Source organism: Nomascus leucogenys, chromosome 8 (genome assembly GCF_006542625.1).
Source record: "Nomascus leucogenys isolate Asia chromosome 8, Asia_NLE_v1, whole genome shotgun sequence".
NCBI classification, from domain to species: domain Eukaryota; kingdom Metazoa; phylum Chordata; class Mammalia; order Primates; family Hylobatidae; genus Nomascus; species Nomascus leucogenys.
The window spans coordinates 111,539,986-111,608,673 of record NC_044388.1 but is presented as its reverse complement, the minus strand read 5'-3'; the positions used below and the strand labels follow the sequence as shown (position 1 = coordinate 111,608,673).

Sequence of the window (68,688 nt, the reverse complement as noted above, 5' to 3'; positions counted from 1 at the left end):
AAAATAACAACACAACTCAAACTTCCCCTCCTGGCTAACATACAATAGCAGGTATCGTATTTGCTCACCTTAAACAACTAGAAATCCAGGAGATTTCGGAACCATTGCTTTCTGGATATTTGACAACAGGCAGCGAAGGATCATGATCCCCGAGAGACACAACACAAGTGCTGAGCTCTGTGACCCCAGCAAGGCCTGGCTCAGGGCAAACGAACCCAAACAGATCCCAGGGCCCCACCCCACACACACTGAGGAGAAGAGTATTAGAGTGTGGGGAGGTGGAGGTACTCGACTATGCTGGGCAAAGCTTCGGAGAGAAGAGGCTGCACGGAGTGCTCAGGAGACACACAGAGGGGCAGGGAGGAAACCTTGGAAATGGTCAACTGAGTGACCCTTAGAACTCACACAGCTGAGGAGAAAGCCTTCAGAATACACGGGGCAGCGGGCAGAATTCTCAAAAAGAGAGTGCATTGGTAGCGGGGTTAGCAAGGGCTGTTCTGAACCCATTAGAATACAATTAAAAGCAAGTATTGGGAAGATCCAACACATTAAAAACAATTTAACTGCAGCCACAGAGAGTCTATTATTATTTAATGAAAAACAAATTTGAGTGTGTTATTTCTTGCTGCATAAGAAATTATCTCCAAACACAGCAGCTTCAAACAACGATTTCTGAGGGTCAGGAGTGGGGGAGCGGCCCAGCTGGGTGGTTCTGGCTCAGGGTCTGCAATGAGGCTGTGGTCATGTTCTGGGCCAGGACTTTGGGCTCTGGAGAATGTCCTGGAACTGGTCGACCACAATGGCTGGTGGGAACTTCAGGTTCCTGCCACAGGAGCCTCTTCCTGGGGCTGCTTGTGACACGGTTCCCCACCGCAAGGGGTATGAGGACCAGTGGGGCTTGATGTCACACTCTGTGTCTGATTCATGCGCCATCCCTTCCTCCTTGTCATATCTATTAGAAGTGGGTCACGAGGTCCAGCCCACACTCCATGGAAGGCATCAAACAAGGGAAGCCATCCTGGAGGCCAGCTGCCATGTCAAGAAACCAACAATGTGAAATCCACAAAGTAAATATGACATCCAGTTAACAATTACCAGAAGCAAGAAAATATGAGACGTAACCAGGAGAAAAATCGAGTGATAGAAACAGATCCAGAAATGACAGTGATGGTGGACTTCGCAGATCAGGGTGTTAAAGACCCATTATAAATATCTCTATGTGCTCAAGAGGGTACTGGAAAGCAAGAGCCCAAGGAGAAGCAGCGTGGAAGGCACGGAAAAGACCCAGGAAGGAAAACGGTGCTTCCACTGTGGAAAACAATTGGCAGCTTCTTAGAAAGTTAAACACATCATTATCCCATGACCCAGAAACTTTGCTTGAATTGAAAACAGGAATTCAAACAAATATTTGTGTGTGTGCATATTTGTGACTGCACTGCTCAGAAGAACCAAAAGATGTAAACAGCTCAAGTGTCTATCAAACAATGAGTGGACAAAAAGCATGGGGTCGGCTGGGTGAGGTGGCTCATGCCCGCAATCCCAGCCCTTTGGGAGGCCGAGGTGGGTGGATTACGTGAGGTCAGGAGTTCGAGACCAGCCCGGCCAACATAGTGAAACCCCATCTCTACTAAAAATACAAAAATTAGCCTGGCATCATGTTGGTGTGCACCTGTAATCCCAGCTACTAGGAAGGCTGAGACAGGAGAATTGCTTGAGCCTGGGAGGTGGAGGTTGCAGTGAGCCGAGATTTTGCCACTGCACACCAGCCTGGGTGGCAGAGCAAGACTCCATCTCAAAAGAAAAAAAAAAAAGCATAGAGTCGATTCATACGGTAGAATATTATTCAGCTATAAAAAAGAACAGGGTACTGGTCCATGTTATAACACAGAAGAACCTTGAAAACATGCTAAGTGAAAGGAGCCAGTCACAAAACGTCACATGTTGTATGATTCCGTTGATAGGAAAGGTCCAGAATAGGTAAATCCTTAGAGACAGAAAGTGGGGGATGAATGCTGCTGGAGATGGAGCTTCCTTTGGGGGTGACGGGAACATTTTGGAACTAGGCAGGGGTCATGGATAGGCACCAGGCTGTGTGGACTCATTGCTACACGATTGTACACTTCAAAACGGTTATTTGACACTCTGTGAATTTCACCTCAGTGAAGTTTTAAGAAATTTAAGGGGAATAAAGAACCAGATGGAAATCCTAGAGATGGAAAGCATGGAATTTGACATGATGAGTACACCGGTGGGTTCACAGCAGGTGGACCAAGGGAAGCAGGGCGGGCTTGGGGCCCAGCAGCAGAGCTACCCACAAGGAAGCCACAGGAAAAGGGCCGAAAGGGACGGGGGTCAGGTACCCATGAGACAACCTCAAAGGGTCTGACCTACACAGAGTCCCAGCAGGGAAGACAGAAAGGGCTCTCTTTTTCTCCGATGGCCCCTCTCTCCACTCTCAGGCTGGCCTGGTGCCCTTCCTTTGCCAGATTTCCCACCCAGCTGTGAGCTTAAGCTTGAGGTCCCCTGTTCCCCCAGAGTGCCCTGGCAAGGTGGTGTCCCAGGTCTCCAAATTCTTCCACTGCTGAAGCTCCTGCTGCCTGGATCTGCCCTTGCCCCAGCCTGGTCCACTTCGTGACTGTGCAACCGTGAGCAAAATCCTTAATCCCAAGGCTCTGTTTCTGCATAGAAATGAGAAGAGTGCCCACGCCACTGGGTTCTTCCAGGAGTAAGCGACATAGGCATGAAAAGCTGGTGGCACAGTGCCCGGAGCAGAGCTCAGCCGATGGGAGCAGCTTGTACGCTTGGACTCACCTTGATATCCCTGTTGGGACCAGGACCCTTGGGAGTGAGGTTGCCTTGGAGAGGCCCGGAAGCTGCCGTGTTGCTGAAATAACATTGGAAGAGGTCATTTTCAGCACCGAGTGACTGAGGCTGACCTCAGAGACGAGATGGGAGAGAGGGTTGGGGTGGAAAAGACGCAGAGGGAGCTGGGAAGGGAGCTAGGCTGGGGGCACAAGCTGAGGAGCATCCGGAATGCCACCTTTTTGAGATGGTTTGTGACAAATGTGAATGGAGGCAATGGGCAGGTCCACGTCTCCGCAGGGATGGGCATGTTTCCTGCCCAACACTTTCTGTGCGAGTTTCCTAAAAGCTGGTGGGTGGGTGGGAACCGTCCAGGAGCAGGGCTGAGGGGCTCGGGGGTGGACCAGGAAAAGGGGTGCAGGGTCAGGAGGCTGCGTGGGAGGCAGAGGCGTGAGGGCGGGGCCAGGAGGCGGAAGCGTGGGGTGGGCGTGGTGACAGTGTCTGGTTTGGTCTCCTTAGTGTCAGCCTGAGGGGCCAGAGATGCTCCAGGGGCAGGCAGGAGAACCTGTCCCAAGATGACCCTGGGTCCATCAGCAGAAGAGGAGCCTGGCCAGGGGCCGCCGGGGGCGCCCACCCTGTGAGGCCCGAAGGGCCAGGTCAAGCCTTTATGTTGGGGGGTTGACATAGGAGGATGGCCGGGCAGGAGTGGACAGAGCTTAGGTGCTGACCGGTCAAGGGCGGGTGACATGCCCTTGCCCGAGTGCTGCCTCGTCTGATGACCTCAGTCCTGGCTGCTGGGGGGTGACCAGCCCGCAGGTGACCAGCACTGCCCCTTCCCAAGACAATCAGGAGGTCCTGAACACAAACAGCCCGGCCCCAGCCTCTGGGCCAACTCCCACCTCGTTCCTGGCTCCCCCGAGGATCCACATCACTTGACCTCATTCATCTCCTGTGTCCAGGGTGGGGGGGCCCAGGGCCTCAGGGCTGTGGGTGCCACCTGGGACTGGCGGGCCCCAGAGCCTTTGTGTGGGGGAAAGGGGAGGATGCCGACCAGGGGTTGGTGAAGAAAGGGCAGAGGGGAGCTCTGTCTTCAGGCCTAGGTGGACCAGAACGTGACCAGCCCTGACGGGGAAAGGAGGACGTGGGGTCACAGTGGGTGGGGAGGGGCAGGTGCCCTGGGGCAGGATGGAATGGCTCGGGAGCTGGACGTGTCACTACAGGGAGCCAGGGGTGCCTGGACCACCGGCCTCGACCCTGGGCACATATCTGGGGCCAGGTCATTTTCACGTCTGGGATGAGGACACAAAACTGAGGGAAGCTTCAGCCGGGCCCCTTTAACTGTCGGTGCCGGGGCCGGGGCCTGACCCTTTCCAGGGCTTTACATTTCGTCAAAAAGCAAACCATCAGTGAGCCGAGATTGCGCCACTGCACTCCAGCCTGGGCGACAGAGCGAGACAACGTCTCAAAAAAAAAAAAAAAAAAAAGCAAACCATGAGCTTTTGAAAGTCTGACATTACTGGCAAATACGTGGTTTTAATGTAGCCTTTCATTGCAAAGTGAAAAATTCCGAGTGGAATTCTATCTGACACATGGGAGAAGCTTGAAGGAGATCAGCTTCTTCAAAACCCACAGCCCGGCAGGTGAGGGAGGGAGTCTCAGGCAGTGTGGGTTGGGCAAGACCTCATCCCAGAGACACTCCATCCACCTCCCTAAGCTGCCCAGGCACCCTCCATGGGGAGTGGCACCCCCCCTCTGTCGGGCGGAAGTCAGCAAAGACACGAGAGGTGGGCTCTGGCCGAGGTCCCCCTGGGGCTCCCAACAGCACTGAGACTCTAAGCCCATCCAGGTGCCCAACCTCGGAAACGTGCGTCCCTCCCTGCACTGCCCAAGGCCCTCACCTCTTGGGGCGGTGGGAACCAGCCGGGCCTCTTGGCTCGCAGCACCAGGATCAGGCTCAGCCCCATCTCTACTAAACATACAAAATTTAGCCAGGCCTGGTGGCAGGTGCCTGTAATCCCAGCTACTCAGGAGGCTGAGGCAGGAGAATTGTTTGAACCCAGGAGGTGGAGCTTGCAGTGAGCCAAGATGGTGCCACTGCACTCCAGCTTGGGTGACAAGAGCGAAACTCTGTCTAAAAAAATAAAACCAAAAACCAAAAACAAAAACCAGCACTCTTTACAGAAACCTAACAAAACCCAGAGTTTATACATCATTCAAACTGTTCAGGATACAATCCAAAATTATTATACACATGAAGAAAGGAAAATGTGACCATTCTCAAGAGAGAGGACTGACTCTGAGCCAACGTGGAGGCAGCAGAGAAACAGCAACTGCAAACAGCAACCCAATGGATATTCTAAAACTAAAAATCACAACATATGGAATAAAAATTCACCAGATACAGTGAAGAGAAAACTTGAGACGCCTCCGTCAACAGGAAGATATATTAATAGAAATAATCCAGCCCTATGAATAAAGAGAACAAATATTGAAAACAAAAAGAGCTTGAGCCCAGGAGTTCGAGGCTGTAGTGAGCTATGATTGTGCCACTGCAGTCTGGCCTGGGCAACAGAGCAAGATCCTGTCTCTTTAAAGAGAGAGAGAGAGAGAGCCTCAGAGAGCTGAGAGACAATGTCCAAAGGCCTAACACCCATGTAATTGAGTCCCAGAAGGAGTGGAAAGCAATCATGGGCAGAAGAATCATTTGAGGAAAAAATGGATAGAAATCTACCAAGTTTTATGAAATTACAGATACAGAAAGCTTAGAAAACCCCATGCAGAATAAACAGAAAGAAAACACATTAGGTACATTAAAGTCAAAGTGCCAAAAACCAAATTTAAAGACAGAATTTTAAAGGAACCAGAGAAAAAAGACACATTATATACAGCAGAAGCCTGAGCTGACTAAGCATTGAGATCTCACCAGAAACCATGCAGGCCAGAGACAGGGAAAACACATCTCTTAAGTGCAGAAGGAAAAGAACTGCAGTCCAGAGTTCTTTTTATTTTATTTTATTTCATTTTTGAGAGACAGTCTCACTCTGCTGCCTAGACTGGAGTGCAGTGATGCGATCTTGGCTCACTGCAACCTCCACCTCCCGGGTTCAAGTGATTCTCCCGACTCAGCCTCCTACGTAGCTGGGATTACAAGCATGCGCCACCACGCCTGGCTCATTTTTGTATTTTTAGTACAGACAGGGTTTCACCATGTTGGCCAAGCTGGATTCCCGATCTCAAGTGATCTCCCACCTTGGCCTCTCAAAGTGCTAGGATTACAGGCGTGAGCCACCACGTCCAGCCGAGAATTCTGTGCCTGCTGAAAATATCCTTCAAGGGTAAAAGCAAAGTGAAACACGTGCAGATAAAAGAAAATGCAAACAATCTGTGGGCAGCAGCCAGCAGTATAAAAAATGCTATTAGGTTGTGTTGGTGCAAAAGTAATTGGGGTTTTTGTCATTACTTTTAATGGCCAAAGCTGCAATTCCTTTTGCACCTACCTAATAAAAGCCATTCTTCAGGCTGGAGGGACGTGATCAGCATGGAAACAGGATGCTCAGGATCAAAGAGCACTCAGCACGGAAGGTCTGTGGGTACAGAGAAAACACCCTGTCTGTTCCTTTATCACATGTGGGACTGCTTCAAGCAAGCTCTGTGGTGCTGCGTCACGGCACCTCCAGCATACACAGAAGTGACACGCGTCAGCAATGACATGAGGGACAGCACCTGTGCGGTCACAAGGTCTATGACATGAGGCAGAGCGGGGAGGATGCACCTGTGTGGTCACAAGGTCTAGGACATGAGGGAGAGCGGGGAGGACGTACCTGTGAGGTCACAAGGTCCATGAAATGAGGGAGAGTGGGGAGGACACATCTGTGCAGTCACAAGGTCTATGACATGAGGCATAGTGGGAAGGACGCACCTGTGCCATCACAAGGTCTGTGACATGAGGGAGAGCCTTGACCTCCTGGGCTCAAGCAATCCTCCCACCTCAGCCTCCCGAGTATCTGGGACTACAGGTATCTGCCACCAAGCCTGGCTAATTTTTTTTTTTGTAGAGATGGGGTCTCGCTATGTTGCCCAGGCTGGTCTCCAACTACTGGCTTCAAGTGATTCTCTCACCTCGGCCTCCCAAAGTGCTGGGAACATAGGCATGAGCCACCATGCCTGGCCAGAATCGAGTGCTGAGGCCTGGTTTGGGGCCGGCCTCTTCCTGAACAGCTGATTGGTCCACACAGCAGCCGGGCCCTAATCAGACAGCCCCACTTGGGGGCCACTCCCCACCAGCCCTCATTGCCCCAAGGCCAGGCACCAGACAATCAGGGACAGTTCCTATGCGCTGGAGCAGAGAAATGACTCATGTTAGCTGTCTACAGGCAGCCGGTCACCTGCTACCCTTTCCGCTCCCTCCCCTGAACTCCACAGGCTACTGTCCTGTCCCGGGCTCAAGCCACCCCGTGTGGCCCTGCCCGGCAGCCGCCCTCTCCTGCGGAGCAGCAAGTCGCTAAGAGTCTGCCTCTCCTCGCTCCCAGAGTCACTGTGCGATGTTGCGCCATCGAAAGAAACTTTAAATCCTACAAACCGCCAGGGTCAGGAAAGGCGCCTGCGCCAGGTGGGACCTCTAGTGGCTGCCCCCAATCTGGGAACTTGCTGTCCCAAACCTACCCAGGCACAGAGAGGGACAGCGTGGAGCCAGACCCTGGGGGCAGTGCTGGTGTGGTTCGCCAGAGGACAGGACTGGCTTCCCCGGTGAGCTCAAGCCCGAGCCACACCCTGCCTGGAGCTGGACGTCCCCTCCCCCCACGTCCAGCCTCACGGACTCAGTGTCAGTGCCGAGGGCCCTGGTGGCCCTGCCAATCTTTTCTGGGGTGGCAGCTGCCCTTGGTCCCAGGCCTTCCGGTCTTACTTGTGCGGGACCGAGGAGTAGAGCCCTGTCCCCTCCCCGCAACCCCTAGAGCCTGAGCTCAGTAGGCGGCTGACCTGCAGGAAGCACCCCCGGACCTTCAGGCCCAGCCTCCAGCACACATCCCCCTGCCAGGCCCCTCCCACCGTTGGCCTGTGGCACCCACCAGGGAGAACTGTGTCCAGACTGGTCCTCTGTCCTTCCTCCCGCTTCCCTCCCACTCCCTGCACCCAAAGGAGCACCCAGCCAGCTCCCCCCACCCCGAGGGACCCCACAGACAGGCGGAGTCACCGGGAACTGCTGAAGCTCTTTATGGAGAACCAGGAGAGGGGGCGCAGGGCGGGAGGAAGGCGGGGGGTGGTAGGATGGGGTGCGGCCGGCTGGGTTCTGCAGGGCTGGGGCTTTTTCCATGTGCCTGTGAATGATGGAGGTGCTGGATGGTGCCGTCCTTGGGCTGCTGAGGAGCCAAGGTGTCCCCTGCCCTGGAAAGGGGGGGAGGGCGAGTGAGGCCACGACAGCGAGGGTGGGAGGGGGATACGATGTGGCGGTGCATGTGGGCTCTTGGGTGCTGCAGTGTGGGGGCACATGTGAGCTCTCAGGGGCATGGTGTGGGGGGCACATGTGGGCACTCGGGGGTGATGGTGTGGTGGGCACATGTGGGCTCTCAGGGGGCTATGGTGTGGGGGGCACATGTGGGCACTCAGGGGCATCGTGTGGGGGCACATGTGGGCTCTTGAGGGTTATGGTGGAAGGCACATGAGGGCTTTCAGGGGCGATGGTGTGGGGGGCACATGCGGGCTTCAGGGGCGTGGTTGGGGGGCACGTGCTGGATCTCAGGGGCAATGGTGTGGGGGGCATGCACCGGGCTCTCGGGGGCTATGGTGTGGTGGGCACATGTGGGCTCTTGGGGGCCATGGTGGCGGGGGCACACACGGGCTCTTAGGGGCTGCAGGTGGGGGCTCCAGCCTCCGGATTGGAGCAGATGGAGCAGGGACCACCCCCGCAGGCTGCTGACAGAGCTCCCTGCTGAGTGAAGAGGCATCAGCGTGACTGCAGGCCAAGGGGAGGGTATGGGAAAGACAGCGATGCTGTCCAGGATTCTGGCTCTGCCCACACCTGGGCAGGTGACCTTGGGTGAGTCTCTGAACCTCTGGTCCCCTCGTGCAGCCAGCAAGGGGCCCATCTGACGCAGCGAGCACAGGCACGCCTGCCACTTTGCTGAATCTTTGAGCAACTCCTCGGGTAAGCGGAGTCACAAGGACGGCTGAGGGTGAGGGGTGCTGAGGAGGAACCTGAATCTCCCGTCTGCTCCCGCCCATGGGACTGGGGAGTAGACACCGTCTCTGCCAGCAGCCAGCAAAGGCGAGCTCAGTGCTGTGGGCGTCCCAGCTGCCCAGGAGTCACGCCCAGGGCAAGAGCGCAGGCTGGTGCCTGAGTGCGGGGAGCTGAGGAGCAGAGCTCCCACCTGCCTGGCCTACGTGGGGCATCTCCCACCCGGGTAGCAGTGCGGTGGGTGGGACAGACCCCAGGGCCTCTTGAAGCGCCACTGAGCCCCAGGGCTGGATTTTCTCAAATGTCCTCTAAAGCTGTTCACTCACCCTAGTCGCTCCCTGGAGAGCAGGTTTCTGCAGGAAAAGGAAGCACAGGCGTCAGGAGACCCCAGGAATGCAGCCAGGACAAGGGCCCCTCATCAGCCACCAACTCCACCACCCCAGGAAGGACAAAGCCAGAATTAGACACAGCACAGCTACGCGCCCGTGCAACACAGCTCTGCTGATGTCCGCACTCGGGGCCACGGGGGGCTCTGCAGGGTCATATGCCTCCTACCGCTCTGCCTGGGGATAAGGACGCTCTCCGTGCTGAGTCCGCGGGCTCCTGCGGCCTTCTCAAAGTCCTCCAAGGCTTCCAGGTTGTTGTCGGGGTCTCTGCCTGTGGGTGCCAGGACGAGATGTGGGTGGTTGAATCAGAACTGGGCAGTTGCTGGCACCCTATCCCGGCCTGGAGGCCTGAGCTGGGCTGGGGAGAGGGACCTCACCCACTGTGGGGGGACTTGAACCCAGAGGCCCTCAGGCTGGCAAAGTGGGACCAGGGTGCCGTGCACGGCTGAGAAGGCTCCAGCGGCAGCAGAACTGGGAGAACGGGAAGGGCTCTCCGTCCATCCCCAAGCATCTCCCGGAGTGAAGATGGACGGCGGGACAGGCCTGCCCTGGAGGAAGCGCCTCTCCCCTCGGGGGCACCAGGGTCCCATTCCTCTGTCATTCGCACACCCCTGGCTCCAGGGAGAACTCGGAGCCTTCACGGGCCTCATCCCCCGACCCGGATGGCACCGATGCGCCACTGTCTGTAGGAGCCACCGCGTCCGGAATTCAACCCTGGGAGCTGGAATGTTCTTTCCACGCAGACTCCTGCTCACATCCCCATTCCTCTCCCCTGCTGGACATCCCACAGGAACGCGCTCAAGGATGACGCTGCAGGGAGCTGCCCCGGAGGAGGGCCTGGCTCACTCTGGGACACGTGTGACCTTTGAACCCCTGTGCCGACAGCCGTGGCTCCTTCCTGCCTCTGCTGCAGAGACCGAGGCTGGGGCATCCCAAATCCTGAACTCCAGGGGTGGGAATTGGGGCCTTTATCAGGAAAACTCATCCTAAGAAAACTGCAGTGGGTTCCTGGGTCCCAGTGGCTTCTCCCATGGGGAAGAGGGTGCAGGAGGCCGAGGGAGGAGGGAGGGCGGGTGGAGGCATGGGTTGCAGGGTGGGGGTGCGGGACCCACCCACGAGCTTCACCCCTCGGATCGGCTTCCCGTGCAGCTCGCCCTCACAGTAAAAGATGTAGTGGTCCTTCACGTGCGACCTGATGATGTATGCCATGTGCTTGCCCCCATCTGCAGAAGGACAGCAGCACAGTCCTGAATTAGCCACCAGGGCCTTCACAGAGGATCCCGGGACAGCGTGCGTTGCCAGGCCCAGCAAACCCCGCAGCTCCTGCACCCTCCCAGCCTCCCAGAGCTCCCCGACACAGGTTCCCCAGCAGGCCTGAGCCCCAGGCCATGGGACCCCCACTTGCCAGGAACCTGATGCACCCGAGAGGCGGCCACATCCCAAACCAGTGAGTCACGGGGGGTTCCTCCGGGTGTGAGGTCTGCGGAGGTGGGAGTTGGGGTGCAGCCCCCCGCAGCCAAATACGACTCTGCTCCTGGCCCTGCCAGAGCCGCAGCCAGGGCTACAGGGCAAGCCCAGAGGGTCCATCCCGGGACAAACCTGCCACACCTGGTGTTTGGGGTCAGGTGTTCAAGTCTCTAACGCAAATTAACCAGTGGGAGAGGAGAGTGGGCTTTTAGTGGAGTCAGAAGGCAGCAAAAGGCTTCCCAGGCCAAAAGACCACCCCAAAAAGGCACTGGCTGCCCCCACACATCCAGCGTGTGTTTGAGTTCAGGCTCTGGCTCAGGCTCCGGGACTCACCGGCCGTGTATTTTCCTGGCTCGTCAGTTTTCTCCAGGACGACCTTCATCTCCTGGCACCGGCCACTTATCCTGGAAAACAGAAGCCCCCTGGCGAAGTGGCCCTGGCCTGTGCCTGCCCCAGCCCTGGAGTGACCACACTGAAATGCCCTGCAAAGGTGGCCCCAAGTCTGCCACAGGCCCATGGAGGAGGGTGCTTCTCTGCATCTCAGACCCAGGCACCAGCGGCCCCTCCAGGTCACACGTGGCAGTTCCCGGGGTCTCCCGAGGTGGCCAGGAGCTCTGCACCCTCCTCCTGGCGGCTGCCTTCCCAACCCCCCGGCCCCCAACACATTTCCTGCCAGAGGCACCGGAGCTGCCTGGTTTGCAGGCAGTGTCTGTGGTGTGGGCCTGAGCCTCATCCCGCCAGCTGCATTCTTCCTTTTAGAGACATTCAGGGACAAGCCCCATATCCATCATCAACTGGCCCAGAGAGGGAAAGGTTCAGTGAGGGGCTTTTGGGGAAAAGAAAAAAAAAATCAGGGTCATTGCCAGGGTCAGTGACTTCCTAAGGGTCAGTCCCCAGGACCAGAGCACAGGCACTGCATGCCACTCAGGAGGGAGCCATGGGGGTGAAATCACACAGGTGGGAAGTTGTGTAGGTGGGAGCCACGGGGGTGAAATCACACAGGTGGGAAGTCACAGATGTGAGCCACGCGGGTGAAACCACACAGGGGGGAAGTCACAGATGTGAGCCACGCAGGTGGAAGCAGCACAGGTGAGTGCTACACAAAGACTTCAAGGGGGTCTTCTCCACGGTGTCCTATGCCCCCTCTTGGTCATTCCGCAAGCCCCATCCCTGCACTTCTCCAAAGCAGAAATTTACTGCCAGAACTGGCTCTGACTCTGGTCGGGGGTAAACACCTTTTCCCAAAGGGGCCTGCACGTCACCAGACATTCCCTAGTCGGAGGAGGAGGTGGGCGGTACCCAGCGCTGACACTGGTGGCCCACAGGGTCTGATCCGGGGCCTCTGCGCCCTCAGGCCCCCTCCAGCCGAGGCACCTCAGTGGCACAGTTTGCCCTCAAGCATTGCAGGCAGGGCTGAGAGGGGCCTCCCAGCAGGTCTGCCCACCTCCCCAGCACCAGAGCTCTCCTGGGTGGGGAAAGGGAAGGCCCTAGACCAGGTTGCAGGTGCCCGGCGGCTGGCAGACACTCACAGCATGGTAGCCTTGGCTTCCAGGTTGCCCCCTTCCAGTGCTGTGAGGGTCATGGGTGTCACCGATTCCAGATTCATCTCAGGGAGCTCCCTGTCCACCGTCATGGCCTTCAGATACCACGTCCCTGACACCTGGAGAAAGTTCCTCTCTATCACGCTCAGGCCGACCGCTCCAGAGCCTCCCCCTTCCCTGGCCTGCAGCCCCCAGACTCTACCGACCCCAAGGGCTGGAGACGGGGAACATTCCCCAGTCTAACCCACCCAGAAAACACCCAGCACCCTCGCCAGGCCCACTTGAAGGTGGCTCCAGCCCCCGAAAGTCGGCCAGGACCACAGGAGCCCTCACCCCCAGGGGAGAAGCGAAGTCAGCCAGACCCCCACCCTCCCAGCCCTGCCCACTCTGTGCCCCTGCACCACCTACCCCGCCATCCCAGACCCCTGCTGCCCCATCTCACCGTTCCCTCGGGGCAGGACTTTAATGCCCAACCCAAAAATGAGGGTCTCCTTGGATGGGGGAGGTATGGGGGTCTACGTCCAGTCTCAAACTTGCCCCATGCCCCCTCCAGCCCACCCTTCCCATCCGGGCCTCACATCCTGAATCTCCTCGTCTGAGGCCAGGAGGTGGTGGGCCTGTAGGGCAGCAACGAGGCCGAGGCTGATGGCCAGAGCAGGGGCTTCATCTCCGGGGTCTGAGTCCACGGCTGCCTGACAGGTCGCTTGCTGGGGCTGGGAGAGGCTGTGCTACTCCTCCCACAGCTGCCCTTTATACCGTTGGGCTCAGGGTCCCCCAGGGACCTGGCACAGGTGACTGACCAATCCCTTCCTTGATGTAAACCACGGCCAGTTCTGCAACGGAGCAGAAAACGTGCCATTGTTGTTGGAGGCTGGTGAATAACAGCTTGTTAATTCCAGAGGATCACCTGGACAGGACCAGGTCCAGAGGAGCGGGTTTGCAGATTTCACCTGAAGGGAAACTGAAGGGAGTGAAGGGCGTGCAGGCCTCCTGGATACATGTGCAGCAGTAACAGATGCCCTCCAGCCATCCCACACACGCTGACGTGCACATCGCCAAGGGGGTTTGGGGTTGGAGTCCGAGGGCCGTGGGCTTGGGGCTCGGCTGAGCTTCCTGCATCTCTGGGCCGGTTACTTGGCCTCAGATTCATCATGGAAAAACAGGGATCCTCCTGTGTGAACACGGTACCATGTGCATTTAAAGAGGGTGTCCACTCTCCTGAGCAAGGTATGCAGTGAGGACCCTCTCTGCTCCACACACAGAGCAGCAATAGGCCAGACAAGACCAAGACAGGTGTGCGCATGTGTGCGTGTGTACATATACACACGCACACACACACACACACTCACTCACATAAAACCAGGAATGGAGGAGAACCACAGGCTGGTGATGGGGCAGAGCCAGGGGCCTGTCAGCTCCAAGTCCCAAGGCAGGCAGAGAGGGCCTAGGTCCAGCTCCTGGGAGTGTTGGGAGGGGCTTCCCTGACTCCAGAAAGGAAGCTGAGAAACCCTTCCTGACACATCCCAGGGCTGTAACTTCTTACAACTTAGTGGAGCACTGTGGGCATAGGAAGGCAAGAGGACATCGACACAGCCTCAAGGGCAGAAGCTGAGACAAGCCGTCCTCGGAAAGGGTGACTTTATCTGTGACATCCTCCACATCACTGCAGAGCAGAAGCCTGGGACCCGGGGCAGAGGCTATGAAACACTGCTAGACAGAGAACAGTGACAACAAGATGGCGGAGAAAGGCAGAAATGCAGAGACACAATATCCTCCCCTTGAAATGAGCAAGGCCAGGTTCCAAATTACCCAAGGAAACACACTAAGAAAGGCAGGCTAAAAACGAGCAATTGGTACAGGAACTTACACCAGCTAAGGAAAGTCTGATATACACTTTAAAACTGCAGGAGTATGATCAAGATGCCTAGCGATTTAAAAATATGCAAAGCATAAAATTAGAAATGGCTGGAATATAAGAAACAAGGAGAAACGAAATAGAAATAATTACAAATCTTGAAGATGAATAATAAAGTGAATAAAAAACTCAAGAGACAGATTAAATTCCAGACTTGACATAGTAGAAAAGAGACTTAGTGTCATGGAAGATAGTACTAACAAAATCAATGAAGACAGAAAAATTAGAAAGAGAAATTGAGGTGTTACAGATAGATTCAGTCTCCAGCCTGGAGCTAGTAATAAAATGAGTGGAGGAAACCAACCAGAGTGCAGCAGCTCTGAAAACACAACACACACACAGATATACACACACACATACACACACATGTACACACATGCACATGTGCACACATACAAATACCCATACACATGCACACATACATGCACACACACATGCAGACATACACACGTGCACACACACCATGCATACATACATACATGCACACACATGCACACATACACACATGCACACATACACACGTGCACAAAGTTAACACACATGGAGAATAGATCAGGAGGCTCCAATATAAACAGAATAGGAATTCCGAAAGAAAAACATTTTCTAAAATTGCAACAAAACAACAGAATGGCTCCGAATTCTTCAGAATTGAAAAGACATGAGATCCCAGATCTAAATCACCAAGCAATGATCAAAATTGAGAAATCCACTCCTAGAATATTACAGTGAAGTGCAGATCATCCAGGAGAGGAGAAAAAAAGTCAAAACGACCAGAAAGAAGAGCCACACTACATACCAAAAAAGCAGATGTGGGCCGATGGCAGACTTCTCAATAGCCACGCTACCTTCCGGAAGACAGTGGAGTGACGTCTTTAACAGACCCAGGGGAAATAACATTCACCTTTGAATGTTATTCTCAGCACAACTTTCTTAAAATATTGAAGGCAAAATAAGGACATCTCGGACATTAAAAAACAACTAAGGCCCAGCGTGGTGGCTCACGCCTGTAATACCAGCACTTTAGGAAGCCAAGTTGAGGTCAGGAGTCTGAGACCAGCCTGACCAACATAGTGAAACCCCATCTTGACTAAAAATACAAAAATTAGCCAGGCATGGTGGCGTGCACCTGTAATCCCAGCTACTTGGGAGGCGAAGGCAGGAGAATTGCTTGAACCTGGGAGGCAGAGGTTGCAGTGAGCTGAGATCATGCCACTGCACTCCAGCCTGGGCAACAGAGCAAGACTCCATCTCAAAAAAAAATAATAAAAATTAAACAACAACAACAACTGAGAGCGTCTACCACTCACTGGTCTCCATCAAAGGGAGTTTGAAAGGGAGAATTTTAGCAAGTCTATAGCAGACGGAGGTCGGGGGGATAAATGATGTCAGCAACGCAAACTACCTGCTGGCTGTACAAACACGAATGGTGCAGACTTTGATGGTGGGGAAAGGTTCTGTTTTACTGGATATTTAAAGAGTGCTAAATGCACACAAAACACACTTGTGCCCACATGCATGGGTTCATACGAACAAAAAGATGCACATTAAGCACAGGAGAATAGTGATGTATGGAGGGAGGGAAGTGGAAAGGGGTGGGCAGGGATAATAAATGTTCAAAATACATAAAGAAGCCTGTTAGACGCAAGCATGATTTATTTTTTCATCAGTATAGATGAAAAGGGGGCCAACATGAAAACAATTAAAAGCACAATCACAAGAAGATGAATGTTCATGAATTTGAAGGCATACTGCAGAAGAAAGGGGTCAAGTCCACAGTCGGAACAGGAGACGCCAGCACTTCTCCATTAGAAACAGAGGGCGAGGGTTTTAAAAGTTCACACCCATTTCGGAGCTTTGGAACCAACATTGTAAAGTATACAAAGACACTGCCTCAAAAGCTAAACAATTATATTGTTATAATTGTTACAATGAACAATTTTAATTGCTAATTCTTATTGAATACACGTGGAATAGTTTCAAAATAGGCCACATACCAGGCAATATGGGGAATTTCACAGAACCAACACAGCAGAGCCTGCCCTTTGTAACTACAAGGCAATAAAATAGAATAAACAATGAACAGAGTGTTACATAAAGAGAAATACGAACTTGAAGTCTGTAGCCTTAAACGCATCTATTATACAATAAAGACGTCAAAACAGAAGTCCTCTCTGTGAAAAGTTCTCGGTCATGAATATGCACGTGCCCGGCCAGCTCTGCACTCCTTGGTCAGGACAGAAGTTCCCTCTCTCTGAGAAATTCTCGGTCATGAACACGCAGGAATGCCTGGCCAGCTCTGCGCTCCTTGGTCAGGACAGAAGTCCTCTCTCTGTGTGAAAAGTTCTTGGTCATGAACACACACGAATGCTCCGGCCAGCTCTGCACTCCTTTGGTGGTCACCTCGCAAAGGAGAATTGATCAGAGCTGCTGCTTACGGGGTGACACCCGTGGCAGCATCACCACACACACATCGTGACGGCGGCCACCTGTGTCATTCAGCCCCCAACCGATGATGAGAAATGAACCTGAACCTCACGACAGAGGGAAGGCTGAGTTATCTTTCCATTCTCTTCATGAAAAATTATTTTCATAGGAAGCAATAATCAAGGGATAGCAGCCAAGAGATATAGAAAAAATAAGTTTGATAGAGGTATCCCAAGGAGTAACTAATCAAATCTTGTTTTTTTCTTCCATTTGATGATGTTTAGTGCACCTATCTGCTTTTTCATGTGTGAGCCTTGTGATTTTTTTATCACTTCAAATAAATATTTATTTTCATATCTAATTTGGGTTCATATTGCTATTATTATTTAAAGTAACCCCTAAATTTTACATATATTTTAAGCCCCACAAAATCCATCTACTCCTGGCTATATCTGTGAGTTTAATTTCCTTTTAACATAATCTGAATATATACCAATGAGATTTTCTAATGCTGAGCATGGGTGATGGGTGTTTTTATTCTCGGCTTGTTCTCTGGGCGCTGAAATAGTCAGGATTAGGACAGTGGACCATGAAGAAAGTGCCTGGATGTGCTGGTACCTGCAACTCAAGAGAAAGGGAGGCGGCGTGAATTACACATTCTTTTATTTGGGTTCTTGCTGCTCCCACGTTACTGTCACAATATTTTCCGTGGAATTGAAAAGCAAATGCCCCAAGACAAGCACAGAGGGTGCAGGGGTTGGGGTGTCTCGAGGGTGGGGCTGTGGGCAGGGCCTGGACCCCCCGCACTGCGGCTCCTCCTCTGTCCCCAGGGGTTCCATCCTCCTCGGTGGCCTGCAGGACCTCTGTCCACTGCCGGGCCACTGACTAGGCTACAGAGAGACGGTGACAGTCAGGTTTCTCGGGTCCCCCGGGCTAGAGGAACACATGAGCCTTTCAGCCACCCCGTTGACCACACATGGGACAAAGGCAGAGCGGCCCCTTGTCCCGTCTCCTGGAGGCTGGTGCTCAAATGAGTAAAAGCAGGGAATCCTGAGGTTCTTCCTGCTCAGACACAACGCCCTAGTGAGGTCGCTTCCTGACACGCGTTTAAAGGATACACACGTGTTATAAGTCGTAGAATGATGGAAGAGGGGAGAAAATCACTTCCAATCCCACCTCCCCAGTGACTCACTCGTGAGTTGGAACAGTTTCCTTCCTGTCTTTTTTCTAACAGAGCGTCTTGCGTGGATGCGGTGACATAGATGCGTCACCTGCCTGCGACCGAATGAAGCCGCAGTAAGGACACCCAAGGGCCTTGTGGCGTCTCTCCTGCACCCTGCACTTCCCCGGGGCCAATGCCAAGGGCAAGGCCAGCCATGGGGGACAGCAGCCCCTCTGCTGGACACGGCGCCTGCCCCAAGGCCGAGGCTCCAAACTCGGCCACCCACTGAGCATCTGATTTCCTGAGTCCCCCTCTGAGGGCTCCGGGATTTGACCTCGAAGTTCCCGCCAGCCTGGGTCTGTGTGTTTTAGGCCTGTGTGGCCTTCCCTGTCTGTGCCCTGCATCCACCAGGCCGCTGTCATCCTTCAAAGCCCAGCCCAGTCCCACCTCCTTGGAGAGGAAGGGGCCCTGCCCGCCTGGCCTCCAGGGCGTCTTGGGCCAGGGCAGCCGCAGTGGTCCCTGCACATCCCCGTCACACATGGGTGCCTGTCCTGAAGGAGCCCGGTCATCCTGACAGGACTCGGCCCTCTCTGGCCACCCAGGGTCCCTCGCCCTTCCGGGCTGGGCTCAGCAGAGGATCTTGGGGCTCAACTGGGCTGAGTGGAGTCGTGGGTGGTGGAAGTGAGGGGCACTTGGCCATGGGGGCCCCGGGAGTGGCAGGGGGCCCGGGGCGCCTTTGTGGAGGGGCTCCTTCCCGGGAAAGGTCGTGCCGTGTTTGTGTTCCGGCTCTTTCTTCTGCCTGAGTTCCTCTGAGGCCCTGGCTTATCTGAACACAGGACCCTGTGTGCCACAGCATGCTCCAGTCACGGTGAATGTCACACAAACAGGAACGTGCCTGGAGGCCACCTGGACCTGTCCTCCTGCCCATCAGCTGCCAAGGTAATGCTGTGGGCACGGCTGTCCCCACCTGCTTCCCCACTCATGGAGCTCCTCATGGGCTCAACGCCCCCCTTCCAGAAGGCTGGTCCCAGGAGGAGAGTGGCAGGCAGTGGGGCCAGCATGGGGTCCATGAGCCAGGGGGTGGAAGAGGCCCTGTGACACGGGTAACACACTAAGCTCCTAGTCCAGCTCTTCTGGAGGACCAGACGCCCTCACTCTGCACCTGGGTAAGGGGTACACAGAGGGCTTGAGGCCAGCGCAGGAACTGCCCCTCAAATCTTGCTCCAGGATTGGCACTTTTCTGGGAGACCCCAGGAATAAGGAGAAGGAAGGGCAGGCAGGAGGGAGGGTGGGAGTCCCAAGCCAGGTGCCACTAAGAGGGGGTGGCGTGACCCTGTCCAGGTCGTCTTCTGGGAAGACAGAATCAGGTCTCCTGGCCCCAGATACCACCCACTACTCAGGCAGCTGCTGCCTGGGAAGCTGAAGATGTCTGAGGTGGGGGTTTCAGACCGTGAGCCACGTGGAGGGAGGCCACGTTCCCTGTCCTCCCACCTGCACACTTGCCCTCCCCCGTTGAGCTCCAGGAAGCCCTCTCTGGGGTGGGGGTGGATGCTAACGTTGTGTGCAGCTCTTTGGTTCGGTGACTCCTTTTTGGTGAAAGGGCTCAGAGATGCAGCTAAAGCCTGTACCAGCCTTACATTCCCACAAAGGAGCTGTTACCCTCGTGCCCCTTCAATGGGAGAGGAAGGTGAGGCTGGAAACGGTGAGTAAGGGGCCGAGCTCGCTCAGAGGCTGGTATGACCCCAGGCTCACACCCGCCAGCAATGTTAAGAGGCACTGAGAGCTGAGAAGGGCTGAGGGTGCCAGGCTGGGGGTGGACCAGGTCCGACCTGCCCCCTCCTCTGAGGCCCTCTCCTTTCTTCCTGTGTTGGCATTTGAAGCCCACAGTTTCAGCATCCATCACGGACCCCACCACAGACCCAAGCGCTGCTCAGGACATTAACTCCTGCTTTTGAATTTTCAGTGCTTTCTGATTATTTGTAGACTCAAAATCAGAAGAGGCTACTTGCCCTAAACAGAACATGGTATATTTGCATTGCAGCAATTTGTCTACAAAGTCACCCCGTCCAAAAAAACAAAACAAAACAAAAGAGAAACCTTCCTAGGGATATTGACAGGGCTGCCATCAGGTGTGTAACTGATTTGGGGATAACTCCCCCATCCCTTTGCTTTCCATTACCCTGTGGCCCCCGCGTCCCTCAGGGCAGGTGGCCTTTGCCTTGTGAGCACCATACATTTTTGGGGGCATTCCCTGGGCATCTGCTAGAGCAGTAGGTGAGAATGGCCCCACTGGTACTGGGCAGATGTGAGCACTGGGACGATGTTAGTGCAGGAAGTCAGGGGCCTGTCAGGGCTGTTGGTGGCTGACACGGCATATATTCCCCTCCCTGCATCCCCCCAACACACCGGCACCCTCATGGATGGTGACCACGCTCCCCGCTCTGGGGTGCATCTGATTGATCTAACGGGGCACCGTCCCTCTGTGATTGCTCTGGAATGGGCCAGGGAGCTCAAAGAAGAAACACACAGAGGGCATCTGAGAACCACAGCAGGGGCTCCAATTGGGATGAGCCAGCCCTGGGGACCTTGAGGAGAGAGGCAGGAAGCGCCCAGTTCTTGATGCCATCCCGGAAGCCTGCCCCACGCCTGTACTCCAGCCACATAGGCATGCAGGGCCAGGCAGGCTCAGCGGTGTGAGGCAAAGCACGGTGTCCGGTGTGGATGCCGCATGTGTTGAGCCAGCTGTGCTGTGGACAGGGCACTGTGGACAGGGCACAGCAGACAGGCAGGGGATGTGGGCACCGGGAGGGGGAGTCATGGCTGGTGTGATTGCCCCTGGAGAGGGGAGTGCTGGGCAGCGAGAGGTCAGGGAGGCGTGGGGGCTTGGGACGGCCATGGGCCACGTCAGAGCAGCACTGCTGCTGATTCCCAGCAACACGGAGTGAGGCCTCTTGGCAAAGTAACAGGATGTATCTTTGAAATGGCAGCAGCTGACCTTTAAAACAGTGGCAAGCCGTGCCTGTCTCAAAACATTTAAATCCTCACCCCAAACCATTATGCAGCTCACTGCACCCATGGAAAGCCAACATCAATACCTGCGTGCACGCTGGCCTCCCTGGCTTGGCTGTTTTATGGGGAAATGGGTATTAATCACGCAGCTCACTGCACCCCAAGAAAGCCAACGTCAATACCTGCACGCACACTGGCCTCCCTGGCATGGCCGTTCTTTGAGGTCGCTGGCTCAAAGCCCCCAGCACTGCCAGACCGGGAACCTGGCAAACCCAGGAACTCCAAGGCTCAGCTCAACAGCCACACCCTTCCACAGGCCAAAGGAAGCAAGGGCTTTCTCTTTCTCACTGTTCTCGGGGATTCATTGTCTTTGTTTCTGTTTTTTGTTTTGTTTTGTTTTGGTTTTTTTGGGGGGAAGGGAACCATGTCACAGGTTACTATAGAAACAACCCCCAAACTAGACGGGTGACGAAGCTGTTGCTTCTCTGGGAGGCTCTTTGACTTGAACCGATTGTGGGGTTATTCTTTAGAAAACAGCTGGTTTTGCTCTGGGAACATTTCTAAGTTCTTTCTTCTTCCTTTGCCTCAGTTGGGAGCAGCATCGCTTCTGGATCACCTCTGATCCCTTCCTTTTAACAGCTTTGTTGACATGTAGTGTACTCATCATAATACTCATCCACTGTACAATTCAACCACTCTTAGTGCATCCGCAGGCCTGAGCAGCACGATCAGGCTTTAGAACGTTCCCACTACCCCAGAAAGGTCTCTCGTGCCCCTGAGCAATCAATTTCCAATCCCCTCCCCAGACCCTGGACACACAAATCCACTTGCTATCTCTAGAGACTTCTCTATTCTGAACATTTCATGTAAGTGGGATCATACATATGTGGGCTTTTGTGTCTGTTCCCGCCCCGCCCCCGCGAGTATACTGTTTTTTTTTTGTTTGCTAGTTTGAGACAGAGTCTCACTTTGTCGCCTAGGCTGGAGTGCAGTGACGTGATCTTAGCTCACTGCAACCTCCACCTCCTGGGTTCAAGTGATTCTCCCGCCCCACCCAGCCTCCTGAGTAGCTGGGACTTCAGGCATGCACCACCGCACCTGGCTAATTTTTGTATTTTTAGTAGAGATGGGGTTTTGCCATGTGGCCAGGCTGGTCTTGAACTCTTGACCTCAGGTGATCGGCTGGCCTTGGCCTCCCAAAGTGCTGGGATTACAGGCATGAGCCACTGCACCCCGCTGAGTATACTGTTTTCAAGATTCATCCGTGTTGCAGTGTGTGTCAGACCTTCATTCCTTTTCATGGGTGAATAGTGTTCCATTGTATGGACAGATCACGTTTTGTTTCTCCATTCACCAGTTGATAGACATTTTGGCTTTTTCCACTTTTTGGTTATTATGAGGAATGCTGCTATGAGCATTCAGATACAGAACATATGTTCTCCATTATCTTGGGTATATGACTAGTCGTTGAACTGAGGGTCATCAGCCACACTACGCTTAACCATTTAGAGAAATGCTGGGTTGTTTTCCACAATGGCTGCACCATTTCACACTCCCACCAGCAACGCGGAGGGTGTCAGTTTCTCCCCATGGATGACAATGCTCGTTCTTGTTCTTTTTTTTGACTAATGCCATTCTACACGGTGTGAAGTGGTATCTCATTGTGGTTTTGATTTGCATTTCCTCAATGACTCACGATGCTCAGTAGCTTCATCCATCTTCCTAAGTGAAAAGCAAATTCAGGGTGAATATGCTTCTTGGGTGAAAAGCACATTCAAATATATTTTACTTTCTTTTTTTTAGTTTGAGTTGTTTGTCTTCCTGTTATTAGTTGTAAGGGTTCTATCAGATGTATAATTTACAAATATTTTCTTGCAGTCTGTGGCTTCTCTTTCATAATGGGTATTTCTTGAATCACAGAAGTTTTAAACTTTGAGGAAATACTTTTTTTTATGGATTATGCTTTTGATGATGTGTCTAAAAACTCTGGCTAACTTAAAGTCCTGACAATGTTCTGTGTTTTCTTCTAGATGTTTTACAGTTTTGGCTCTAACATCTAGATTTATGATCCATTTTGAGTTAATTTTTTTCAGTATGAGGTACAGGCCTAAATAAATCTCTTTCATGAGGATATCTAATTATCCCAGCATCATTTGTTGAAAACACTACTCTTTCCCTATAGAACTGCCTTGGCACCTTTTCAAAATCAGCTAACCATAAATGTCAGCATTTATTACTGGACTCCAACTTTAGTCCGTTGATCTTTGTGCCCATCTTTATGCCAGGATGACACTGTCCTGATTGATGTCACTCTAGGAAGTTTTGAAGAGAGAAATGTAAGTCCTCCAACTTTATTCTTCTTTAGAAAAAATGTTTTGGTGTCTCATATACATTTTAAGATCAACTTGTCAATGTTTGGAAACAAGCAAATCCAACTGGGATTTTCTTGGTGATTGAGTTGAATCTGTACATCAATTTGGGGATATCTGCCACCTTGACAATATCAAGTCTTCTAATGCTGTGGAGTATCTCTCCACTCATTTACGACATCCTTAATTTCTCTCAGCAGTGTTTTTTTTTTTTTTTTTTTTTTTTTTTGAGACAGAGTCTCGCTCTGTCGCCCAGGCTGGAGTGCAGTGGCGCAATCTCGGCTCACTGCAAGCTCCGCCTCCCGGGTTCACGCCATTCTCCTGCCTCAGCCTCTCTGAGTAGCTGGGATTACAGGCACCTGCCACCACGCCCGGCTAATTTTTTGTATTTTTAGTAGAGACGGGGTTTCACCGTGGTCTCGATCTCCTGACCTCGTGATCCGCCCGCCTCGGCCTCCCAAAGTGCTGGGATTACATGTTTATCACAGCGTAGCAACTTATTTTTTTTTCTTTTTTAAAAAGAAAAAATTGTAACTAATATTTAAGTCGAAAAGTAAGATAGACATTGCTACTGGTAAACTTCTAAAAACACAAAAAATTAGCCGGGCGTGGTGGCAGGTGCCTGTAGTTCCAGCTACACGGGAGGCTGAGGCAGGAGAATGGCGTGAACCTGGGAGGCGGAGCTTGCCATGAGCCAAGATCATGCCACTGCACTCCAGCCTGGGCGACAGAGTGAGACTGTCTCAGAAAAAAAAAAAAAAAAAAAATATATATATATATATATATATATATATATATATATGTTGTTCTTTTGAGGAATATTGTGATTGGAATTGTTTTCTTGGCTTAATTTATGGATTGCTTATTACTAAGACAGAGAAACACAGTTGATATTTGCATATTGATCTGGAATCTTGTGACCCTGCAGTACTCATTTATTGCAGTTTGTTGTTGATTCCTTAGGATTTTCGACATACAGGATTATGTTTTCTGTTAATAAAGGTCATTTTACTTCTTCCTTTCTAATTTTGAACTTTAATCTCTTCCTTAATTCTTTTTTTGTTTGTTTGTTTCTGGTTTTGGTGCTGTTGCTTGTTTGTTTTCGTTTTTTTTGCCATATCATACTGGCTATAACTTTCATATACTCAGAGGGCCATGCTGTTAAATGTATAAACATTTATAATTATTTTATCTTCCTGAATAATTAATGCTGTCTTCATTATGAAATTCCCCTCTTATCTCTAGTTAACACTTTGTCTTAAAGTCTATTTTGTGTGATATTAATATAACTCCTCCTGGCCGGGCGTGGTGGCTCATTCCTGTAATTCCAGCACTTTGGGAGGCTGAGGCAGGCGGATCACCTGAGGTCAGGAGTTTGAGACCAGTCTGGTCAACGTGGTGAAACCCCATCTCTACTAAAAAAATACAAAAATTAGCTGGGCCTGGTGGCACATGCCTGTAATCCCAGCTACTTGGGAGGCTGAGGCAGGAGAATCACTTGAACTCAGGAGGCAGAGGTTGCAGTGAGTCGAGATTGTGCCACTGCACCCCAGCCTGGGCAACACGAGCGAAATTCTGTCTCAAAACAAAACAAACAAACAAAAAATATTTATATATACATATATATATAAAAAACGACCCCAGATCTCATGGTTATGGTTTGCATGGTTTTTCTTTTCCCATCATTTTGCTCTCAACCTATTTGTGTTATGAATATGAAATGTTTCTGCTCTAGGCCCTAGATAGCATAAAGTTGGATCTTGTTTCTCATCTACAGTGTCAGTATCTGCCTTTTGATTGAAGTATTTAATCCATTTACATTGAGTTCAGTTATTGCTATGGTTGGATTTATCTCTGCCATTTGGCTATCTGCTTCCGATATGTCTCATGTCTTTTCTCCTTTCCTGCTTCCTTTTGTGTCAAGTAGGTTCTTCTTTGAATATTTTTTCTGCCCCTTCTCTTTCTCCTCTCCCTGAACTCTGATTATGTGAATATTAATATGTTGATTGTTTCCCACAGGTTCAAGGCACTGTTCCTTTCTCTTCCTTTATTATTAGTTTTTGCTGTCAGCCTTCAGATTGGATCATTTTTACTGATCTACCTTCAAAGTTCCCTGATTCTTTCCTCAGATCTGCTGTCAATCCCTTCTAGTGAATTTTCATTTCGATTATTAAACTTTTCAGCTCCAGAATAGCTATTCAGTTTTTTAATTAATTAGTATCTCCTTACGTATTTTCTCTAATGAGTCATTTTCATCATACTTTAATTCTTAACATGGCTTACTTTAATTCTTTTTATTTTGAATTCTGGCTTCCTAAGTATTGTTCCTGGGTCACCATATCTTAGTGATCAGCCAATACCTGGTCAGAGGTGGTGCCCAAATGCCTTGAGCCAGTAAGCCTTCCGCTTCTTGCCTGTGGGTCTGTGTGTGGAGTGGGGAATGCATTCGAGGTTCTGGCAGTTTACCAGTCTGCCCTGGATGTTCTTTTCTTTTGGGCCTCCTCCTGTCTCCTCTGAACATGTGTAAGGCCTCATATTTAGCCAAGGATGAGTAGAGAGCTAGGACCCTCTCTGGTCTTTCCTGGGTGACCATGCACATGAGCAGAATCCTAATCAAACGCAGTCAGTCACAAGCTCAGGCCTGCCACCCTGAGGTTCCCCACCCTGGCCAGCCTGGGGGGAGCTGGTCTCCATCAGGCCCCGGCATCCCCTGAAACGCCTGCATGTGTCCTTCCTGTGGGCTCTCTCGGGCACCACAGGGGCTTCCTTTCCTATACACTGCACCACCCAGCAGAGCAAGGGCATTAATCTCCCAGGGATAACCCTCCACTCATGGGGACAGAGGCCATCCAGGTGGGACCTGGACGCCCTGTGAGGCTGAGTGGGGTCCCCACTGCAGGGTTTGCTCAAGGCCACTCACCAGCTTCCTACCTCTAGGCCCACCTTCCCAGGTCCTCCCTCGGGCTTCCTGGGATCATCTGCAGCAAACAACATGTCCTCGAATCCCTGTCTGCTTTCAGAGACCCAAACTCTGCCAAGGTTCCACACTGGCTGTGACCAGAGCAAGTGTCTCCACCTTCTGGACACGAGTGTCCTCATCCATAAGATTTTCCTTGTGCTAAATCATGGAAATCTTTCAAGAAAATCATGGCTTTAAACACCTTCAATAGAACAAAAGGCGTCCTGAACATTTGCCTATGTGCCTCTCCACATTCTGTTCCTTATTTCCACACTGTTTAATCGGTGCGTACACACTGCTGTGGGTTCAGGGAGGTCTGGGAGGGCAGCTTCATGTTTGTTGATTGAATGAGCCCCGACCAGCTCCTTCCCAGATATCTGAGTGGCCCTTGGGCTCTTCAGCCCTCCCCAGAGGGTCCTGCTCTGCTATACCTAGGATGGGAACCTCCCACATGGAACCTGGAACATTCTCTACAGGTGGGAAAACTGCTTTGCACATACAAGTGAGGCCTAGGGCAGACAGCTTCCCCATGGAGGGGAGAGGAAAATCATAAATAAGAACACCACAGTCCGGGCAGCCCATTCCCCAGGGCCAGGCGTGAGCAGAGCGCTTTCCACGGCCCGTCCCACCCAGGCTTGACAGCAGCCTCACAAGGTCCCCTTAGCTCCCAGTTCTCACACAAACCAACCGAGGCTCAGAGGGGGGAAGTGGCATTGCCAAGACCCACAGTCAGTGGGTGTGGGAGCGAGGAGCCCCTGTGCGGTGGAGCGGGACATGCTCGCCTGTGGAACAGCAGGTCCAGCGTCTGTGGAGTGGGGGCAAACCTTCCACACGTGCCCAGGAAAGCAGGAATAAGGAATGGTCGCTGCTCTGCCCCCAGGTGACGCTCTAGCTTCTCTGTGGAGCCTGTGTGGGGACTCCCACCCTGCAGGTCTCCATCCAGGAACAGGGCTGACTCATTTTCACTCTGGGGTGAGCCAAAGGGAGGACGGCCCAAACATGAACAGGAACAAAACGCAGTCACTCATCGCCATCATGTGAATTGGAGAAGTCCAGGAAGAATTTCTGGGCTATTCCTATAGGAATATGAAAATTCACTTTGCACCTGGTCCCAAGCTGGGGCCGGATGGTGGTGGGGTGAGGGCGGGAGGAGGCCTAGGGTGCTGAGTTTGGGACTGGGGGCTGCTGGAGAGGCAGAACCCTGGGAGAACCCTGGGAGCCACCTGGTGGCATCTGGGCAGGAGGCCTTCCCAGCCATCCAGGGGCCCTGGCTGTGGAGACCTCCCCTGCACACTTGCACCCCCAGCCAGGTTGGCCCTTGTTGGTGTCGAGGAGCCCCTGTCCCTCACCTGGGGAGAGAGTGGGGGTCGCCCCCTTGGCCAGTCTCCTGCGTGGAGCTCTGCAGAGACAGCGACCTAGGAACATCAGAGCCCGGCCCAGCCCTTGTCACTTCTGCCCACCTGACCTTCCGCTCCCCGGATTGGGCACAGAGCCGTGTCTGTGCAGACCTCCAGCCAGGATGACATGAGATCCGTCTCAAGGGCTGGGGCCCACATCAGCAGAGGGCATCAGCTGGCCCAGCTGGTCTCGATCCTCATGGGCCCCTAGGCTCCTGCCTCAACACCCTGTTCTCGCCCAGGGCAGGCTCTCCCCTCTTGTTCCCTCCCCCCACACACCCAGGGAGGGGTGCGGGGGATCAGAGTGGAAGCCTGGCCTGTGCTGACCTCGGGGCTGCGCTGAGCTCCTCCAGGCAAATGGGGATCTTCCGGGCCTCAGGGGTGGGAGTGGCCCAGCCTCAGCAGGGCTGGAAAGGCTCCTTGGCCCTCCCCACCCCACCCTGCCTTGAGCCAGCTCTGCCAGGCCCGTCCCCTGGTGGCTGCCTCTGGTCTTCCCCACCATCTGGGACACCAGCTGGTCCTGGCACAGCCTTGCCATAGTCCAGAGACGGCCACCTCTAATGGGGCCTGCAGGCACTGTGACCATGGGAGGAAAGGGCTGGGGGGCCCCTCTCCCCACTCCTGGGGCAGCCCCCTTGCCGTTCCCCAGCCTCAGCCACTCTCATCACCTCCTTTGGCCTCTTCTGGGGGCTCTTGGGGTTCATCTCCAGGGTGGAAAACTTGGAGGGCCCCTCCTGGTAGAGTCAAGGACGGGGTCAGCGAGACCCCATCCCCTCAGCCCTCAACCTTTGTTTCACCCAGAGCCCCTCTGAATCCTGGGAGCTGGCTCTTTCTACTTCCGGAGGGGGCCCTCAGGCCCACCCTGGCTGTCCCAGCGTGGCCCCTGTGGCTTCTGCGCTGCACCCTTCTCATCCCTCCCCGCTCCTCATGGTCACCGGTGCCTGCTTATCCATTGGGTCATCCCCTCGGCCAGGGCCCCTCCTGCCCTGGAAGCCCAGCAAGTGCCCACTCGTAGCTCCTCAGCGGGTCCTCGCCGGCCTGTGCCGGGTGCGGGGGCCAGTGGGAGGACAGCAGGAGCCAGGCAGGCCATCAGCGCAAGGTAAGGGGGACCAGTCGGGACCCAGGGAGCCGGCCCAGGCCTGCCAGCCCCCCACCATTCTTACAAGGCTCCCAGGGTTAGCCACAGCACTGCCTGGGCTGCTCCCCTCCACCCGGCCTCAAAATTAATGACCCCAGAAGAGACCGCCCCATCCCTCCTGTGTGTTTGTGCCCCACTGTGTCTCCTGAGGTCCAACCCCTGGAGCTGCCTGCAATGCCCCCCTAATGGCTTAGCAGGGAGGGGCCTGGCCTGGACCCAAGCTACAAAGGCCTCTCCCAGGGAAGGCCCAGTCGCAGCTCCAGGGGCACCTCCTGGAAGCCCCCCAATCAGTGCCCAGTGTTTGGTACTGCTGTCTCATCTCCAGGGTCCTGGCTCCCCACAGCTGGCCTCCCCAGCAGGGTGGGACAGGAGACCCAGCTCAGGTTGTCTCACCTGCATACCCTGAGAGGGATTCTAGGGGGAGCCTCGGAGGGGCCCTCACTTTACCTGCCTTTATACACGTGCATCTTCAGACTTCAGCTTTGCAAATTAAAGCCACGCTGGCCAGAGACCAACCTGAAGCTCAGCTCCCTGTCCCGCCCAGATCACAAACCTGTGACACCCCTGGGGACCCCTACCATGAACTCCTCACCAGCCTAACCCTGAAGGGACAGGGAGGGGCGCTGGACTCCAGCCTCCCATTGCCCTGTGCTGCTCCTGCAGGGCAGGCCTCACCCTACCCGGGGCACCAGACTGCACAGGCCCCTGCTGCCCAGAGACGGCTCCTTGGGTGGTCAGGTGCATGGGGGGGCCTATGTCCTATGCAGCTCGGGATGGGGCTGGGAGGAGGCTGCAGCTTGTCCCAGGAACACAGCTGTATCCCCACAGGTGAGGGGTGTTAAGCGTCCCTGTCAGCAAGTGCCCATCTTTCCTGAAACTGGGTCCACACCAAGCCTGTTCTGCTGAATGAGGCTGGCCGGGCTGTGGGCTTGTCACGAGCTCCACTGCTGAAGATGGTGCCCTCTAGTGGCAGCTGGCACCTCTGCTGACCTCATTCATGCCCCTCACACACATAGTGCCCATCCCATCCCCCATCACTGGGGCCCCAGTGCGTGCCTGAAGAAAAGCCACACCACATGGATGAAAGCAAACCCACTCGAGGCAGAGCCCCAAACTCCAAGTCTCATTTTGCCCAAATCTGAGTTTTATTTTTGCTGGAATCAGGTCATCTGGCCTGGCTGTCCCACCAACCCAGCTGGGAGCCTCTGAGTGGCCTGCCCGCAGCATCTCATTACAAAACAGCCCCCTGGAACCAGGTAGCCAAGGAAGCGGCCCACCTGAAAGGCATTTAGATTGAGAAAAAAACTGCAGCTTCCTGACAAAGGTCAGGGGTCAGGGTGAAGGGAGGGCTGCTGGGATCACAGGGACAGCAGCGTCTTCCAGCAGCTCGGCCACACCAGCCATTGAGGTCCTAACTGCAGCCAAGGGGCTGTCCTGCACATGTCGCTCACCCTCTGCGCTCTGTTCCCCACAGAGCGAATGCGCACGGTAACGTTGGTCTGGAACGGCAGACGTCTGCACTGTGACATCAGCTGAGTAAGTAACAAGGACTGAGGATGCCGCTGACCCAAGGCTGGGGAAGGGGAGCCCCAGCTCAGACAGGCTTGGCTGTGGTTTGCTTTGGGTGAACATCACAGGGAACGGCTCATGTCAGCCCCAGGAGGGTGGGCTGGCCCCTGGCCCCCGGCCTCCTTCTGGCCCTGCAGGCGATAGAGAGCCTCAACCTGCCGCCGCTTCTCCTTGGCCCGGGTGATGACTGTCCGAAAGAGCCTGCAGTAGAGGTGCACGGCCGGCGGGGAGTCGTCGTTGCCGGGTACAGGGTAGGTGATGAGGCAGGGGTTGCAGTTGGTGTCCACGATGCCCACTGTGGGGATGTTCATCTTGGCTGCGTCTCTCACGGCCACGTGCGGCTCAAAGATGTTGCTGAGCGTGTGCAGGAAGATGATGAGGTCCGGCAGGCGGACCGTGGGGCCAAAGAGGAGGGGCGCGTTGGTCAGCAGACCGCCCTTGAAGTAGCGAGTGTGGGCGTACTCGCCACAGTCACGGGCCGTGTTCTCAATCAGGTACGAGAACTGCCGGTTGCGGCTTATAAACAAGATGATGCCCTTGCGGTAGGCCACATGGGCAGTGAAGTTCAAGGCCAGCTGGAGGTGCGTGGCTGTCTGTTCCAGGTCGATGATGTCGTGGTCCAGGCGGCTCCCAAAGATGTATGGCTCCATAAACCTGCCAGAGACCCCACCAAGGCAAGGGGGATGAGCGTTCACAGGGCCATCTCCACTGGCCCCTTGCAGGAACACAGACGCCCACCAGGGACTCCCAGGCTCCTCTGTGGGGGCAATATGGGCTGGGAAGCACAATTTGCAACACTCCCCGTGTGGATGGACAGCAGTGCAGACCCATCCAGGCCACCCCTCTGCACGCCTCGTCTCGTGGCTTAACCCCTCCAACCCCCTACCTCTTCCCGAAGGAATCCTAATAGAACTGACCCCATGTGGATGTGTGGACATCCCACATGACGCCAAAAGGACATTCTGCCCCGTGCAGCTCACAGGGCAGCCCCCTCCGTCACTCTCCTCTTCCCGAGGCTTTGCAGACAAGGCCCCTCCGGGGTTGGACTTAGCGGAGTGCTCTGGGCCAAAAGCATTAAGGGATCAGGGGAGGAGTGGCCAAGCCTGGGCGGGGAACACTGATCCAAGGCACTGGACCACTGCTGGCCTGGGCTGAGAAGGGCAGGGCATGGGAGACACCCCTGCCTCTCGGGGCATGACAGGCGAGTCATCCACATTTGCGGTTCCCAGATCCTCACCTCCAGTCTACTCCCACTGGGTTCTGTCCCTTCCTCTCAAGCAACCCTGCCCATCAAGGCACTGGCGACCTCCATCTTGCCAAGGTCACACCCTTGAATTCACTTCTCAGCAGCATCAACAGAGAACCACATCTCCCCTACCCCCGGCTGTCCCTCTTTACCGACTCCAAACCCTGGAGCGCCCAGGGCTCCACCCTGGACCTCCTTTTCCACTGCTCTGCAAACACCTGCCAGCCCCCGATGCTGATGGCTCCCTGGGCCCAGGCCCATCCCTCCTGGTAACCGTGTGACCTCTCCACTAGGGCAGCAAAGGGTTCACACCTGGTAGGAACCAAGCTTGTGATGTCCCCCAGGTCTCCCCTGGTTTTCACCATCTCGGTAACCAGTACCAGGCTCCACCCAAAGGGCAGGTGTTTGGTCCCTTTGGCCCCAGCCACTTCCCACCCCAGCCCAAGGCCCACTGGCTCTGCCCCACTGCCTCACATCCACCTGCTGCTCCAGCTCTTCTGCTACTGCGATTTAAGCCCCACCACCTTCACCCTGGACACCCACAACAACTTCCTCCCTGGCCTCCCACCTGCCCCTCCCATCCCCTCTCCCCGCAGCAGTCAAAATGACCACGTGAGAACACAGAACCAGTCATTCCTCCTCCCCACAGCCCAGAAGACCCAGCCCGATCCAGGGTCGGGGGGCCAACCTTACAGGTTCTGCCCTCAGCCTTTTCCACTTCTGAACCCGTGGAGTCCTGCATCCCCCAGCAGGCCTGCCCTATCAAGGGCTGTGAGTGCCACGCCAAGGCACACAAGATCCCCGCCAAGCTGAGGAATAAACTGCTGCTTCTCTGTGGGGCTCTGTTGTATTCCCATGTGGAGGAAGATGGGGCTGTAATCACCTAAAACTGACATAGGCCAGTTCAAAAGTGGCCCTAGAACCAGGGCAGGTCCCAGGTCCCAAGCTCTCCTGGGAACCGCCACGGGCTCAGATGGGGGTGTTACCCACCTGTGCCGACAGCCAGCTTTGTGTCCCAGATGCACTCGGGCATCGAAGAGGCTTCTCACTGAAAACAGTTCCTTGACATTGAAGAAGTCAGAGTGCTTGAGGGGCTCATTCAGAATCTTGTCGTTGAAATCTACGGCAGGGAGGAGGAGCGACTCTGCGTCTCCTACCGGTGGCAGCAGAGACATGCAGAGCGCAGTTCCCGCCCACCCCTGCTCCTAAGTGCCTTCTGTGACACCGCGGTGGGGAGCCGGGAGCCCAGCAGCCCCAGGAAAGACCTGGAAGCACAGGGACCTTTTCAGGAAACAGAGGGCTGGAGCCAGGTTCTGATCCCGACCTTGCTCCTGGGTGAGCCTGGTCGAACCTGGTCAACTCCATCCCTTGGTCTTACTTGGAAGACAGAGAAAACGAGAGGGGCCCAGCGGGTTGCTCAGGTCTTTCTGGCACCTCCCCGCCTTGTGGTCTCAGGTGGCCAGCCAGAAAGTCCCCATCAGGAGTCCAGCAAGGTGGGCAGACTCCAAGCCCGGTGCCCCCAGGTCACTTGGGCCCGCCTGGGCAAGCTCGGGGCTCCGGGCCTCGGTGGTCCAGTGACACCTCCTAGGGAGCCCACTGGCCCGCCCGCTCCCTCTCACCCTATCCATGGTGAGGCGGTGGCCTCAGCCCGCTGTACTACGTCCGCCAGGACCGAGCGGCGGCGAGCACGGGAGTGGGAGGAGCCCGGCGGAGCGCGCAGTTTCGACCGCGTGCAGCGCCCAGGCCCCTCTAGGGTTCGCATCCCCCACGGCTGCCGGCCTCTCCTCATTCCCACCCAACTCGGCTGGGCGCCCAGTGTTACCGGTGCCGTCCTCGGACTCGCGGATCACGGGGGCCGTCGCACTTCCAAGCGTCCTGCGGCTCGGCCGAGCAGGCCGGAGAGTCGTCTTCCCGAGGAAGCCCAGCCAGCGCGACGGGGCCCGGGCACCTGGGGGGAAGCAGACAGAGGTCCTGGCGCCGCGTCCCAGATACACCACGCCCGCCTCCCACCGCATCCCCAACGGGTCCCCTCCACGTCCCCAACGGGTCCCCTCCGCGTCCCCGCGCCCTCCCCGAGTCCCCTCCGCGCTCGCCCCGGGTCCCCTCCGCGTCCCCGCCGCTCCCTCGGGTCCTCGCGCCCCCTCTGCATCTTCCTCGCATTCTCCTCCCCAGGGTCCCGCAAGCGCGCGCTCACCCGCGCCGAGCATTCGGGGCAGCGCGGCCAGGGATGTCGCCATGGCTGGGACGCGGGGCAGAGCGAGGCCTCCCTCCGGGCCGGGCCGAGCGGCCTCCCCTTCCGCCGCCATCCGCGCGGGGTCGCAGTGCCGCCTACAGGCCCGGAGGAGCCACAGTGCCGTCCCCAGGCGGCTGGGACCTCCCTGCGGGGGCGGGGCAGACGAGGGGTTAGGGCCCGGGGTCCCGGGCTTGAGAGTCTCGGGCTGGGAGTGGGGCCACGGTCCTCGCCCCGCCCTGCTAATGGGCCCGGCCAGCCTGGGGCAGCCCGCTGGGCGATGGGGACGCTCGCCTCCCGCCACGTGAGCTGTGAACCACGTCCCGCGCAACCTCTCGCTCTCCAAAACTGTTTTTAATATTTAAACGATATTTGGCTTAGGAGAATTTCAAAAAGTTAGCAAGATCTCGGGTCTCAATTTAGACTCGGGGTGCTGGGGGGGCATAGCATCCCTGGAGTACATTGGAAAGCTAAGCGTCCAATCGTTGCCTGTCGAATGGACCTGCAGTGCTTAAACCCCATAACCCGGCTGGCGGGGTCCCAGGCCCTGGGGTTTCCACGCCCTGATGCTGGGGTGGCCCGGTCCCCCCGCGGGTGGCTGGTGGCCTGGGGCTGCCCCACACGACGGTCCCAGCAGGGAATCTCTCGCTTCCCGGCCCTTGGGGACTCGCCCGGCAGGTTCCGGACCCACCCGCAGAGGAACCTGGCCCACGCGCGGCGCCTTTAAGGCCCCTCCGCTCGCTCCCCAGTCACGTGACCTGACCGTCGCTTGGCAACAGGACGCCGCCGAGTCCTGCTTCTCCTCGAGACGCAATGGCTGAGGAAAGCCCCAGAGCGTGCGCTGAGCCTGTGGAGCCCAAGGCCACGGCCCCGCCGGAGAGGACCAGCGACTACTACCGCGTAAGCGCGGACCTGCCGGGCAGGTTCAACAACCCGGGGTGGTTCCGGGGCTACAGGTGAGGAAGCTGGGGTGCGCCTGGTCCTGGCGTCCACTGTTGATATCCCCGTGTGTGAGAGACCCACCCCGCAAGACCCCCGAGGTCCTAGCTAAAAAAATCAAGAGGATCGAGTGGTCATCCGGGGCCCGCGCTGTCATCGCCCACCAGTGAGCGGCGAACGTGCTCCCTAGAGCCTCATACAAGGAAGTGGGGATAGGGGCAGTGGGGGGCAGGGCTGTGGGGGGAGAAAGCCCAGTTGTGGTCTCAGCTCCACTGTTTTGTGTCGGGTGAGTCTCCTCTCCTCTCTACCCTGAAACTCCGCTGCGGGGCGTGAGCACAGCAGCACCTCCACTGTCTTGCTGTAGACTCAGCCGGCTGTGAGCTGCCACAGGGCATCGCAGGCTAAGAAGTAGTAAGAAATTCAATTCCTGTAGGTAGGTGCAAGCATCTGGCCGTGCTCAAACATTTGGTCCCTCAACAGTCCTCTAGGGCAGGGGCTGTTAGTATCCTCATTCTCCCATTGAGATGATTGGGATGTGGAAAGAACAACTTGGCCAAGATCTGGGAGTATAAAGTAAAGCTATGTTGTGCGCCTGCAGCCTCTCAGTAGCCTGTCCTACTGACAGGTAGGGGCAGTGGTACCGGTAGAAGCATGGCCTCAGCGAGGGTGGGGGCTCAGAGGCAGAGGGACCCTCTGGGTGGCAGGGTCTGGAGGCCAAGCCTCTGCTCCTGACAAGCTAAGTTACCCAGAAACTGCGGCATGGGCCAAGGCCCTGCCAGGGCTGGGGATCAGCACTTGCTGGCTGCCTGTTCTTTAGGGCTTTGGCCTGCCTTGGAAGAGCAGGGACAGTGGCGAGCAGAGGGGGCCGGGGAGGCCGGGCCATTCAGAACGGTCATCAGCCAGGTACTCCCAGAGGCTGCCTTTGAGGCTGCATCACCAGCCCGGGCACGTTGCTCTTTCCATGGGGGCATTTCCAGTGGTGTGCCGTCAACCAAATACAAGGCTGTGGCTTGTGCAGAATTAGATTAAATGAATGAAAATAGAGTGTTTCTCATCTACCAGGACCCAGAAGGCTGTCTCGGTGTACAGGACCAGTAACCAGGCTTACGGGAGCAGAGCCCCCACCGTGCACGAGATGCCCGTAAGTGGAATGCAAGACCGGGCATGGGGGGGCAGGGGGTGGGCAGCCTCAAGAAGAGGCTAAAAACCTGGGATTCTCAACAGGTCAACAATGAGACGGGGAGGGGTGCACCCAGGGAGGAGGCCAAAGTTCCAACATCACAAATGGGGAGGAGGGAGGTTCCCAAAATCGTTTTGGGAGAGGGTAGGATGGAACTAAATGAGTGAATGAATTTGGGAGTGGAGTGTTTTAAAAGACGAGGATATAGACTTGCTGACATTACCCTGCCCCCATACACCCAACCACACGCACAGCACTCACACACACACACACACACAACCACACACACACACACCCCAACCACACACACACACACAACCACACACAACCACACACAGCACTCACACACACACAACCACACACAACCACACACACACAACCACACACACCACACACACACAACCACACACAACCACACACACAACCACACCCAACCACACGCACAGCACTCACACACACAACCACACACACACAACCACACACAACCACACGCACAGCACTCACACACACACAACCACACACACACAACCACACACAACCACACGCACACACAACCACACACAACCACACCACACACCACACACAACCACACGCACACACACAACCACACACAACCACACGCACACACACACAACCACACCCAACCACACGCACAGCACACACACCACCACACACACAACCACACACAACCACACGCACAGCACTCACACACACACAACCACACGCACAGCACTCACACACACACAACCACACGCACACACACACAACCACACGCACACACACAACCACACACAACCACACGCACAACCACACCCAACCACACGCACAGCACTCACACACACACAACCACACACAACCACACGCACAGCACTCACACACACAACCACACACTACCACACACAACCACACAACCACACGCACACACACAACCACACACAACCACACACACACAACCACACGCACACACACACAACCACACACAACCACACGCACACACACAACCACACCCAACCACACACACAGCACTCACACACACACCACACGCACACACACACAACCACACCCAACCACACGCACAGCACTCACACACACACAACCACACACACACACCCAACCACACGCACAGCACTCACACACACACCACACACAACCACACACGCACACACACACAACCACACGCACAGCAGTCACACACACACACAACCACACGCACAGCAGTCACACACACACACGCAACCACACGCACAGCAGTCACACACACACACACACACACACAACCATCTCCTGCAACTTACAGTGCTCAGTTCTGAGGCAAATAAATGAAGGGCTACTTCTTTTTTTGGAGTTACACTTTATGAGATGTTAACGTGCGACCTTAAGAGGCAGTACTGGCTGACGGCACAGCTTGTGGGTGGGCAAGTTGCATCGGTGGGCACAGTCTGTGGGCCATTGGGGAAGCCAAACCCTTTTTGAGCTTGACCTCAGGCTCCAGGACGGCCCTCCTAGAACCTCCCCACACCAAACCCCATGAAGGTCCAGTGAATGGACAGAGGGACTAGTGCGGTGTCTCCTGCACGCCTGGGACACTGGGCCAGCCATTTTGGGGTGAGAATGTTGTGGGCGTATTTTCGTTGTCAAAGCATTCAGCATTGAAAAGGTCTGGTGAGTGCTTATTTAGTTGTGTTGCGTGAGTGACCGAGCTCTTGTGAGAAGATTACTTATCTAAAAATGCTGGAGCATTTGAGAATCACTCTCCCATAATCGAACGACCCTGAGTTTTCCCTGGGGATCAGGTATTTCTATGAAAAAGACCAGACACAGCTGGGTGCGGTGGCGCACGCCTGTAATCCCAGCACTTTGGGAGGCTGAGGTGAGAGGATCACTTGAGGCTAGGAGTTCAAGACCAGCCTGGGCAACGTAGTGAGACCCCATCCCTACAAAAATAAAATAAAATAATTAGCTGGGTGTGGTGGCATATGCACCTGTAGCCCAGCTATTCAGGAGGCTGAGGTGGGAGGATTGCTTGAGCCCAGGAGGTTGAGGCTGCAGTGAGCCTTGATCATGCCGTTGCATTATACCCTGGGTGACAGAGCCAGACCCTGTCACCAAAACAAACAAACAAACAAAACAAAACAAACAAAAAAACCGCAGCACACTCACTAACATGGGTCCAGATGTTTTAGGTTTTATAAAAGGCCATGAAAAAATGTTCCTATTATAAATGGTGGGAGCCTTCAGGTCACTGATGTGAGCAGGCAGTGGGATAGGAGGCATGAGGTACTCTTGACAAGTTTCCAAGGAGGTTTTCCTCCTTCTTATCCACCTGCTCCATCTGGAGTCTCTTTTCCAGTTTCATGACCAAGGGTGGATGCCGGAGAAGCTGTTTACCTCCCATGTGGGAACAGAAGATAAATGCTTTGCATTAAAAAGTGCACTGAAAAGCTGGGCGCGGTGGCTCACGCCTGTAATCCCAGCACTTTGGGAGGCCGAGACGGGTGGATCACCTGAGGTCAGGAGTTTGAGACCAGCCTGGCCAACATGGCGAAACCCCGTCTCTACTAAAAATACAAAAATTAGCCGGGCATAGTGGTGGGTGCCTGTAATCCCAGCTACTTGGGAGGCTGAGGCAGGAGAATCGCTTGAACCCAGAGGCGGAGGCTGCAGTGAGCTGAGATGGCACCATTGCAAGCCGGCTTGGGCGACTAGAACAAAAACTCCATCTCAAAAAAAAAAAAAAATGCACTGAAGGGAACTCCTCTCCATGATACTGCACGGGTGGATCCCTGTGATGATACATTTGTCCTACCTGTAGAATGTGGACTTTAGTTACTAATAAAGTATCAACACTGGCTCCACTGTAACAAGTGCGCCACATGAGTGTAACATGCTAAGGACAAGGGAAACTGTGTTTGCTGAGGGAGGTAATTTGGGAACTCTCTGTACTTTCTGTTCAATTTTTATATAGATCTAAAACTTCCCAAAAACAAAGAAAAGTTTTCTCTTTGCACTTGTTTCTTGCCAAGGAGATGAAACGTCAGGTGCTGTGCGTGACACAGGATCCTCTAAGGACAGGTCACCCGTATAGGGTAAAATATTTGGCAAAGGTCCAGACCACTCGCTTCAGGAATGTCATAGTCACCTAATGATGCTGTCTTGCTAGAATAACTCCTGCCACTGGGTGCCTGCCCCCACGAGTGGCCTCAGCACACCCCTTCTCAACCTCGATAGGGCAGCCCCTCCCCAGACCACAGGGCTGATGGGGTGTGGGCATTGGTGTCGTCAAAGCTTTACAGATGATTCGAATTCCCAGTTACGGTTGACATTATCATCCTTTTTTTTTTTTTTTTTTTTTTGAGATGGAGTTTCGCTCCTGTTGTCCAGGCAGGACTGCAATGTCGCAATCTCGGCTCACTGCAAGCTCCGCCTCCTGGGCTCAAGCAATTCTCCTGCCTCAGCCTCCCAAGTAGCTGGGATTACAGGCGCCCAACACCACACCCAGCTAATATTTTTGTATTTTTAGTAGAGATGGCATTTCACTATATTGGCCAGGCTGGTCTCGAACTCCTGACCTCAGGCGATCCACCCGCCTCAGCCTCCCAGAGTGCTGGGATTACAGGCGTGAGCTACCACGCCCAGCCCCAGTTAAGGTTGAAACCCACTGACATGGATATCATTTCTATTCCATAGAAGAGAAAACTGAAGTTCAGAGAGGGCTGGCAGCTTTCCCAGAGTAGCACAGTGAGGAAAAGCAGACCTGGGGGTGACTCCAGGCCTGACCCCCAAGGCGATGCTCACAGCTACATCCTGAGGTAGAGATGGCACACAGGCGGCCCCACAGCTCATCCTTCTATCCCTAGAACAGTGCAAGGGGCAGTGTCTGGGGTGAGCCAGGCCATCCTACCCCCTCTGGCTTCTCTGCATTTTCTTATGAATTCTTATTTTTCTGTCAAAAATATTCAACGGATTGCTCAAGAGTATTATACGTCATTAATCCATGTTCCTTTATCTCTTATAGAAAGTATTTTATCCAAGTTCGAATAAATTTTCCCAACAACTTGCAGCGGGTGGAATGTTCCAGAACAATACTCTCAATGTTTACCTGGAGAAAAGCATCGTGACTGGCCCTGATAACTGCATCACTTCCTGTGACCGGCTCAACTTCCACCCCAGTTACAACATCAACCGGCCATCCATCTGCGATTGAGGGGCTGGAGACCCCCTCTAGGAGTCCTCTGACCCCGGGGCCTCCTGGAAAATCATGGTCCCTCATCACCCACAGTCACCCGATTGTGACGGCACAGACTGCGCTGCCTTCCCTGAAAATATTATTCGTCTGTGGAGTAGGAAAATATGCAAACGGGGCTGCGAAGTCCTGCTATTTCACATCTAATAAGTACACGGGAAAGATGCTCATGGTTGACTTTGCATTAAAAATGTTGTCACATCCTGAGCTTCTGTCTCGTCTGACATTTGTCATGGTGGAGTGGGGGCTGTGGGCTCCCGGGGCCCAAGTCCTGGCCTGAGCATCAGGAGTGCTGGTGGCTAACTCCGCTCGTGTCTTTATCTGGGAGCCATGTTACACACAAGACCAGTTAGGGAGCAGATCCCCCATCCTGAAGCACCCAGCACCCTGGCTGAGATCCTCACAAGCACTGCGGGGTTCCCATGAGGGCATGAGATGCCCCACTGGGGTGTGGGCGAGGGCCAGGTGCTGGACAGGAGGAGGAGCAGACGCCTCGTCAGCCAAGTCGAGGCTGAACAGGCAGGAGGGGCCGTTACTGTGTGAGATTCCTCGAGGAGCATATGGGGTTGCAGGTGAACCTCCCCCACCATGTTTGTGTGCCTCGTGCTCCAGCAAGGGGCAGGGGCAGGGGCAGGGGCAGAGACAAGGTTGGTGAATGCCCTTCATTGTGGAAGGGGGTGATGCAGACATGGGCATTCTCTATGTTTATTTTAAAATTTCAATATAAAGTAAAAAAAAAAAAAAAAAAAAAGCAGGCAGGGGATTACTTGTATTTTGCTAAGGGGGGTAATAACGACATTCAGTGGATTTTTATCTCTATGTTGTCATAAATCCACGTTTACTATGAGCTACAGGGTCTTCAATTAAAAAAAACACTTTGTCTACATCATGGATTTTTTTCCCCTCTATGGAGCAAGATGTGTTCATTATAGGAAATTTAGAAAGTACTGAAACTAGAAAAAAGAAACTCCTCTTACACACCATCAATAATATCTTGTTTATAGATTGTTACCTGCAGGGATTCTACTCATGAATTAGGGAAGAAGTTAAACATCATGATGGGTTATTTCTTCATATAAATGTTTTATTATTAATACACAAAAGTAAACATTTTGGCAACAGTCTTAATGTCCAATTTGGGATGGAAATGCTTTCCAGAGAAAATCAATATATTTAATTAAAAAATATACAAAATTGGCCCTGAAGCCAGGATCTATGTAATATCTTTCTTCTGAGCCAAAAAACCAGCAGAGACTCCAGGCATCAAACTGAAAATGTTTTTGCAGTTATTCCTTAAAAATACCAGAAATACCAGTAACCCCTCTGTGTCTAGCTTCTATTGAAATAAAAAAAAAAACATGCATTATAAATCAGGTTTCCCAACATGCTGAAAAGAATGCATTCCTGGCTGGGCGTGGTGGGTGGCTCACGTCCGTAATCCCAGCACTTTGGGAGGCTGAGGCGGGCAGATCACTTGAGGTCAGGTGTTCCAGACCATCCTGACCAACATGGTGAAACCCTGTCTCTACTAAAAATACAAAAATTAGCCAGGGGTGTTGTGGGGTGTGCCTGTAATTCCAGCTACTCGGGAGGCAGAGGCAGGAGAATTGCTTGAACCTGGGAGGTGGAGATTGCAGTGAGCTGAGATCACGCCACTGCACTCCAGTTTAGGCGACAGAGGAAGATTCTGTCTCAAAAAAAAAAAAAAAAAAAAAAAGAATGCATTCCTTCCTCCACAGATGATTTTGAAAAGCACCAGGGTAAGATAAAGCCATCAGGCCAAATGACTGGGTTTCTTTCCCTGCCAACCTAGAACTGTTGAACACCTGCCCTGCTGTAGCAAGATTGCTTAATCCAGGCAAAGTCACACCTGATGAAACCACTTCACTTGGAGAACACCCCAATTCTAGCTGAGGCACTATCGGGGCCCAGGCTGGGAGTATCAACCAACAGCAACAGGTGCCTCCCTCCCGCGGGCTTCACGGGCTCAATTCCGGCATCTCAGTTGGGCGCCAAGTGCTTTAGTTGGTCGTGTCTAATAAAATGTTATTTCTGTCAGCTGCTAATGAGCTGATGGAAAGTTAGACTCCATTCATTTATTCTAAATAGAGTAAGCATCTGGAAAGATGAAAAACTCCAAACCTCTGAATTGTGAACGTGCCTGTCTCCCACGCCCATGCCCAGGCGTGTGCCCGCCGCTCCGTTTCTCGGTGTCTCGCAGTGTTCTAAGGGCTTTGGCATGGTCACCTTGCCCGATCTTCACACCTGGGGCCTCCCTCTCAGATGGGAAACAGAGGCTCAACGAAGTGCTTCGCACAGGCCTCGCTGGAGCTCTCCCTGGGGACATCCTGGAGGTGCAAGGCCATCGGCACTAGAGCCGCAGATACAGTCCTAACCTACTACGCATTTGTGAGTCATACAGAACTCCAGGGATCACAAATCTGGAGACCTTCATCTTTGGAACAGATTTCCAAACTGAAATCTTCAAATGCTGAGAAAAATCAAGTCCACTGATCTAACGGAACACTAAACGGGTGTGTTTTCTGTTTGGGATTAAAGCGTACAGAATGGAGGGTCGCAAAATGAAAAGAAAATGGCACCCATCTGTACTGTGTTCTTTCAAAATCTCGGAATTACAGGGAAGGTGACGGAAACACAGGGTAACATCAGTTTGCAGAGATATTTGAAAAAAAAAAGAAAAAAAAGGACACAGCCATTTCTGAAACCCTCTCTTCACTCCACAGAGCAGTCTTTGCTTTGTTTAGCCTTTTTATTCCACTCAGAAATTAAAAGCTAAGGCTGGACGCGATGGCTCATGCCTGTAATCCCAGCATTTTTGGAGGCTGAGGTGGGCGGATCACCTGAGGCCAGAAGTTTGAGACCAGTCTGGCCAACATGGCGAAACCCTATGTCTACTAAAAATACAAAAATTAGCCAGGAATGGTGGTGCACACCTGTAATCCCAGCTACTCAGGAGGGTGAAGAATGAGAATTGCTTGAACCTGGGAGGTGGAGGCTGCAGTGAGCCAAGACACCAGTGCACTCCAGCCTGGGCGACAGAGTGAGATCCTATCTCCCAAAAAAAAAATTCATGTCACTTTACTAATCACTGAATGTTGCTGCTGGGTTGGTTTAAAACCAGCCACTTGTTAAACGTACATTTTCATTTATATTTCTGTATTTTTCGTCAGTAACCTTTATCTTTTCATCATAGCCAATGCCAGAATGGTTTCTACTACGTAGTAAAATATCTTGACATTGAAAAAAAAATCTCTTACCTTTAGTACACAAAATAACAGAAGCCTCAAAAGATTTTGCAAATAATATGATCTCTCCCCTACCCTCCCCAACAGCCATGCCTGGGAATAAACCTGGTTGTGATTTGCAGATATCACAGGACTGTGGACTTTGTGCTGTTCCCCACGCCCCTTTAAACAGGTCCTTTCATTCATGTTGAGGGAGGGGGGATCCAGGGGGCAATGCCTTTTACATGTTTATATGAGCAGACAAGGTGCTAATAATTTCATGTACTGCTTGATTTTCCAAAGCAAATATATCTCAAGCTGGGAAAACCTGCTGTCTGACCCTTCAGATTCTGAGCGACAGATGAATTAAAGGGGATTCTTCCCTAAGGGAAGCTTCTCCCCCTATATGGGGACGTGGGTGGAGAATATCAGACATGACCCGCCAGAGGCTTTTTCCTTTTCCCATCCCCGTTCCCCAACATCAGGCTGACTCATCCCAGAGGACGAGAAACCTTAAAACCTGGCCTCTCCCGATTCTTTGTATTGGATGAAATGGATCTTGGCCCTACTCCCTGGGAAGAGAGAGGGGCTCTTGGGACATGACTCACCTCTAGGTCTTAATAATTACAGACTTGCAAAGAGCTTGACTTACTGACACACCGTCCACTGGAGACTCCTACAGGGCGGGCACACATCTACTTATTCCCACAGCGGCTCCGGGCCTGTATTCACGGGATGCAGCCGCGTCGTGACACCCGAATCTGCGGAGGTGCTGGGAGACAGACTGCCAACACAGGGGCGGGCATCCCTCCTGTGCAGCTCCTGGCTGCCCCAACTGCAGCCCCCTCCCATACAGGAAAACCCGCTGGCAGGTGTGGACGAACCTTGGATCTTGGCCTCTTCTCTAAAACAAACAGGGCAGTGCAGGGGTGAAGAAGCAACACTTTCAGGTCACATGGCGCATGGGTAATTCCAGGGAATTCCAGTTTGTGAAAAGAAAGAAGGCACCAATGGACTCATCTCCAGCTGAGTCTTAAAGCACCAGTGACTCCTGAAAGCAGGACAAGAGGAGCTCCAAGGGCAACTGTGATTGGCAGAACAAAGGTGGGAGGAAGCCCCCCGTGCTCCAGGGAAGACTCGCATGGATCGCCTGTTTTAACCCCATCAGGAGGGCCGTTTGGTCGGTGTTTAAGCAAGCCACTGTTTGTCACAGCAAAGCCTGACCCCAAGGGCCTCAGTAAGGAGCTCTGAACTGGGGACATCTTGTGCGGTTTTGAGTCCATCTCACCAGGGTGACCCCCGCGACGACACAGCACCTCTTTACAAAAACTGAAAATGGACCAAAATGTTCCACAGAGAAATGCAGGTTCCTGGAACATTCTTAGTGAGTGATTAACCCATGGTGACTATAAGCCAATTGGCAACTGCTCTGCACGTGGATAGGGGATGCCCTACACACATGTACGGGCAGAACACGCTAACTAGAGCTAGAGACCGTGTGTTACAGATGCAACGTTCCTGAACCTCAGGTCGTCTTCCTTCTGGGGCAGCAGCAGCTCTGACCTGCTCCGCTATGTGGAGTGTTGGCAGAGGACATGGGAATGTCAGGGAAGGTGTAAAGGGTTCAGGGTTTGGGGAAGAGATGAGACAAGCAACCCTGGGGTAAGCATGGGGGCAGGAGTGGGACAGGCTCAGTGCCACATGCACTGTGGCTGTGGCTCCTCCCCTGGCAGGCCCAGGACAAGGGGGTTGGTTTCTAGCCAACACCCCCACAGGCGCTATTTAGAAATATAAATAAGGCCGGGTGCAGTGGCTCACGCCTGTAATCCCAGCACTTTGGGAGGTCCGAGGCAGGCGGATCACCTGAGGTCAGGAGTTTGAGACCAGCCTGAACAACACGGTGAAACCCCTCTCTACTAAAAATCCAAAAATTAGCTGGGTGAGGTGACTCATGCCTGTAGTCCCAGCTACTCGGGAGGCTAAGGCACAAGAATGACTTGAACCTGGGAAGTGGAGGTTGCATGAGCCAAGATTGCGCCACTGCACTCTAGCCTGGGCGACAGAGCAAGACACTGTCTCAAAAAAAAAAAAGAAAGAAAGAAAAAAGCAAAACAAAAAGCAATATAAATAAAAGAGCATGGATTACATGGAACTGTTTCTCCTGGAAGCACTTAAGTGAAATAATATGCCACAACGAAGGTATCACACACAAAAGACGGGGCTGGACAGGAGCGGCAACCACAGGGACCCTCATCACAGCTTCTGACCCGGCAGATGCTGTAACTGTGGATGGCAGGAGGCACATGCCTGCATCTGGATACAAGAGTGAATTCTTGCTAAAACCCAAGGGTGCACAGTGTGTAGACAAGTCACTAGCATGTTAGAATACCAACAAGGTTCAGCTCCAAAGAAACCCTGCATGGCAGCTAAGCCACGAGTCTGACCTGGGAAGCTCCAGTGACTCATGAAAGTTTGCTGGACAATTACAACGTAAATGTCACGGCCGATCAGTGCCCAGCACTGCTTCTGTCTCTGTAGTAGCCATGGACACTGTGGTGGCCTCAGAGCAGAAGGCACAGAATAACAGGGCAGCATCACAGGGCACCAACACCAAGGACCTGAGGCCGTCACCTTTAACCACACCACAGTGCAGGAAAGGGCCCTGTGCATTCTGCCCTGGGAGGCGCCCACAGAAAGCCACCCAAAGGGCTGACCTTGGTGTTCGGGCACACCTCTGACGGGGCTCCTGTTTCTGGAGGGCAGGTATGGTGAACGCTTATCCCCAGGACTGGGCTTTGCACATCATCTCTGCCCTGGGTGTCTGGGGACCAAAGTTCTAAGCGGTGCTTACTGGTGTTTGCAAGAAAAGAAATTTGTTTTGTTTTGTTTTTTTGAGATGGAGTTTCACTCTTGTCACCCAGGCTGGAGTGCAATGGCACGATCTCAGCTCACTGCCACCTCCGCCTCTTGGGTTAAAGCGATTCTCCTGCCTCAGCCTCCTGAGTAGCTGGGATTACAGGCATCCGCCACCATGCCTAATTTTTGTAGTTTTAGTAGAGACGAGGTTTTGCCATGTTGGCCAGGCTGGTCGCGAACTCCTGACCTCAGGTCATCCACCCGCCTCAGCCTCCCAAAGTTCTGGGATTACAGGTGTGAGTCACCGCGCCCAGCCAAAAAGGAAATTTTAAATGCACATGTGTTATCTTTAAGAACCATGATTTAAAAAGAACAGTAACTCCATATAAAAAGAGGTTTATTTTGATGTTAGAATCATCTAGTGATTGAACAAGATTGGACATGAACCCACCCAGGCCCAGGGCTGGGCTGCAGAGCAGCTGCCGCTGACATCTGTGTGGATTTGACATGCAACAGGGAGCAGTCACGTGCTCGCTGGCCATTGTGCTTCGAAACATTTTTCCAGCGGATGGCTGTGATTGCAGTTTTCAGATGTGCTCTGGCCTCCAAGGACGTGGGGCCGAGGGGGTGTCCTCTGTGTAAAAAGTGCTGTCCTGGGAGCTTCCCAAGGGACATCTTGGGGCATCTGAGTGATTCCCAGGGAGGGCAGCTCGGCCTTCCTCAGGCTACCGCTGCAGCCGCCGCCGGCCATTCTTGCCAGCAATCAAGCACAAAGCATCAGAGTCTCTGTGAACCTGGCTGTGATGATAAGAACCAAACGTTCTCTACTCTAAGACTTGTATGCAGAATACAGAAAACTGCAGTTAGGAACACCCTACAAAATTGAACAACAGTATTTTCCAAAAATATTTTTTACATCACTTTAAATAATTTACAAAAAGCTACAAAAATCATATTTACCAGGACACGTCTGTTAAATAAAAGTTTCATGTTGGTGTACATATATACAGGGCTATGTATAATAGACTGTTTCCCCTCCCTGCAACCACAGAACCAACACACACACGCACGGCTACACGCGCAGCTACGCCGCTTTCCACGAATGCACGGAACCCAGGACGCGAACCCACAGCTCAAGGGCTTAGACCTTCACTACTGAGCTGCCGCCACTGTCCTCCGTGGAGGTGTTGCTGAAGTCACTGGCGTCACTGCCCAAGGCGTCCTGGTCCTGGTCATCCCTGTTGATGACCCTTCGTCGATACCTCAGGTCTAAAATGCTTTCCTCCGAGCCCAAGCTCGTCCTGTCATGCAAACTCAGCCCTGTCTGTGCCTTCCTGCTTGGCCAGGGGCCGCCATCCTTCTTTGCCAGCAAGTGTGGGCTTCCAAAGACAGGGCTGGGTCCGGCCTGGGCCTCCCTGAAGGCCGAGAAGGAGGGGCCCTGCAGAGGCAGCCCCAGGTGGGGGCTGAAGAGGCCAGCCTGCCTGCCCCCCCAGGAGACACCCTTTCCAAAGTGGAAGAGCTGGGTGGACAGCAGCGGCGAGAAGCCCGCAAGGGGCAGGCTGGGCAGGCCCCGGGCGGGGCCCTCAGACCCCTTGTCTCTCTCGCTCCCAACGCCCCCCCTCCACACTGCATCTCTGCCTTCGGAGCGCAGCACCCACGGGCTGGGCAGCCGACTCTGGTGGGCGAAGTCGCTCCAGGGCGGTGCGCGGTCGGCCTGGGCTCCAGTGTCCCTCTCAGCTCCCGGGCTGGGGGTCAGGAAGCTCGGGCTCCCGCAGCCCATGTGAAAGGTTCCTCTGGCGCCTCCTGCCTCGGTGCCCGCTGTGGCACAGCTGGGCAGCTGACCAAAAGCACTTTTGGCAGCAGGCTCAGCCCCTCGTGGGTTCTGGTCTTTGTGAACATAAACATTTCTCCTGCTCACTGCGAGCCCCTTGGCGGAGACACCGCCACTCCTGGGCGGCGCCGGATCCCCTCGGGCCCGAGCAGCAAGGAGCCCCTTCCCGCCCTGGCTGAACAGACCGGCTGTGCCCTGTGCTCCTGCGCTCTCTGTGCCTCGAAGCCCTTCGGCCAGATGTGGGACCGCCCTGGCCCTCTGGCTCCGTGTGCACACGCCAGGTGGTGGCGCCGGCTCCTTCCTGCACAGCACCTCTGGCCTGGCTGGGCCCCCTGTCCCGAGAGCGGTGGGGCCCTCTGCCTGAACTTCTGCACTGCTGACTGACTCCTTGGCCTTTTCCGCCAAAAACTTCCTAATCTCCAGTTCGATGCTATCGTCGCTGTCCACTGAGCTGCTGTCATCAGACAGGGAGCCGGGGCTGGGAGCTGGGCCCTGGGACTCCCTGGGGAACGGATTCCCTTCGGAGGCAGAGGTGGAGGCGGAGGCAGAGGCGGGTCTCCTCACCCGGAAGGCCAGGGCTGCGTCCTGGCTCCCGGCGCCCTCCTGCTTCATCCTCTCTGCCGTGCTGCCAAAGACACTGGGGGGTTTCTTCCCGGGACCCTCGCCACTGTCTCTCTTGGACTTGGAGAGGCAGCTCTTCAGCACCGGCGGGTCCCTGTCTTTCCAGTCTCTCTGGAGCCCGCCCAGCTGCTCCAAGAAGTGCGTCTGGGCTGTGCTGAACCTGACCTTCTTCCTGCACGCAGCCCTGGGCTCCCTGCACCTCTTCTTGAGCTTTCGCTTGGACCTTAACAAGTCCTTGATGGCTGTGTCCAGGTCCTCGTCACTGTCCAGGGAGCTGCTTTTGTCTTCGGAGCTCTCCTTCTCATCTAGGCGCCTCGCCTCGTCTGTCTTACCCTGGCCCTGTGACACGCCAGTGTCGCCAGGCCCCCTGGCGGCGCCCTCCCCTCCCGGGGCCTCGCTGGCTTTGCCCTGGATGGGCAGGTCTCGCCCCTCATGGCCGGGCTCAGCTCTCCCCTGGCTGTGGTCAGCATCCTGGCCACCGTCTTTCACCATCTCCCGCGTTTTCTTGGGCGCGGATGGCCTCACATGGCCACCGCCTCTACGCTTCCTTTTGCAGCCCAGCAGTGGGTCCGGTGTTTTAGAGAGAGGGGCCTTGTGGCCACCGGTCTGGCTGTTGAGGCCAGGCGGCAAAAGTGGACCCTGGACAGCCTGTGGGCAGCTCTCACCTCTGGCCAGCAAACTCCCTGACTGCGCCTTGAGGGCCAAAAACGTCCGGATTTCCTGCTCGATGCTGTCATCGCTGTCCACGGAGCTACTGTCGCCGTCAGAGCGGGAAGGCACGTTCGGGGAGTAGAAGAGTGGGCTTGCAGACAGGGACCCGTCACTGCCCTCCACAGGGGCCGGCAGGATCGTCTTGGAGATGTCCAGGATTGCTTCTGCGCACATCAGCTCAGCAGATGTGTCTGCCCGGCACGAGGACCGTTCCACAAACTCACTCCTGGAAGCAGGGCTCCCTGGAGGTGGAGCTTTGGTTTCCTTCAGGAGCTTGGGGGAATGGTCAGCGTCCAGGCCCCCCGGACCAGGGTCCGTGGTCTTGGTGGCCACTGGCTTCTTCTTGCTGGGTGTTTTCCTGTGGGTCTCGGGCAAGGCACTTTTTGTGGCGCTGCTTGTGCTGTGTGCAGGAGGGTCAGGCGCTCTCTCCTCTCGGAGCTGGACCCTCTGGGACGGGACCCCGTCGGTCTCCTTGCGTGTTTTCTGCAGCTGATACAGCTGGATGGCCTCCTCAATGCCGTCGTCGCTGCTGGAGTCGGACGCCTCGGGCGCCTGTGCTGCGCTCATGACTCGCTTTCCCCTCCTTGTGGCGCTGACGCTCCTTTTGATCCCACTTTTATTCTGTGCTGCTTCTGAAGGGTGGCAGGGGGTTGCTGGCTTCGTGCTGCCCTCGTTCTCCTGCGTGGTCGTGACCTTGGACCTGAGGCTTCTGGGCTGCACGTTCATCTTCGCTAACCGGGGAGGTTTGCGGAAGGCGAACTCCTTCTGGATGCCCATCAGGCCCTGCCGATGCACCACCTTCGGAGGCGGCTCTTGGTGGGACTTCGAGAGTGACTTGGCCGAATTTTCATTTGTGTCTGGTTTCTTCTCCACTGACCCATCACATTTTTGGGTCTCATGCTGTCTCTTCTCATTCAGAAACTGTTCTATTTCCGCCCTGATGCTCTGCTCAAAGGAGTCATCGCTGCTCACGCTGGCCGGGGAGGCGGAGCCCTGGTCCTCGCTGGATCCCACCTGGCTGCTGGGGCCACCACCTGATCCAGGTACAAGTTTTGGGGGACACAGGGCAGTCAGGGCACTGCCGTGAGCCGGTTCCAGCTTACATCTACTGCCTCCGCCTGCGGCCCTGGAAGGCTGGGCTGCGCCCGGCTGGGCCCCGCCGGCCCCGGGCTGTGCGGCTCCACTCTTTGCCTTCAGGTACTCCTGGATGGCCTCCTCAATGTCCCTGTCCACCGAATCATCGCTGTCTGAATCTAGCACCAATGGGCCAAAGTCTGCAGTTTCCTCCTCCCCCATGGGGTCAAAGTCAGAAACGAGACCACAGGCAGCCAATGCGGGTGGCTCCTTGTGCACGGTGGGCTTGGCAGCTGGCCTGGCGTCGTGGCATCCCTCTGCCCTGTGGCCCCTCTGCGCAGCGCGCTCATCGCTGGTGCCCCGAGCAGCCCCGTCGCGCTGCAGAGTGCTGATGAGCATCTGCACCCGGGCGCTCACCGACGCGCTTTCCACGCCCTCGTCAGCCTCCGAGAAGCACCTGGGGAACCTACAGCTCCCTGGCGGGCCAAAGGCCTCCCATTTGGACTGGAGAGCAACCACTGGAGAAGCGTTCATGAGAAACATTCTAGCAGACGGGGAGGGACGTGCAGAGGGGCGATGCTTTATTTCTCTACCGGCTTCACATCCTGGGTGGAAAGAAAGCACATGGGCATGATGCAGCTAAGAACAGCGATAGCTGCCAATACCAAGTGAGGCCCCAGAGGAACAGCATGTCAGGCTCATAGAGTGGAGAGAGTTGGGTGGAGCCCCACGTCCAGCTAGCTGGGTGTCCTTGTGTGACTCACTCATGCTCCTGGGGCCTCCGATTCCTCAGCTGGGAAAGGAACAATTTACCTGCTCCAGCCCGGGGCTGCTGGGAAGATTCAGTAAGAAAATGTTTCCAACCACCCTCCACGGTGCCGCCCGGGGCACGCACGGTCATCACCTCCCCGCGCTTCCCTTCTCACTCCAGGCTTCCACCTTCTCTGTAAGAGGGGAGAGGTTTTATTTACCTCCAAAGGTTGGCAAGCGGTACCCATGAGACAACGTCTGCAAATGCTTCTTTGCAGGTTAAAAAGGACGACTATAAACCCAGGATCAGCACGCCGTCATGCGTAGGTTCATTCTTGACGCAACCAACAAGCTCCTGGAACAGAAAGTTGTATGATGTAAGCCACTCAAAACTTACTTCCCCAAACATCTTGAAGGGCTGCTTTTACTAAGCCCTCTCTGTGTTAAATGTCAAATGTAAATTTGCCAGGTGGTCTCATGGGACTGCATTGTTATTCTTAGCTAACTAGCACAGAAGTCACCCTGAACACAGTGATGTCCCCCTTCTCATCCTGTGCTTCCAGATGTCAGACCAAAGGTGGCTGCCTCAGCACAAATGCTGGGCTGAGCTTGGGCTACTTTGAAGACCTGCTCACGAAAGGCCTGGGGATCGCCACTGCAGGGAGGAAGCTCAGGTGGATGGCAGTCACTTAGAACAATACCAGGGATACTGCACAGCTATTCATTCTTAACACGTTGCTCTGATACCCACTTGCCTACCCCAAAATTGGAGTGCAAAGTGGTTCCTATGCAAGCGAGCCCCCAAGGCTTATGGACACTGAACTCCCCTTGGCTCAGAGGCTGTGGCTGCCCTCAGGACCGCAGCAGTGGGCGAAAACCGGCCCATATGTTTTGCCTCTGTTATGGATTCTTCTTTACCAGGAGCTTTCTCCGTTTAACCAGTGGCTTCCTTCCTGACAAGCACATAATCGGGTATTTACACGCCACCATCTTTTCACAAAAACATGAGGCCGTGGCCAGGTGTGGTGGCTCACGCCTGTAATCCAGCACTTTGGAAGGGCGAGGCGGGTGGATCACCTGAGGTCAGGAGCTCGAGATCAGCCTGACCAATATAGTGAAACTCCATCTCTACTAAAAAAATACAAAAATTAGCTGGGCATGGCGGCACATGCCTGTAATCCCAGCTACTTGGGAGGCTGAGGCAGGAGAATTGCCTGAACCCGGGAGGTGGAGTTTGCAGTGAGCTGAGATTGCGCCACTGCACTCCAGCCTGGGCGATGGAATGAGACTCCATCTCAAAAAAAAAAAAAAAAGAAAGAAAAAGAAACAAAAGGTGAGGCTGGCCACACCTGCACACAGGTGAGCCCCAAAGAGGTAACCAGCAATTAACCAAGGGGTGAGACAGATTCAGAAGTAAGTCATTTGCTAGCACCAATTTGTGCCCTAAAACGGAAACTAAAATACAAGAATTACTTGAAATTACTTGAAATTCTCTGAGTCCAGGGTGACTGTGATGAAACGGCAGCCAGTGTTCCCACACGGCCCAGAGATCAGGTCCTCATCACTCCACTTACACAGCGAGGCATCCTCTCTCTGCGTTTTCAATAGACTTTTGACTACCAGAATCAAAGAGTATCAGAGGCATCTAATTACAGGCTGAAGCTACAGTTCATAATTTTTTTTTTTTTTGGAAAGAAATATCATTAACTTAAGGGCTCAAAATTAACTTTTGAAGGAACTTACTCTAAGACATTTAACCACAAGTACAAATATATTTAACTTAATGTATTAAGACAAATACATTTAACCACAAGTAATGTATAGCTATCCTGGACAGCGGATCTGATGCTGGCTGAAGTGATGGGGATGGGGCACGTATGTGACGTTATCTGTTAGTTCTCAAATTCTGGCCACCCACTGCAGCCCATGACATCCCCCATAAAGTCACCTTCTGGAGAGATTCTCCACTGCCACAGAGCACTGGGGGACCAACAATGCGGGAGAGGCTCTTTCACTGACTAGCAGACCCACGCCTGCCTTACTGTAGGTGTTATTCAAATTGCCTCTGCAAAATGACAGAAACGACAAAACATTTCCATTAGCCTTGGGCTGAGGAGAGTCTAAATTAAGACTATTAACTCCTTAAACAGCAATACTACCTTAAGAATACTACCTTAAATACTACCTTAAGAAAACGGGCCCAAGCCAGTGTCTTTACACTAGATGACAAGGTGGGGGAGGGGAGTTTTCCTGGGGAAATACTCTGTTCTCCACTAGCCAAGTTTACAGCTTCTGACTGATTGCAGAGAGGGCCTGGGCACCTAGTGAACAGTTTTCTAAGCTGTCAAATCACCTAGTTCAAGAATGGTATTAAAAAATCTGGCCAGGTGCAGTGGCTGACGCCTGTAATCCCAGCACTTTGGGAGGCTGAGGCAGGTGGATCACCTGAGGTCAGGAGTTTGAGACCAGCCTGGCCAATATGGTGAAACCCCTCCTCTGCTAAAAATACAAAAATTAGCCGGGCGTGGTGGCGTGTGCCTGTAGTCCCAACTACTGAGGAGGCTGACAGGAGAATTGCTTGAACCTAGGAGGCAGAGGTTGCAGTGAGCCGAGATCGTGCCACTGCACTCCAGCCTGGGAGACAGAACAAGACACCATCTCAAAAAAAGAAAAAAAAATTGAGGGGGGTCGTCTCCCCAGGACAGCTTGTGGCTTTAAAACATTATGTGAGATGAATCATTCTTGAAAAGCGCCCTGGGTCGGGGAACTTGGCTCATACCTGTAATCCCAGCACTTTGGGAGGTGGAGGCAGATGGATCACTTGAGGCCAGGAGATCGAGACCAGCCTGGCCAACATGGCGAAACCCCATCTTTACTAAAAATACATAAATTAGCTGGGCGTGGGAGCCCACGTCTGTAGTTTCAGCTACTCCAGGAGCTGAGGCATGAGAATCGCTTGAACCAGGGAGGCGGAGATTACAGTGAGCTGAGATCAGCCATTGCACTCCAGCCTGGGCGACAGAGCGAGACTCTGGCTCCAAAAAACAAAACAAAACAAGAAAAGCCCCCTAATCAGTCCTTGAAGATAGGTGTGGGCCCAAGCCAGAGGTGCAGGCTTTGTCAAACTGCTGCCTCAGGATACGGTCTTGAGGGTGGCTGTGGGGACACCCAGCACCTGCACCCCAAAGCCACACGGTGTCAGACTTTAGGAAGCGGTGGAGAACGCTCGGGTACCTTCTCGGTCCAGACATCAACCTTCCGGAGAGAACCAAAGCACCCACACTGGGCCCTCGCCATCCTAACAGTCTGTCCACCTGTGAGAAACGCCCCCAAATACTCTACATTTCTCGGTTGGCTGAAAAGCAGCTCAGCGAGCGGTCTTACCTCCCAGGTGGGGTTTTCCCCCAGGGTAGGGAGGCCAGGGTCTGCAGGCCAGGGAGAGGGGCCCCGGTGCAGGAGCGGGCGGGGCAGCAGGAGGGCCCGCTCCAGCCACCCAGAAGTGGGCGTGGGCTCGAATTCAGCTCCCAGCCTTCCAGAAGCTGCAATTTTACAATCTCACTACAAACGTCCCCCAGCAAAGCTGCACCGCCATTTCCTGTGCTTGGGAACTGGAAGCAAGGTGAGCCCCTCCCGGCTGCCCCCGCCCGACCTCCCCCGACTCCCAAGCTCGGGCTACTCACGACTTGCGGGCTGGGCAGGGTCCCCCACGGGAGCTCCCCTCCCCGAGGGCGCGCTCGCCCTAGCCGCTCGGATCGGCTACCTGGTCCTCGGCCCGGCGGGAGCGAACGCCTCCCAGGGAAGAGGCCGGGCCTCCAAGCAGGTCTGCACCCCCGGAGTTTATGTTTCTGGGATCCGAGGACTCGCGAGCTTGGGGCCCGGGAGAGCGGCCACCCCTCCCGGAAGCTCCGCCTGGCGCAGGGCGTGAACCGCAGTCTCCAGGCCGGCCGGGCCGCGGCCATTCTCGGAGGGCAGCGGCCGCCCCGGGCCGGGCCCAAGCTCTCCACCGCGAGCCCTCACCTGCGCCTCACCTGGGGCTCCAGGAGCGCGGGGCGCGCGGACCGAGAGTCGCACGGAGGCCAGAGCCAGGATCCCCGCCCGGGGAACGGAGCAGCCCCGGCGCCGATCCCCGTCCGCCTGCCCCAGGGAGCGCCCGCCGCCCGCCCGCCGCGGCCTGCACGGCGCGCCGGCCCCGGCCTGGCTGGCCCTCCTGTCCCCGGCCTCCCAGCTTCCCAGCCCCCGATACCCCCGGCCCCGGCCCTGCACCCGCTCACCTCGGCCCGTCCCCCGCCGCCCGCCGCGCGGACCCCGCCTGCGCCCGCGTCCCACGTCCCGGGGGAGGCGGCGGGCCGGGGGCGGGCCGGAGGCTGCAGGGCCAGCGCGCTCCGCCCTCGGCCGGGGCGCGGGGAGGGGGCGCAGGGGCGTCCGGCCGGGCCCCCCGCCTCCCCGCCTCCCCGCGCGCCGCCGCTGCCGCCGCCCCGCGCCCGGGCCGCGCCGTGGGAAGCGCGGGAGGGGAGGGGCGGGGCGGGGGGCGGGGCGACCCCCCCAAGCCGCCCCCTCCCCGCGACCTACCGGGCGGTGGCGGCGGCGGCCGCACTCCGGAAGCCGTGCCCGTGGCTGGGCATCATGGGAATGGCACGGCCGAGTTCCGGGGGAGGCGCGCGGCCCGGCCGGACCCCCGCCCGCGAGAGCGCGCCCACCTGCCGCCGCGCCCGCGCCCCGGGGACACCCCCGCCCCGCCCCGCCCCGCCCGGTTCGGACGCGGCCCCCTCCGCGGGGGTGCGGGGCGAAGGCGCTTGGGCCGGGCCGAGCCCCGTGCTGCCCGCCTCCCGTGCCGCGGCCACCTCCGGGGGGCGCGCAGGGGGCGCGGGGTCGCCGGGAAGTTCTGGGCGCGGGGGGCGTGGCCGTGGGAAAGCGCTCGGGGCCGCGGGGAGGGAGCGTGCGGGGCCCCGGCCGCCAACCGAGTTCCTCCCCGAAGTTCACGCGGGGCTCCGGGCTCAGCCCGGCCTGCCCGCCCCTCCAGGCCCACAGCCTTGGGCTGGGGTCGGGGGCGGCCCCCGCGTGTCCCCGCGGCTGCCCCACCCGAGCTTGCGGCGGGGAGTGGACGCAGGACCTGCCCGGGGCGGCGGCTCCTCGAGCACACCTGCCGCCAGGTTCGGGGGAGGAAACAGTTTCTAGGAACTGCCCTGGACCTTGATGTCGCTGCTGTTTCTGCTTCTGCTGTGCACTGACCATGTGACCTTGAAAGTCTTTCCAGTTCTGTTTTATAAAAGGTCCAGGGTGTGTGCCCGAGGCTGGCGGTGGCCTGGGTGTGCTCAGCATCCCCGGGCGGCGGGGAACGGGCAGACCCGACTGGATCCTCCCTCAGCGCCCACTCGTGGAAGGGGCAGACGGTGCGCAGGGCACCGCGCTGCTTCTGTAAGCCTCCGGGCCCTGATCCACACGTGTCTGGGAGATGAATTTGTGGGTTCGGTTCCTGTCTAGAAAGTGACAGAGATTTGATCGGATCAAAATCAGAGACTTGCTTGGAGGGGTGCTTCTAGTCATGCCAGCCTGGGAAGCTGGAGGGCCGGTTTTGGGGTCAGGAAACCCATTAAAGAATTGTTTTAATGCCTTCGTGAATTTTTTCAAAAATCAATTTTTTTCTCATAAAATAATACTCTTTCATTACCAAACTTTGGGGAGATGATCTAATTAATAAGGTGACTTCCCAGAGACAGGGGCTGTTAAGGTTTTGGCATGCTGCTTCACAGTTTTTAAAACAGTGTTGCGATGAACAGCTTTCTTGATGCGTCCTTAGAGCAGCTCTGAGCATTTCCTGCGGGCAAATCCCTAGAAGAGGCCGGCGGGCCAAAGACTATGCTGCATTTTGCCAAAATGCCCTCCAGAAATACGGGGCCAGCCTGCCGTCCACCCACTGGTGAGCGGGCATGCCCGCTTGCCTGTCCTCTTGCCAGCCCTGAGATATGTCATTGCGTTATGTCTTTGGCAGTCTGATAGGCGAAACAGCCCTTTTCATCACTTGAATCCTAATTTCTTTGACTGCTGGTGATGTTGAACATCTTTTCATTTTATTATTGGCCATTTGGAATGTTGCCTGCCTGTGTTCTTTGCCCATTTTTTATTTTTCTGTTGGGCTGTGTGTCTTTTTCTTAGGCATTCTAAGAGCTTGTTACCGTAAGGAATTTAGCTCTTCTCTGTGCCCTATCCTACTCTGTACAAGAGCGTAAATGCAATGTATGGCCGGGCACAGCGGCTCACGCCTGTCATCCCAGCACTTTGGGAGGCCAAGGTGGGCAGATCACCTGAAGTCAGGAGTTTGAGACCAGCCTGGCTAACATGATGAAACCTCATCTCTACTAAAAAATACAAAAATTAACCGGGCGTGGTAGCGGGTGCCTGTAATCCCAGATAATTGGGAGGCTGAGGCAGGAGAATTGCTTGAACCCAGGAGGTGGAGGTTGCAGTGAGCCGAGATCGTGCCACTGCACTCCAGCCTGGGCGACAGAGCAAGACTCTGTCTCAGAAAAAAAGTGTATTGTACAACAGTACAATAACACAGAGTATCATACAGTAGTACAATATACTCTTGTACATTGCATTTATTTTTCCATCATTTTTCTTTTGACTTTGGATTTTGGTTTGTTTGTTCAACCTTTTTTTTTTTTTTCTTTTTTTTTGAGACAGGGTCTTACTCTGTGTACACCCAGGCTGGAGTGTAGTGGTGCGATCTCGGCTCACTGCAACCTCTGCCTCCCCAGGCTCAGGTGATCCTCCCACCTCAGCCTTCCCAGTAGATGGGACTACAGGTGCACGTCACCATGCCTGGCTAGTTTTTGTAGTTCTTTGTAGAGGTGGGGTTTTGCCATGTTCCCTAAGCTGGTCTTGAACTCCTGGGCTTGAGTGATCCACCCTCCTTGGCTTCCCAAAGTGCTGGGATTACATACAGATGTGAGCTACTGTGTCCTGCCTTTTTATTTTTTTACTACGCACAGGTTTGAAGTTCTTCTGTAGCTAAATCTATCAAGTTTTCTTTTGTGGTTTCTGGCTTTGGGGTAAGGCCTGGAATAGCTTTTACCACTCTAAGATTTCATAATCATTCACCAATTTAATCCCTGCATTCCAAAGTAAGAGAGCAGTGGAGGGCATGGAGGGGTGTGACCTAGGGCTTTTGGGGGATTCCTGGGCCAGAGTGTGTGGCATGTAATAAACAGTTTCTCAAAACAGGGAGCACTTGTACTCCTTTTTTGAAGCTACCGACGTTCAGAGATTGGTTGTTTGGTGCTTTTTATTTTTTTATTAAATTCTTAGGGACCTCAACAGTGCCTTGTGAGGCCTTCATTGGAGAAACAAGGAGGGGCATCTGTCATTGTCAGACTCTCCTGTTGTGAGAGGCGCTGGCCTTGGCCTTGGGACCCCCTAGTCAGGCTCCTCACTGTGCAGTCCGTGCCTCTGGGGGTCAGCACACAGAGTCACCTTCATTATCCGCCATGGAGAAAGTGAGGACTCCTGGCATCTTTCCACCCAGCCCGGGGCTCTGCTGTCCATGGGTGGATGGGCCGTGGCAGCAGGGACAGGTGCAGTGGGCTGCACGTCTCACCCGAGGGGCTCTGGTGGGCTCTTGGGTCCCTATGTGGCTATTGCTCCCCTCTGGGCCTCTGCTTGGCCTTCTGTGAAGGGCACAAAGAGTCCATTGGGACCACATGAAGGTCACTCTCCATGTGGAGTGGAGAGACTGCTTGGGAGAGATGGCTGAGGGCCTGCTGGGGACCAAAGTCTGAGCTTATAAAGAAAAGCCAGCAGTTCCTCTGTTGCTCTTTTCCTTTACAGAATTAGTTACATTGTCATAATTAAAGAAAACTCAAGGGCTGGGCTCAGTGGCTTATGCCTGTAAACCTAGCACTATGGGAGGCCGAGGAGGGCGGATCGCCTGAGATCAGGAGTTCAAGACCAGCCTGGCCAGCATGGCGAAACCCTGTCTCTACCTAAAAAAAAAAAAAAAATACAAAAATTAGCTGGGTGTGGTGGTGCACACCTGTAATTCCAGCTCTCAGGAGGCTGAGGCAGGAGAATCGCTTGAACCTGGGCTGGGAGACTCTGTCTCAAAACAAAAACAAAGAAACTCATGTGAAAGAAGGCAGCGTTTCCCCCCACACAAGGAAGCTCCACAGTCCCCCCGGGAGGACCCAAGGATGCAGGCGCCCCAGACCCTGCTGGCAGGAGGACACCGTGTCTGTTGGGGGGTCATCCTGCTGTGTCTGTTAACTATAAATTGCAGGTCACATTGGAGTTGCTTAGCCCTTCATCCTGAAGTTACACGCACAGTTTGTCCAGGCACACGCCGATAAGGATTGCTCCAACCTTGTCAAAGCAGACCCCCGTAAGTGACCAGATGGAGAGAGTGAAATGAACCCTGGAACCTCCTGCACCGCTGGGCCTCTGCTGGAAGGGAGGCGGATCCGTGTGCCCCAGTGCAGAAGGAATCCAGGGAGCATAAGAAAGTGGAAAAAGCTTGCAGCAGAATGATGTAAAGTGTCACCCCGGTGCACTTTCAGAATCAGGGTGGGCTGGCGCGCCACCTGGCAGAACACGCACGAAGATGTCAGGACCCGTGTGAGCAGCCTGAATGGAAGGCCGGCAAGGGGGAGGGGACGTTTTAGTGTTGTCCTTTGGTGTTGTCTTCTTTTATACCATTTAAATTTTCAAAATGGTGAGCACACCGGTCTCACGCCTGTAATCACAGCACTTTGGGAGATGGAGGCGGGTGGATCACTTGCGGTCAGGAGTTCGAGACCAGCCTGGCCAACGTGGTGAAACCCCGTCTCTACTAAAAATACAAAAAAAAAAAAAAGATAAGCCAGGCATGGTGTTGGGCCCTGTAATCCAAGCTACTTTGGAGGCTGAGGCAGGAGAATTGCTTGAGCCCAGGAGGTGGAGGTTGCAGTGAGCCGAGGTTGCATCATTGTACTCCAGCCTGGGCAACAAGAGCAAAACTCCATCCCAAAATAAATAAATGGATAATAAATAAAATAAAAAATAAAATGGTAGGCACTGCTCTCCTATGTACATAAACCGACTCACATAGGCTGTTTAACAGAAGGACATGAATATTCATGACTGTGAGCACAGCCCTGCCGCACGCTGGCCTGTCCATGGAGACCCACCACCAGGTGGGGCAGCTGACACTCTCCATCCGGACCCGGAGCCCGCAGAAAGGGGGCCAGTCCCTTCCCACCCGGGTCCAAGGAGCCCACTTGATTCAATCTTTAGAAATTCTATTTCTGCAAAAGAATTTTCGAAACCGTTTACCCCAGAAGTGACTCTGCATGGCTTTATTTGGGTTTGTTTCTTGATCGTTATGTTCTTAGAGTTTTCCTGGCGTGAATTTTACCCCGTTTATTACTTACAATGTCAGGGGACAACGTGACTTGATGATGATCTGTTTATGAGGGAGCATTTTAAGCTGAAGCAGAACATAAGCCCCCCGAGACAGAATTATTCAGGAGACCCCGCGTGCATCATCAGTGGGAAACGAGGACACGTCACCTTGGATTTAGTCAAGAGCAGGGTGCCTCCAATTCAGGATCTGGGAGAAAAATGACTTTCTCGCTCTGATTCCTTGCAGAAGATACACCGGGCAAGGGCCCTTATTCTTACTAGACACTGTTTCTACGTTTGCTCCTCTCTTCAAACAGGAGGGCCTGAAGGGGCCAGCGGGAGTGCGGCGGGACAGGTGATCCCCTCCTCAAAGGCAGGAAAACCTTGCAGAGAAAAGGCAAAGGTGACAAAGGCCAGAGGAAGTGGGCATCCCTGACCCAGACGACCTCACGGACAGGAGCCTGCCCAGGGCGGGGGAACTGCATGGACTTGAGAAGGCCATGTGTGAGGGTTTGGCCAGGGGCACCCCCAGGACAGGATGCTGGGGGCAGCCGAGCGGACACACGGCCATGATGGAGGCTTCAGCTGATTCTCAGGGGGGCCTGGAGCATGGCAGCCCCTCAGATGGCCCCTGTCAAGGAAACTGGCCGGACCTTTACCCTCTAAACCGCCTGCACGGCCACTGGATGTGGGCTAGCCCTGGGGGACCTCAACCCGGGACTGTCATTTGGGCTGGGCAGCCGGGGACCGTGGAGTGCTCCTGCCCTGAAGGGGGCCCAGGCAGCTGCCCTGTGTCACCCCAAGTTCCCCAGGACCCTCCTTCCTTGGGAAGCAGCCACTGGAATCTTTTTCTTCAGAAACTCTGCTAGGAGCTCACTTTCTCCATCTCTTAGGCGAAGAGTGAGTTCACTTGTTAAGTCTCTCTGAGAAATGTTTTCTCAACCATGTTCAGTGGAAGAGGCTGCTGCAGCCGTGTCAGAAATGATAAGCCGATAAGACTTAGCGATACAACTCTGAAATAGAGTGTTAGCAATCAAGGTTAAAATGATGGCGAATGTGATGAGGGAAACAGATTCTGGCAAAACCTCTCACGAGGAAGTTTCTGCACTCTTGTTAAATGAAGGTGGTGCAGAGTAAAAATGAGAAAGGTCACGGTTTTCTTGAGTCTCAAAAATTTCCCTTAGATCCATGGAAATGATTCTATTTCAGTTTTCCTTTGGCAGAAAGAAGAGGGACTCTACTGCACGTTCTCTGAGTTTTGGAAAGGCAATACAGAACGTTTGATATTTTTGTATAAAAACCTACTCATGATGTCCTGAATCACTTTATTCTGAGGTAGGGGAGGGTAAGGAGTCTCCGCAAGTCTTGATACAGATTTGTAGTTTCTGGCCGGGCACAGTGGCTCACACATGTAATCTCAGCACTTTGGAAGGCTGAGGCAGGCAGATTGCTTGAGCCCAGAAGTTTGAGACCAGCCTGGGCAACATAGCGAGACTCTGTCTCTAAAAAAAAGGAAAAAAAAATATGTATATGTATATTTATATCTACATCTGTAGACCCAGCTACTCGGGAGGCTGAGGTGGGAGGATCGCTTGAGCCCAGGAAATTGAGGCTGCAGTGAGCTGTGATCGTGCCACTGCGCTGCAGCCTGGGCAACAGAGCAAGACCCTGTCTGCAATATCGATCTATAGTTGTTTTTGTACGTAGCAGTTTGGCGCTATACAGAAAAGTAGGGCTGCATGGAAGCTGTACGTTTCACCAGCCCAGGACCATCCAAGGCCAGAAGGCATTGAGGGCTGAGCATCGGGAAAAGACAGGTGTCCCAAGCCCCTCTGCGCCCCAGAAGACTGCCTAGCTTCAACCTAAGGCAACCTTCAAAACCACTCCCGCCACAGTGCAGCAGTATTTCCCGGGAGAAACATCTGCCCATTTTTCTCTCAGCCTGGTAGTCATGAAGGGAGATGGCAAGTTCTGCTTTGATGGATCATGACACCCCGAGCTCATGTTAGAAAGGGAAGGGAGATGCCTGGGGTCTATTTGTGGCCGCACACAAAGCTGGACCTTAGGGTGGGCTCCCTTTGCCACCTTATGGCCTTCAGAAGGTCCCATCTGTGATGGTGGGTCCGGTGAGGAGGGAGACCCGTTTCCAAGGGTCTCCCTTGCAGAGACGGCCGGGAACCGAGGGTGAGCACAGATTGGGGGTGGGCACAGCCTGACGAGGGCGGCTGCTTTGGGTTTTTTTCCTCCCTTGACTCAGAAGTTCAGATGCAGTGTTTCCCTGGGAGTCTGGGCTTTTAATTTTTCTCTTTTCCTTTTTAAGTTTTTGATAGCAGTGTTTTGTTTCACTGCCCCAAGTGGGACCGATGAGCGGGGTGCTACTGTGTGGTCGCCCCCACATCTGACTCACCTCAGTGCCCAGGATGGGAGCAAAGCACAGGTGAGCTGCCCCGCCAGGCCCCTGCAGAGGTGGTGCATGCATGGAGACAGCTGCGGGTGTGGAGGTGAAGCACTCCCATTCCAAGCCCATTGCCCAGAGGGGAGAGCTGGGGACAGAGGTGAAAGCACTCCCAGACCAAGCCCGTTGCCCGGAGACCCCTTCTTGTTTCCGTGGCAGCAGCTGCCGACCTTTCCACCTGTGTTCCGAAACCAGCGTCTCTGGTTACAACCGAAGAGGTTGCTCAGTCACACTCCTGAAAGGCAAAAGGAGGTTGGCCAGTAAAAAAGACGTAGACCCTAGATGTAGTTCTTAGTGTGGAAACCACAGGAGAACTTCCAGTGTGGGCCACGGGGATCGCCGAGGCTTTTATGCAGGTGGCTGAGCTGGGTGACCAGCTGCCTGGTTAACAGTTGGGCAGAAGTGACCTATTGTGCTCTGTGGTGTCTACTTAAACAGCTACCGCACATCAACACAACAGAGACTGTGATGTTCTGCTTGGCATCAAGTGAAGGCATTCGGGAGTAAGTTTCACAACAGAAGACAGGCTCAGAAGCAGATCGGAGTCGGGGGAGAGAGGCGGCAACTAGTCAGGCTCCCTCGAATCCCAGGCTGTGATTATTATCTGCAGCCTCTGTCACCCAGGATGAAAGGGGATGGAAAAGCCGAGCATATCCTTGGCGAAAAAGCCACTCCTGCTCTTACAGGCTGGAGCAGGACGTCTGACACAATCCCAGGTCTCATGGAGGCAGGGGCATGGCCGGCAGCTGTGGACCACGGCCTCCGGGCTCTGGCGTGGAGGAAGAAAAGGAAACCAGCACAGAATTTTTTTTTTTTTTTTGAGACGGAGTCTGGCTCTGTCCCCAGGCTGGAGTGCAGTGGTGCGATCTTGGCTCACTGCAACCTCTGCCTCCAGGATTCAAGCGATTCTCCTACATCAGCCTCCCGAGTAGCTGGGATTACAGGTGCTGGCCACCATGCCAGGCTAATTTTTATATTTTTTGTAGAGACAGGGTTTCACCATGTTGGCCAAGCTGGTCTTGAACTCCTGACCTCATGTTCCACCTGCCTCAGCCTCCCAAAGTCTTGGGATTACAGGCGTGACACATTGCGCCCGGCCAGCACAGAATTTTTTAATTGAAAAAGGGGGCTGCTTTGTGTTTTCTTTTTTTTTTTTTTTGAGACGGAGTCTTGCTCTGCCCCAGGCTGGAGTGCAGTGGTGCGATCTTGGCTCACTGCAACCTCTGCCTCCAGGATTCAAGCGATTCTCCTACAACAGCCTCCCGAGTAGCTGGGATTACAGGTGCTGGCCACCATGCCAGGCTGATTTTTGTATTTTTAGTAGAGGTGGGGTTTCCCCATGTTGGCCAGGCTGGTCTCCTGACCTCAGGTGATCCTCCCTCCTCGGCCTCCCAGAGTGCTGGGATTACAGGTGTGAGCCACTGCGCCCAGCCCAACTTTGTGAAAATTCTAAAGAATCAAGAGCAGACTGGGAAAGTGGGACCTTGGTCTTTAAGGCTCAGCTTAGGGAGGTGACAGCTGTCTGCAGCCGTGTCTAGGAAGTGGTCCACACGGTCAAGGGAGAACTCTGGAATCTGAGTGTGGAGGAAGGTATTGCACAGTCCCCAGACACCCCTAAACATTTTTTCAGAGCCATCTGAGGACCGGCTCTGTCTGGGTCAGTGCAATAGACAGGGGACACAGCTTGGGGTGCAGAGGACCCAGCCTGGCCCTGAGGCTGAACCATCTGAACAGATCCTGAACACTTGTGGAGGCGGAGCTCTGCTGCCCTGAAACCCCAGGATAGACACAGGAAGATGAGCCTGTGCTTTGTACACCAAAGAAAATGACTGAGGAGTCGCAATCTATTGAGAGGTTTATTTTGCCGGGGTTGAGGATGTGCCCAGGAGAAAGTGTCAGCAAACCGGATCCACAGCTTCAGGAGAAGGATGGGCTCCGCGGGCTAGGTGGATGGGAAGGAGCACAGTAGGAGCTGTGGCCTGCACGATTTCCAAAGACGGTTTGAGAACTTCAGTATTCAAAGAGGAAAGAGCAGACAGTAGGGAAAAATGGAAAGAAAAAAACGGGAGGGTAGATAAAAGAGGCCAGCGGTTGCATTCTTTTGAGGCGTTGATGAGCCTTCCCTGAATCCCTGTTTTACATGTGAAAGGCGGAAGAGGAACAGTAAACTGTGCATTCATCCTGTGCTCAGTGAACCCGCATCTTTATGTAAGAAGAACAGTAGAGGAGGGAGTCAAAGATGCGTTTGTCTCCGGTGAGCGGAGGGAAGACTTCTAGCCCTGTCTTTGTCCCATACCTGTGCAGATAAGCTGTTAATTTACATTGTCAGGGTGAAATTCAGCAGAACTCTGTTTTAGGACAAAGTTCTTGGAAAAGAAAAAAAAAAAGATGTGTGGCCTGTAATCCCAGCACTTTGGGAGGCCGAGGCAGGCAGATCACCTGAGGTCAGGAGTTCGAGACCAGCCTGGCCAACATGGTGAAACCCCATCTCTACTAAAGATACAAAAATTAGCCAGGCATGGTGGCACACGCCTGTAGTCCCAGCTACTTGGGAGGCTGAGGCAGGAGAATCACTTGAACCCGGGAGGTGGAGGCTGCAGTGAGCCCAGACCATGCCACTGCACTCTAGGCTGGGCAACAAGAGCGAAACTCCATCTGAAAAAAAAAAAAAAAAAAAAAAAGATCTTGGGGACCACAAGGTATTTCCTTGTGAGCAAACAGTGAGGGAGACCCCCTGGGGAGGGGAGTGGCCTTCTGTCTTTGCATCTGTCTATTTAGGAAGAAACTGGGAGGTAGTTTTGGGTGACCCAGTTCCCAAGCTTAACTCTTCTTTTTAGCATAGTGAGTTTCGGGTCCTGAGATTTTTATTTTCCTTTTACCTCTTTAAGGTGGAGGAGAAAGAAACTTCTCAGGGATTATCCCAGCACATTATCTTGTCTTCCTGGGCTTGAGATAAGACAGAACTGCCTTTTGGGCTGCCCGTGTCCCTGGGAGTCTCGAGACCCTGGGTCATATGGCCGGGCTGATGGCAGAGAAAGCTCCATTAGAAATGTCCTGCTCCAAACCTGGGACTCTTATCCTGACTTAGTAAAACTTGTAAAAATGTGATGGATACATTACAATCTCTGTAACCTCCCAATGAGTTCACCTTGCCTGCTGTGTAGACAGAGCCATTTTATCAAGACAGAGGAACTGCAGTGGAGAAAGAATAATTCATGCAGAGCCAGCTGTGCAGGAGACCGGAGTTTTATCATTACTCAAATCAGTCTCCCCGTTCCGGGATGAGAGTTTTTAAGGACAGTGTGGTGGGTGGGGGGGAGGCCGGTGAGCCGGGAGTGCTGATTGGTTGGAAATGAAATAGGGAGTCGGAGCTGTCTTCCTGCACTGAGTCAGTTCCTGGGTGGGGCCCACAAGATCAGATGAGCCAGTTTATTGATCTGGGTGGTGCCAGCTGATCCATCAAGTGCAGGGTCTGCAAAATATCTCAAGCACTGGTCTTAGGTTTTACAATCGTGATTTTATCTCCAGGAGCAGTTCGAGGGGAGTCAGAATCTTACAGCCTCCAGCTACATGATGCCTAACCATGATTTCTAATCTTGTGGCTAATTTGTTACAAAGGCGGTCTAGTCCCCAGGCAAGAAGGGGGTTTGTTTTGGGAAAGGGCTGTTATTCTCTTTGTATCAAACTATAAACTATTAATATAAACTAAATTCCTCCCAAGGTGAGTTCAGCCTACACCCAGGAATGAACGAGGACAGCTTGGAGCTTAGAAGCAAGTGGAGTTGGTTCATCTCTTTCACTGGCTCATAATTTTGCAACGGCGGTTTCATCTCTACCCTGACGATACCTTTTAGTTTTCTTACCCACTGGTGTCGAGACTTAATTGAAGACCTCGCATGGACAGAATAACATGGAACCTGAGACCTTGATTTGCGGGGACAGGTTTAAAGTGTATTCTGGAGTTGGTGCCCCCACCCCAGGGGCCAGCTCAGAGGGCTCACTTTCCAGCCTAACTGCAGGGGAACCAGAGGCTGCTGACCTGGATCTCACCTTGACAGAGGTCTTGTCACCTTCCTCCTTGGCTGGAGAGACAGACTGTGGATGCTCTCCTGCTGGCCACCCAAAAACAAACAGACAAACAAGTATGAATGAGGAAAACTTGAAGAGGCCCTACGTGCCAGAGGTGGGACAGCTTGAGATTTGGTGAGGATAATTGCAGTGGCTCAAAACCCATAAAGAAATTTAAGTCCATGAGTTCACCATAATCTTAAAACAAACAAAAAAACAACAAATTGATCATCTTTGGAGGCTAGCAATCCATTCATTATCTTAGAGACAGTAAGTAAAAATTCAGCATTGTTCCTGCCCATATCGGGGAGTCTTTTTTTTTTTTTTAAGCAATCCAACTAATAAATGAAAAAAGATTGGGAGGCCAAGGTGGGCGGATCACAAGGTCAGGAGTTTGAGACCAGCCTGACCAACGTGGTGAAGCCCCATGTCTACTAAAAATACAAAAATTAGCCGGGCGTGGTGGCACATACCTGTAATCCTAGCTACTCGGGAGGCTGAGGCAGGAGAATTGCTTGAACCTGGGAGATGGAGGTTGCAGTGAGCTGAGACAGAGTGAGACTCTGTCTCAAAAAAAATTAAAAAAAAAAAAAAAGAATGGTAGAATTAGAATATCACCATTTTGCAACCCCTGGTGAATGAATGAGTATAGGTAATGCAGCCACTGATCCCTCAAAAAGGGGGAGCATCTGGCTTCTGTGCCCCTGATAAAGAGCTGCAGGACGTGGGTGTGGCTGAGCCCCTGGCCCCAGCCCCTGGCTCCAGCTGCCTCCTTGCAGGAAACCCACTGGACAAGGGAGGGGGTGTTGATCTGGAGCTGGAGGGGCAGCCAGCAACACTCTCACTGTGGGGAACTTGGCAGGGGGTGGCCCCAGGTATTCACCAGATCAACTGTAAGGAAAAGAAAGGGATGGCGTGGAACCTATAGGGGAAAAGAGATTTAAAAGACGCATCAGATAAAAAAGTGGCCCTGACTAAACTGTCATGTTTAAAGATAGAGATATCAAATAATTTGACCTAAATGAAAGTGTAGAGAAGCACAGGGGAGAGAAGACCCTGTCAGGACGGTGACGACTTTGGGGGCTGGGAGAGGGCCGTGGCCATGGGGGTGCCGTGGAGGGGTCTGGAGTGGCTGGCAAAGCTCTAGGCTTGCGTGGTGGTGACAAAAAGTGTCTGCTCTATGAAAGTCCATGAAGCTTGGCCGGGCACGGTGGCTCATGCCTGTAATACCAGGCTTTGGGAGGCCAAAGTGGGAGGATCGCTTGAGCCCGGGAGTTTGAGACCAGCCTGAGCAACATAGTGAGACCTCATCTCTACAAAAGATTTAAAAATCAGCAGGACATGGTGATGTGCACCTGTAGTCTCAGCTACTCTGGAGGCTGAGACAGGAGATCGCTTGAGCCCAGGAGGTCGAGGCTGTAGTGAGCTGTGATCGTTCCACTGCACTCCAGCCTGGGCAACAGAGCAAGACACTGCCTTAAAAAAAAAAAAAAAAAAAAAAGGAGGTGCAGTGGCTCACGCCTGTAATCATAGCACTTTGGGAGGCCGAGGCGG

At 54.0% G+C, this 68,688-nt stretch overlaps 4 protein-coding genes across 10 annotated transcripts; 1 reads left to right on the top strand and 3 right to left on the bottom strand.

Moving 5' to 3' along the window:
* Nucleotides 1-7,999: 7,999 nt before the first annotated feature.
* Nucleotides 8,000-13,087, bottom strand: LOC100583357 (lipocalin-1). The gene is made up of 7 exons (XM_030818157.1): nt 12,947-13,087; nt 12,357-12,487; nt 11,161-11,231; nt 10,473-10,583; nt 9,530-9,631; nt 9,301-9,327; nt 8,000-8,184 (listed from the first exon to the last, which is right to left on the bottom strand). The coding sequence occupies exons 2-6, from the start codon at nt 12,458-12,460 to the stop codon at nt 9,302-9,304; spliced, it is 414 nt and encodes a 137-aa protein (XP_030674017.1). The 5' UTR covers nt 12,461-12,487; nt 12,947-13,087; the 3' UTR covers nt 8,000-8,184; nt 9,301.
* A 16,777-nt stretch (nt 13,088-29,864) lies between these two features.
* On the bottom strand, nt 29,865-33,968 carry MRPS2 (mitochondrial ribosomal protein S2). Its single transcript, XM_030818154.1, has 4 exons — nt 33,751-33,968; nt 33,379-33,504; nt 32,547-32,676; nt 29,865-30,964 (listed from the first exon to the last, which is right to left on the bottom strand). The coding sequence occupies exons 1-4, from the start codon at nt 33,860-33,862 to the stop codon at nt 30,373-30,375; spliced, it is 960 nt and encodes a 319-aa protein (XP_030674014.1). The 5' UTR covers nt 33,863-33,968; the 3' UTR covers nt 29,865-30,372.
* Nucleotides 33,969-33,985: 17 nt separating this feature from the next.
* On the top strand, nt 33,986-40,355 carry C8H9orf116 (chromosome 8 C9orf116 homolog). Of its 2 annotated transcripts, none has more exons than XM_030818156.1 (3): nt 33,986-34,742; nt 35,788-35,866; nt 39,967-40,023. In XM_030818156.1, the coding sequence occupies exons 1-3, from the start codon at nt 34,600-34,602 to the stop codon at nt 40,021-40,023; spliced, it is 279 nt and encodes a 92-aa protein (XP_030674016.1). In that variant the 5' UTR covers nt 33,986-34,599. The 2 variants fall into 2 exon arrangements, with proteins under 2 accessions (XP_030674016.1, XP_030674015.1); XM_030818155.1 differs by having other exon boundaries at nt 34,460-34,742; nt 39,921-40,355.
* A 6,274-nt stretch (nt 40,356-46,629) lies between these two features.
* Nucleotides 46,630-55,856, bottom strand: PPP1R26 (protein phosphatase 1 regulatory subunit 26). 6 transcript variants are annotated; one of them, XM_030818152.1, is made up of 5 exons: nt 54,621-55,331; nt 53,185-53,301; nt 52,710-52,852; nt 51,458-51,591; nt 46,630-51,091 (listed from the first exon to the last, which is right to left on the bottom strand). In XM_030818152.1, exon 5 carries the CDS (start codon nt 51,027-51,029, stop codon nt 47,391-47,393), a length of 3,639 nt encoding a protein of 1,212 aa, XP_030674012.1. In that variant the 5' UTR covers nt 51,030-51,091; nt 51,458-51,591; nt 52,710-52,852; nt 53,185-53,301; nt 54,621-55,331; the 3' UTR covers nt 46,630-47,390. The 6 variants fall into 6 exon arrangements, with proteins under 6 accessions (XP_030674012.1, XP_030674008.1, XP_030674010.1 ...); XM_030818148.1 differs by having other exon boundaries at nt 52,720-52,852; XM_030818150.1 differs by lacking the exons at nt 52,710-52,852; nt 54,621-55,331 and adding an exon at nt 55,806-55,856.
* Between the last annotated feature and the right edge of the window lie 12,832 nt (nt 55,857-68,688).

Excerpts from the sequence above, each read along its gene's own strand:
- LOC100583357 (XM_030818157.1), bottom strand. The coding sequence starts at position 12,460 with ATGACGGTGGACAGGGAGCTCCCTGAGATGAATCTGGAATCGGTGACA. Across the intron at positions 10,584-11,160 it reads GCCAGGAAAATACACGGCCG|ATGGGGGCAAGCACATGGCA; the intron begins GTGAGTCCCGGA and ends GTCCTTCTGCAG. Across the intron at positions 9,632-10,472 it reads CCGAGGGGTGAAGCTCGTGG|GCAGAGACCCCGACAACAAC; the intron begins GTGGGTCCCGCA and ends TGGCACCCACAG.
- MRPS2 (XM_030818154.1), bottom strand. The coding sequence starts at position 33,862 with ATGGCGGCGGAAGGGGAGGCCGCTCGGCCCGGCCCGGAGGGAGGCCTC. Across the intron at positions 33,505-33,750 it reads GCCCCGAATGCTCGGCGCGG|GTGCCCGGGCCCCGTCGCGC; the intron begins GTGAGCGCGCGC and ends GCTTCCCCCCAG. Across the intron at positions 30,965-32,546 it reads AAAGCTGGCTGTCGGCACAG|GTTTATGGAGCCATACATCT; the intron begins GTGGGTAACACC and ends GGTCTCTGGCAG.
- C8H9orf116 (XM_030818155.1), top strand. The coding sequence starts at position 34,600 with ATGGCTGAGGAAAGCCCCAGAGCGTGCGCTGAGCCTGTGGAGCCCAAG. Across the intron at positions 34,743-35,787 it reads GGGTGGTTCCGGGGCTACAG|GACCCAGAAGGCTGTCTCGG; the intron begins GTGAGGAAGCTG and ends CTCATCTACCAG. Across the intron at positions 35,867-39,920 it reads CCACCGTGCACGAGATGCCC|AAAGTATTTTATCCAAGTTC; the intron begins GTAAGTGGAATG and ends TATCTCTTATAG.
- PPP1R26 (XM_030818150.1), bottom strand. The coding sequence starts at position 51,029 with ATGTTTCTCATGAACGCTTCTCCAGTGGTTGCTCTCCAGTCCAAATGG.